This window comes from Bos mutus, chromosome 18 (assembly GCF_027580195.1).
Source record: "Bos mutus isolate GX-2022 chromosome 18, NWIPB_WYAK_1.1, whole genome shotgun sequence".
NCBI classification, from domain to species: Eukaryota; Metazoa; Chordata; class Mammalia; order Artiodactyla; family Bovidae; genus Bos; species Bos mutus.
Window position 1 is genome coordinate 36653415 of NC_091634.1, and position 58807 is coordinate 36712221.

At 53.1% G+C, this 58807-nt stretch overlaps 1 protein-coding gene and 1 long non-coding RNA gene across 2 annotated transcripts; one reads left to right on the forward strand and one right to left on the reverse strand.

The window, feature by feature from the left end:
• The first annotated feature begins 1449 nt into the window (after nucleotides 1-1449).
• LOC138991683 (uncharacterized) lies at nucleotides 1450-10566 on the forward strand. The gene is made up of 3 exons (XR_011467553.1): nucleotides 1450-1616; nucleotides 8731-8805; nucleotides 9505-10566. It is a non-coding gene; the product is annotated as an uncharacterized lncRNA (long non-coding RNA).
• Nucleotides 10567-16976: 6410 nt separating this feature from the next.
• Nucleotides 16977-43379, reverse strand: MMP15 (matrix metallopeptidase 15). Its single transcript, XM_070388346.1, is given in 11 exon segments — nucleotides 16977-24026; nucleotides 25011-25126; nucleotides 25239-25389; nucleotides 26339-26477; nucleotides 27079-27332; nucleotides 28182-28300; nucleotides 28302-28341; nucleotides 28679-28986; nucleotides 30282-30410; nucleotides 31074-31222; nucleotides 42533-43379. Coding segments are annotated over 11 exon segments (2025 nt in total). The 5' UTR covers nucleotides 42695-43379; the 3' UTR covers nucleotides 16977-23568.
• Between the last annotated feature and the right edge of the window lie 15428 nt (nucleotides 43380-58807).

The window sequence follows — 58807 nt, forward strand, 5'->3', positions numbered from 1 at the left end:
CTCCTGGCCTGAGTGGCTTTACTCTCCCGTGGGGAGACCGTCCCCACCCACGGAGTAGGCCCCCGGGGCCCCTGGTGCTCCATTCCCTGGCTGCCTGGCTCTTCAGGGCCAGCTGACTCAGGGCTTTGGCAGCCCCAAGTTGAACCCTCCCTCCAGCTGGGGGCCAAGGGGGACCAAGCCTTTCCCTGGAGCCCTTCCCACCCCAGGTTCTGGTCAGCTTCGGGCCTTTGCAGAGGGGTCTGCAGCTTTCTAGTCTGGTCCCGGGAACCGTTTCTGCACATTCTCACCTGTGGTGCTTACAGGTGGACCTGCTGAGCAGGTGTTGCTGCCCCACTTGATGAGGGGTGGGAAGAGGGGCGCTAAGTTTCCAGAAGGAGGAGGAACCCAGCCTAATGATGCACAGCTGGGCAGGGGCAGACTTGCAGAGGTGAGGTGTGGGGGGCGGGGGAGCTGCTCCCTGGTTCTCACAGGGACCGAGCTCTGCTGGAGGACCTGGCCTTGGGCCCCCCATCCAATCTGAAAGGGAGGCATGGGGCCATCCAAACGTTCCCTCGGGGCTAAGCCCTTCTCTCCTTGGGGTCCCATCTGGCCAAGTCCTGGTGTGTGTGGGTGGCTGTCACAGGGAGATAGTGAACACATGGATTAAAGGCATGGTTTTGTGGGGGTGAGATAGCCTTGAATCTGAATCCCAGTTCCACTTCTTTTTCGCTACATAACTTGAGAAGTATCCCTCAGTTTCTGGATGGAGAACCATTGTGCCTCCCCCTCAGGGTAGGAGAAAGGAGAAGTGAAATGAGCTATACATTCATTCAAAGATATAGTCATTGAGAACCTACTGTGTGTCAGGCATTGGGACAAGAGATAAATGAAAAATGAATGCAGGCTTCCTCATCGAACTCACGTTGCGACTGGGGAGACTGACCCCCAAAATGCAGACATAACAGGGACTTCCCTGATAGTCTAGTGGTTGAGGATCGGCCTGCCGATGCAGGTACAGAGGTTCGATCCCTGGTCCGGGAAGATCCCACATGCCATGGAACAACGAAGCCCGTGTGCCACAACTACTGAAGCCCATGGGCCAAGAGCTTGTGCTCTGCAACAAGAGAAGCCACTGCAATGAGAAGCCTGTGCACTGCCACTAGAGAGTAGCCCCTGCTTTCTGCAACTGGAGAAAGCCCACATGCAGCCAAGAAGACCCAGTGCAGCCAAATATAAATAAATAATTTTTAAAAGGCTTTGTATAAAAATACAGACATAACAAGTGATACAGTAGACTGGAAGGTGAGGAGGTGGGATAAGAGGAAATAGAGCCAGCCCTGAGGGGTGGGGGGTGCTGGGGAAGGGGACAGTGTAGACTCAGGGAACAGCATCCTAGGTGGGAGGGACAGCATTGCAAAGTACCTGCATGGGCTGTGCCAAGTGACTCAAGAAGCAGGGAAAGCAGAGTGGGTGAGGCTTGGAGGAGGTGAGAATGTGGTCAGCGAGACTGAGGGGGCGGGGGGTCTGCCCCTCCTCTGCGGCCAGTTCCACAGGAATTCGCTCCTCCGCAGCTGTGAAAGGCCAGGGCTGTGTGGACACAGGACGGAGCCCCTCTAACCCCGCTTCCGTGCTGCCGTGTGAGTGCCTTTTTTCTCCTTTTCTGCCCGCCCAGGGCTTCTTCCTCAGGTCCTTGGGCCCAGAGGCCTCCCCCAGTGTGGCCTGTGACCGTCTTCACTGCGGGGCAGAGACCCCCACACCCCCCCAGCCGCCTGTTCTGCCTCCTGTCTGGGGAGGATGCTGCGTCTGCTCTGGCCCGTTTCAGGGAGCATCACAGAGGCTCCTTTCACCAGAGGGCAATGTCAGGGGACTGGGAGGGGATGTAGTGCCCTTCTGCCTGTGGGCATAAAGACCCTTTTTCTCTTCTGCCGCGTCAGCCCTCTCTGGACTGGCGGGCAGAGGGGCCGCATTCTGGGAGATTCGTGTCCTTCCTTTTAATGTACAGGCGAGACTGGGGCCAGGCCAGACAATGGTGATGATTTACAGTCTGCTGGGCCACAGGGCTGCCTGCTGGGCTGGCATCAACCAGAGAGTTCTGCACCACTGGGTCAGGGGGCTGCCTGCCCAGGACCCCGCAGTGGGCGCCCCGACTTACCAGCTGCAAAAGGCAGGGGTTGTGCTGGTAATTTCAGAATCCCCCCACCCCAGCTCTGCTATTTTGGGGTGCCACCTCTGCTGGCCTCTTCTTGGGTCTGTTCATTCCAGGCTCATCTTTACCTGGATTTCTCAGCCCTAATCTGTGTCAGGTCCCTCGCACTGCAGCTCTGACATTCTCTCCTGGACAGAGACCTGCCTTTGGAGGGAGACAGGTGGAAGTGGGGAGCACACGGCGGCCCCGGGCGGGGGATGGTGAGACCCTGGGGGAGCACCGAGGGAGGAGGGGTAGGCTGAGGAGCTGGTGGAACAATTTGGGGAGATACCTGCAGGAAGCTGGCTCTCAGGCAGGAGAGTGCTGGAGAGTTAGGGGGAGAGACGGGGACACCGGGAGGGGTGAGCAAAGCAGAGAGAGAGAGGAAAAGAGAGACGGACCGAGGCAGTGAAGGAGAAAGCCAAGGAAAGTGAAAGTGAGAGAGCACCTAGGATAGAGAGGAGCACACCCGAAGGCGAGAACAAGAGAGATTCAGAGGAAGAGAGAGGGTGGTGGGGAGAAAGCAGGAAAGGGGCAGAGTGGGGGAAGAGAAGGATGAGGGCACCGAGGCCAGAGCCAGAGCCAGAGCAGAAAGCAGAGCAGGTGAAAAGCCAGAGGCCTTCTCCCCAGACCTCCCCAGCCTTGACCTCCCACTGCCCGCCCCACACCCCACAACCCCACCCCAATCCTCGCTGGCCCGGGAGGGAGGTGCGGGCATGGCGGGGGCTGGGCTATCCTCCACTGGGGACAATTGAGTTGCACAGAAGCAGGAACTTTTTGATAAAACAACAGAACAGGCCCTCAGAACGAAGTGCCCCCTCGTTGGAGCCCTGGTCTTCCCGAGGCAGGGGGCTGGCCACCAAGACCTCTCCAAGGGTGTGGGCTGCACCATCCTATTCTGGGATGACAGGATCCAATATTTTGGAGGAAGGTGGTTTTCTGACCATCTGCCTTGGTTTCCCCCTGTGAGGCAGGGTGGTGGTCAGGGGCCTGAGTTCCCCGATGGGGTTGGGGCCAGAACTCTGGGACCAAGGTGGGCTGGCAGGAGTCACAGCATCTGTCCAGGTGGGACCAGCTCCTGTTCACCCCCAGCCTTTGTTCCAGGAAAAGGCAGCTGGGGGAGGGGGTGGAGGGCAGGAGAGTTTCCAGGGAAAAACCCATCCTTCCATGGAACAGGCAGCCTCCCGCCACTTCACCCCTCCACCCCACCCTACCCCATCCTGGAACCAGCTCCATTCCTTCCCCCCTCCCCTTTTGGCAGGAGGAGCCCAGCAGCTGGAAAAATCGTGCTGTGCTCCCGACTCCCACCTCAGCAGAGCTGAACCCATGGTGGCCCTGCAGAGGGGGCAGGGTGTGTGCGTGTGAGTGTGTGTGTGAGTGTGTGTGTGCACACACATGCATACAGGTGCTGCCTGGCCATCATCGCCTGCAGCCATGGGTGTGGGAGAGGCAGGGTGCATCAGAGGGAAAGGAGCAGCCTGAGCCGAGCACCTGGAGCCTCAGTTTTGTCGTCTGAGATATGGGCGTGCCCTTGTCTCGCTTCCTTAATAGGGCTGATGTAAGGGTCACAGACGCCAAGATGAGCGGAGCAGGAACATGTCCCTGAGGCCCCTGGATACCCACTGCACTCATACCATTTCTGGTGACAGGTGCTGCTATTACTGTCCCCCTTTCCCAGCTCAGAGATGGGCCAGTGGCTGTCCTGAGACTGGAGCCCAGTCTGACTGATGCAGGTACTGCCCCTGGGCGCCTCCTCCTCCCTCCAGGGCTCTGAGGCTCCTTGTCCTGCCCCTGTGAAGAGCAGCCTCTCTCGAGGGACCAGGGCCCTTTCTTGCCTAGAGGATCCCCAGAGGCCATGGGCTCCAACTCCTTGTCACTCATCTGAGGAGCCTGAGGCCCAGGGGCCTGGAGCTTCAGGTTGCAAAGCACGTGAGGCAGGGCTGGGGTTCTGGCTTCCTGCCTGGTGGTCCCGGATGTGGGCTGTTTTTCTCTCTTCCTTCCTTTAAGCATAGACTGGTTCCTGGTAGGGTTATCAACACAGGCACACTCCCCTTCCTCCTGCTCTTCTGCCTGCCCCCAACCCTGCCACTTTTTCCACACCTCCCCGAACAGAGGGTGAGCAGGGTAAGGATGCTGAGTGAGGCTTCTCGACACCCCTTTGGCCCCACCCCTTTCCAGGACATGAATGCCTCCCCCCACAGGCTGCTTGGAGGGACCCAGCCCTTCTCCAGCAGCTTTGTACCCCAACCCCCCTCATCAGGGTCTAAACCCCATGGCCTTTGGCTGGATGGCCAAGGCCGCTGAGAACAGTTCCTTGGTTGGTCAGCCTGGAGACTACCTCCTACCCCCCATCCCCATCCCACCCCCGCCCCCTACCCACCAGCAGGGGACAGGAAGTAGCCCAAACCATGCCCCTTCCCCAGTATCACCTATTTCCTGAGTCTGGGTCTGGGGAGGCTTCCAGGAGGAGGAGGTTATTTAGGGAGTTGCTTGCCACTTCCCTAGTGGCTCAGAGTCCACTTGTAAAGCAGGAGACCTGGGTTCGGTCCCTGGGTCAGAAAGATTCTTTAGAGATGGGAATGGCAACCCACTCTAGTATTCTTGTCTGGAGAATCCCATGGACAGAGGAGCCTGGCAGGCTACAGTCCCTAATGTCATAAAGAGTCAGACACGACTGAGCAACTAACACTCCATTCCACTTGCCCGTCTAGGGGTGACTTGTGTGGGGATGATGCTCAAGGCAGAGAGAGGAGTGGGAGGTGGACAGGGCTGGGGAGAGGTCCTGAGCATCCTTGGCACAGAGGCTTGCAGCTCTCCTTGAGCCTGTTGGATGCACAGCGAGCCCAACCAAGGGGAGGGAAGTGGGACACAACCAGAGGAGATGAGGCCAGGTGGCATAGACCCCGGGCCTCCTGGGAAGGCACTGGGGCAAGGTGATCCCACACACCTGGGTTTGGGCCACTGAGTCAGCCAGCAGCAGCCCTGAAGCTGCTGCCCTCCTTGGGCTCAGCTGTCACGTGTCACGTCTGTCTGCTGGTGCACGGTTCTGAGCTCTGGGGTGCCTCAGATGCCACAGCAGCCCTGGGTAGCTCCCACTTGGTGGGAACGCTGGACTCTCCCTGAGGCAGGCACTGCTCACAGGCGCCCTGATCCCCGGTCTGGTGCACCTGGTGCTGTGCAGTGGGCTGCTCTCAGTTCACCCCCTCCCAAGGCTGCTCTTGGCTGATGGGAGCTGCATAACCCACAGATGCCCGGGAGTAATGAACTGAGGCTGACCGATGTGGGCAGATAGCAGTGCAGTCCCCCAGCCTCCAGAGTCCACGGTGTCTTCAGAACCATTCACCCTCCAGAGTCCCCGGGATCAGGCTTAGGCAAGAGCTCTCCTGAAGCCTCATCCGGGTGGGCTGCCTCCTTTGCCCTGTTCCCTGCTTCCCTCACTTTCACACGAACTGAGATTCTCAGTAAACCACTTGCATAAATATTGCATCTCGGGTTCTGCTTCGGGAGCTTGAGCTCAGAATTGACCTGGTAGCCTCACTTATAGAATGATATCAGGGCTGGGGAAGAGGAATGGGGAGGCAGTCTTAGGGGCACAGGAACACCTGCTGGATGAGGTGACGTTTGAATCGGGGCCTTGAAGGTTGAGTAAGAATTGTTGAGCTGAACAGTGCCTGTTTCATGTAATGTATCTTATTATTGTTCAGTCGCTAAGTCATGTGCAACTCTTTGCGACGTCATGGACTGCAGCACGCCAGGCTTCCCTGTTCTTCACAGTTTACACAAACTTGTGTCCATTGAGTCAATCTTGCCTGATTTAATTGCTGAGGACCTGAGACATCAGAGGTGCAACACAAGCAAGGGCCCTGGGGCAGGAAAAAGCACTCAGTCACTTATATCTGACTCTATGGACTGCAGCCTGCCAGGCTCCTCTGTCCATGGGATTCTCCAGGCAAGAATACTGGAGAGGGTTACCATTCCCTTCTATAGGAGATCTTCTCAACTCAGCTCAAACCCGGGTCTCCTGCCTTGCAGGTGAATATTTTACCTTCTGAGCTACCAGGGAAACCCAGGAAAAGGCAGGGCATGTTCAGAGCAGGGAGTGGACCTGTGGTGGAGGGAAGGGAAGTAGGAGATGAGAAGTTAGGACAGCCGTCACCCAGCCCCGCACAGAGTTCATGGCCGATGGAGCACCTGCTGAGCCCAGATGGAGCCTCAGAGTCCTCACGCTATGTCTGGCAGGCTCTGTCAACCTACTGGATTAGCACGTGAGGTGACCCGTTCAGTGTCCCTGCCCCAGAGAAAAGGCAGGCTGGGCCCACGATGGGATCTGTGGAGAAGGCCCAAGTACAGTAGGGGCCTCCCCTGGGAAGCGGCCATTGTGGCCCATAAATAGGTTAGGCGGTCAGGAAACAGGAAATCCTGACAATACAATGAGGCCTGGGGCGCAGGGGTTTCCTCCAGGCCGAGGGCTGGACCGAGGAGGCTTCTTAGGCCAAAGGCTCTGCTGAAGCAAAGTCTCCCTGGCCACTGGCCTCAGATGCCCGGCTCTTCCCACAGTCCTCGGAGGCCGCGGGGTCCACCCTCACCCCACCCGGCCCAGACAAGGGCAGCTCAGGACAGGCCAGCACACGCCAGGACAGGCAGCGGAACCCCCGAGGGAAGAGCCGTGATGGGCTCGGCTCCCAGCTGAGCTTGGACCCAGGCAGTGATGGGAGCAGCTGGGGCAGCCAGACCAGGGGCCAGCGGCCAGGCCAAGGAGGCTCCCCCCGGATCAGGGGGTGCTTCAGCTGGGCTCTCTGACCCAAGAGGTGCACACATCTCTAAATGGGTGTCACTGGGCCTGTCCCTGCTCTGGGCTCCCCAAGGGCGTGGTGAGCACCAGGCTGACCCTACCCAAACCCCAACAATGGAGAAACAACAAGATCTCTCATTAGAGAACCAGGCAGCCTGTAAAACCATTCCCCAGAAGAGTTTTATTAAGAAAAGCAAACAATAAAACACGATATCCTATAGGATCCCAATTTTGTTCAAATACACACAAACATAAAAATGTGTGTGTGTCTCCACACATGTGCACAGACGGGACAGAAAAGAGTACCAATAAAAGGTCAAAGCGGAGAGTATCGGGGGATTTTTATTTCTTCTTTGTTCTTTTCTGAAATTCTAATTTTTCCACAGTGAACTTTGTAACCATTAAACACATACACACAACCCCCGCCCCAAATCCTGCAATACCTGTTTTCTTTTAAGCACAGTGTTTACAAAGAGTTTTTAAAGAAGGGGGGAAATGTTGATGCCAAGCTGAGGGGAAAACAGGATACAACGTTGATATACATCGTATGTAAAGAACAAGAATATCAGGGCAGGAAGGGGATAGGAAGGAAACACCCAGGGTGTCAGGGCTGGCGGCTTTGCGGGGATACCACCACGGTTCCGTCCACCTAGTGTGAGAATCCCCACACTTTTGTGTGCCTATTGTACCCTCAGTCTTTAACATCTTTGTCAATCCAGAGAGTAGAAGATAGAGTCCTGCTCTAATTTGATCCAGGGGGTGGCAGATAGACTCTCATAATTTACACATCCTTGATTACTGAGCCTCTTTCCACCCAAAACATTTTATTATGAAAATTCTCAACATACAAAGAAGTAGAAAGAATTGTACAATGACCATCCATTGACCCACTATGTAGGCTTTGCAATTTACATTTTACTAGACTTGTTTTGGGCTTCCCTGGTGACTCAGATGGTAAAGAACCCACCTGCCAATGCAGGAGACCCAGGTTTGATCCCTGGGTCAGGAAGATTCCCTGGAGAAGGGAGTGGCAATCCATGTCAGTATTCTTGCCTGGAAAATCCCACGGACAAAGGAGCCTGGTGAGCTACAGTTCATGGAGTCGCAAAAGAGTCAGACATGACTGAGTGACTCAATAACAACTCAGGAATAGCTGGATGGACTTGATGCATAGGGCAGGTATATGGGAAGAGACTCAGAACGTCTGTGTCCTCTCTGAGCACCACTCTGCCCACATTTGTATGTGTTCACCAGCCTGGAAGCACTGCAAACCCCACCCTTTGGGGGTTTTATGGAGGCTTCATTACGTTGGCTTGATAGAGCAAATCATTGGCCATTGGTGACTGACCTTAATCACTGACTCCTCTTCCTTCACCAGAAACTGGGGTAGGACTGAAAGCTCCAATCCTCCAATCCTGTGGCTGGTTCCCTTGACAACCTGCCCCAATCTTAGCTTACCTGGGGGCTTTCCAAAAGTCACTTCAATAGCGTAACAAGATACCTTTATCACTCTCATCACTTAGGAAATTCCAAGAGATTTAGAAGCCTTGTGCCAGGAACCCAGAGGAAGACCAAACGTATACTTTTTATTATCAATCACAATATCATAGTACTGCTTTGAATTTTCTTAAACATGCCTTTTCATGAATATATGTGAGCATTTTTGCTGCATATGGAGCAAGGCTGCTGGCTCAGAGAGTGTACCTATGTCCAGCTTTCCCATATGATGCTAAACAGTTTTCCAAAGTTGTATAATTTGTATTCCTGTCAACAGGGAATGAGAGTTCTGGTTGCTCCGCATCCTTGTCAACACTTGGCATTATCTTCTGTTTTCCTTCTAGCCGTTCTGGTGAGTAGATGGCAGGATTGCATTGTTGATTTCATTTGCATTGCCCCGATGGCTAATGAAGTTACGCATGTGTTCGTATGTTTATTGGTTATCAGGATATCTTTTTTTAAATAAAGTGCTGACCTAGTCTTCTGCCCATTTTTCTTCTGGATCATCTTTTTCCCCTTCTTGCTTTACAGATGTTCTTTATACATTTTGGATACAGATCTTTTGTTAGATATACAGATTGCAGGTATCTTCTCCTGCTCTGCGACTTCCTCTTCATTTTCTTAATGGTGTCTGGTGAGGGACATTCTTAATTTTGAAGCATTGCTTTCTAAAGTAATCTTGAAGAAGATTTGTTTACAGTGTTATTTTAACACTTGCAACTGTGAAGTCATATCCCCAGGAAAAATTACAGCATGTGTGTTAAATGCCTCTGCCTCCTCTCTCCCCCACAGCCAATTCTGTTGAGTGTCCGCCATAAATATCTCAAATTAGAATTCACTGAGGTCATTTCAGGCTGTTGTGTCTTCCACAAGTAGTACTTCCTTGTTTGAAATAAAGGAATCAGAAATCCTCAGGTAATGGGAGCCTTTATCAGAACTTGTATATACAGTAAAGGGACTTCCTCTTTTCTGAGAGAGATTTTTTGGAGGGGAAAAAAGTTGCCTAATATTCAGGCATAGCCAGTCTGTACAGACATATTCTCTGTTCCAGGGCTGTAATAGACAAATATTGGAGGGGGCTTCCCTGGTGGCTCAGTGATAGAGAATCCACCTGCCAATTCAGGAGACACGGGTTTGATCTCTGCTCCGGGAAGATCCCACACGCTACAGAGCAACTAAGCCCGTGCACCACAGACATCGACTCTGCTCTAGAGCCCGTGCTCCGCAACGAGAGAAGCCACCCCAACGAGAAGCCTACGCACTGCAGCTAAAGAGAGAAGCCCCTGCTTGAGGCAACTAGAGAAAAGCCTGCGCAGGAACAAAGACCCAGGACAGCCAATACATAAATAAATAAAATTATGTTTTAAGAAAAAGAAAAATACTGGAGGGATTCCCTGGCAGTCCAGTGGTCAGGGCGCCTCGTTTCCACTGCTGGGGGCCCAGGTTCAATCCTTGGTCAGTGAACTAAGATCCTGCAAGCTACATGAAGAAATCAGAAAAAAAAAAAAAAAGAGAGAGAGAGAGAGAGAAATATTGGAAATACCCACACATCCTAACTATGGTATATTCATTCAGTGGCATACTAAAGAGCTATTCAATACAGACAAGATGAATGTATGCATAAGAATGTAGACTTAAGAGGGGAAAAAAGCCAAGAGTGGAACAGTCTGTGTGGTAAACTGTGCACTCATCTTGAAAATGCAGTCTGCTTGGAAGGACTCACACCAGCGATAGGAAGAGGGTGGTGGTGCAGGAGTAGAAGAGAGCCTTATATTCTTTTGCAAATCGCTGGGGGCATTCAACATACTCTTAACCTGTGTGCACCTATTATTTATCCCACCAAACTAATTGAAAATTTAAAAATACAAAATATAGGCATTTGAAAGGGAATGCAATTTTTCATCCTAAGAAATGTATGCAATCACTTTGAGTCCTGAACAGTTCCCTTCAGAGCTGTGAAAACTTCTCCATGCAACCCCTACTGCTGGGGTAAGGACCAAGGTGAGGGCTAAACACTGGGGTGTCTCCTTTTGGGGCTCTACTCACAGCAATATGGGGTCCACCTGTGGCCAACTCAGGGCTGACTTCCCATGAGGCAGAGCAGGTGAAGTGCCTGGGGTCCACAAGAGGTCCAGGGGCTCATGGAAATGTTGGAATTGGTTTAAAACAATAGAAAAAGAATACAATCATGCCTAGATTATATTTGTCTTTTTACTAACAGGGTCATAAAACATAATTAAGTATATCTATTTGATCCCCTGGAGTAGGAAATGGCAACCCGCTTCAGGATTCTTACTTGGAAAATTCCATGGACAGAGACTTGTGGGGTCTGCAGTCCATGGGGCTGCAAAGGCATGACTGAGTGACTAAGCACACACATTGCTATATCTATATCTAAATCCATAATTTTATGTGTAGGTAACCGAGCAAGAACTCCTGTGCCCACAGTGCAGTGCAGACAGCCCAACTCTGACAGCCGAGTGTATCGAGTGTGCTGCAAAATAAGGCTTTATTTGCAGGGCACCAAGCTAGGAAGTGGCAGCCAAGCCTCAGATCCACTCCATCTTGGTCTTTGAGTTAAGGGTGTTTTAAAGGTTAACAACAAAGGAACTGTGATTAATCCTTGTCTTGTGACATTCTGTGACATTTCTTAATCACACTTTTGGGAATCAGGATGTCTTGAGCTTATGATTCTCTGGCCAGGTGGTCCATGGCTCAGGTGGGGCTAGGGGGCTTGTCTGTGAGCTCATCTTGCCCTGCAGAAACAACCCAGATTTGTATACTAATGATGAATCTATAATAGCAATCTTAGAACATTAATGATGTTACAGACAACAGCAATCTGAGTCATCTGGCTCAGGTTGATTAGGGCTCAGTTAGCACAGGACGGAGATCAGAGGGTACAAGAAAGAGGTTGAAGTCAGAAGAGACAGGGCAGGTGGGTCAGGTTTTGGATAGAGATATTAATCATAAACTCAGTGAGGACATTTGGTTTTAGGGGGACTCAGATTCATGTGTACATAAATATATATAGTTTTTTACAAGGAAGGATTCACCGAGGTGCAAAAGTACCTAGAAAGTCATAATGTGACCCTGGGCACACTCTTTCTACAAAGGGCTCCGTAGTAAATATATTAAGCCTGGGGGCCAGGTGGTCTCTGTTTTGACTGAACTTTGCCAGCAGCAGAAAGCGATCATCACATAAACAGATGGAGGGGAGTGGCTGTGTTCCAACAAAGCTTTATTTACAAAAACAGGAGGTGGGTGGGCTTTGGCCAGGGCCAACCTAGTTGGTGCCTGGGAAGTTCCAGTATTTGTTGAATGAATGGATGAACTGGAGAGGGTGGGATTGCCATCAGGCCTGACCCTTGTTGGGCTTCCCTGGTGTTTCAGATGGTAAAGAATCTCCCCACAATGCTGGAAACCCGGGTTCAATCCCTGGATCACGAATATCCCCTGGAGAAAGGAAAGGTGCCCACCCCAGTATTCTTGCCTGGAGAATTCCGTGGACAGAGGAACGTGGTGGGCTGTAGTCCATGGAGTCTCACATGACTGAGGGACTGACACTTTTCTGATCCTTGTCCATGGTTGAGTTTGGGTTTGGTTGGGAAGTGGGGAGTGGATACTGGGCTGGGGATCAGTTTTCATGTTCTCAGCCCCACACTTGCTGTGTGACCTCAGGCAAGCTACCCTCCCTTGCTGGGCCTCAGCTCTCTGTCTGTAAGATAGAGGCTGTACTCACGATTTGCTGGACTGTGATGAGAGAATGAAATGTAACTGAGGATATGGAAGTGCCTGGAATAGGTAAAGGAGATTCCCATTGGGCAGCTCGAGGGCAGGGACTGCCAGCTTCCTGGAGCCCTTGCCGGCCCCGGGGAATGTCACTTTGGCAGAGGAAAGAAGGGGGCGGGGGCAGCCAACAGCGTGACCCGAAACACAAACAGTCCCCAAAGAGGGGCCGAAACTCTCACCCTGGTGAAAACATGCTTGTCAGGTTTCTGTCCTGCCCCTGAGCAGGACAGGGGAAGGCGCCCCAGGCTGGTCTCAGTTGGCAGTGGCCGCTAGTGGCTGGCGGCGCCTGGGCCCCTCACGTGCACCTGGGCATGCATCCAGCCAGAAGTGGCCCTGCGTGCCCCAGGGTGTGATTGTCCATCAGCCAGAACCTGAGGTTGCACCTCAGGGGCAGTGCAGGGACCCATGGAGGGAGCCCCACGCCCCCGACTTCCCACTGGGGTGCCCAGTGGCCCGGTCAGGCGAGCTGTCGTGTGACCTGGAAGGGCAACATGGAAGCAAGTATTCAAATAGACAACACACATGTCCAGGGACCTGGCAATTTTGCCTTCTCTCCAGCTGTATCAGTTCCAGCCCAGGCACGATACAGAATTCTCTTCACACAGACCCAGCAAAATGTTCTAGTGGCTTAACTGAGGTGTGATCAGGATCACTGGACACTAAAGGGCAAGTTGAGGCACAAGACCGGCCCCGTGGGCTGCCACGGCCACCCTAGACCCAGATCTACACTCTGCTTGATTTGTTTACGAAAAAACAAACAAACCAACCCAAGATCATGTGTTTACAAAGCCTTCTGTTAACTTGCAAATCCTCAAGGAAGTGAGGGAGGGTGACTGGGCTGCACATCCTGACCAGGCCAGCAGGGGAAGGAGCTGGAAGGCTGTGGAGGCGTGTGTCTGGGCTTCCAGAACTCTCACTTTGCAACTAAGTGGTATGTGACCTGGGACAAGTCTGTTGTCACTGAGCTCCAGACTTTGGCACTGAAGGACTGAATTAAATGACAGTTGTGTTTGGTTGTATTTTTCTTTTGAGTTACAAATCACGGGAATTCTGATTCAAACTGGAATGACCAAAGAGAGTACTTATTGTCTCTTATAAGAGTGAGGGGGATCAGTTCTGGCTGTATCCAGGGGCTCAAACAATGCCACCTTTCTGTCTTCTGTCTCTGTTCTCTTGCGTGCTACTCATTTTCATGCAGGCAGTTCCATGTGTGGACAAAGGCCAGAGATGACCTGGACATTGCTCATCCCTGGTAGAGATGGAGGTGGGGATAGGGGGCTGCCTCCACCTGGGTCTCACCTGCCCCTGGAACTGGGGAGAGGGGCAGCCTTTCTGCATTTCATGAACTCAGAGTAGGAAAGAGGTAGCTCCCTAGAGGAGCCAAGAGATGGGAAGATGGGTGCTGGGCAGGCAAAAGCACCGCTGCCACCAAAGTAAACACAGCTTCATATTTGCACATATTTAAGTCCATCATTCCACCGATTCTTAGCACCGGCTCTGGGAAAAAAAGCCCCATCTCATGGCAAAGGCTGAGAGCTCAAAGAGTTGTCCAGACAAATCTGGTCTCCAACCCAGGATTTCTGAGCCCTGATCTAGGACTTTTTCTGATTCACCCCACTGCCCCTTCTCTGATATCCCCTTCATGTTTCATGCTCCTGTGGTCCCCCACTAGCCAAGGAAGATTGCTGGTGCAGGGTGTGCACACAGCTAGTCTCCCAGCCAGACTCTGTGGCCCCTCCTGGCACCTGGAGACAAGGGAAGGACAGGGGTACTACCCCCCTACCCTCACCCTCACGCTCACCCCGCCCAGGAAACTGAGCTCTGTTCTCTGAGACCCATTCCTCCATCAGTGACTTCACTTGCACACACAGAGCCAGTGGCCTGCAGAATGTCTTCCTGTCTACCTGAAACCCCTAAGAGGATCTGGTGGGGAGTTGGGGGTAGGAACAGGCAAAGACACCAGGAGGGGCCAGCAGGAGCGGGGGGGATCTCTTTAGGCAATGAACCCAGTTGGAGAGGCATCTTTCTGGAACCAGAGAGACCCCGGAGAGCTCGGAGCACTGACTAGAACTAGAACCAGTACCCATTCTTGTCTGGGCCTCAGTTAACCCGTTGGTACACAAGGAGCTTGGGCTAAGAACTTTCTGGCTCTAAAACTCATTGATTGACAAAGGGTCAATTTCCTCATACTATAAAAAGTTCCCACAAATGAACAAGAAGAAATGCCCCCAAAGGAAACTGAGCAATGGGCATAAGCAGGCCAACCTCCCCTCCCCTAAAAAAAAAAAAAAACAAAAACAACTTCTAAATGGTTAACAACAAACGTGCAAAAAATGTTCAAACTCAGTGGCAAAGAACTACAAGTAAAACCAACCAAACAATACTGCTTCCGCCAGTCATGTTGATAAAGGTGATCTCATTCCAGGTATGTCAGGGGCTGGGGGATGGGCACTCAGCCACTGCCCGGGAGGAGTAGAAACAAGTGTGACCTTCTTTCTGGAGGGTACTTTCTCAGTATGTAATAAAAGCCTTAGAACATTGTGGGCTGCTGAGCCCATTTTGATTTCACAACGAGAAAATTCTCTAGAGGCAAGAATCATGGATGTTGCAAATGTAGTCTAGCAGAGCATACAGTAGGCAGAGAAATATTCTATTGCAATAAAATCAAAGCCTCCTCCCCCCCATACTCCAAAGATTTCTTGTCAAGCTTAGAATAAATGCAATTCTTGACCCTGTCACCTGGTCTTACTTTCTTTCTCTCTCTGTTTCACCTTCCTTCTCACCCTGCTGGTCTTCTTTCTCTTCCTCAATTTGCCAGGCTTGGTCCAACCTCAGGATTTTTGCACGGGCTATTACCTCTTCCTGGGATGCTTCTTTCCCTCGAATGTGAGCCCCATGAGGGCTCTGTGTTATCCCCTGCTGGATCCTTGGCCTGTCCCTTAACAGCAGTAGATGTTCATTGAATAAGTAAACAATTGAGAGTAGGTGCAGCAGGAGTTGCGGCTCTGCCATTGATTAGCTGTGTGACCTTGATCAAGTTCCATCACCTCCCGGAGCCTCGGGCTCCTCTGGTGTGAAATACAAATAGAAGAACTACCCCATGGGGTTCTTATCAGGATTAACTTCAGTAAAGTGGGTGAAGTCTGGGGCAGTCATTGCTATATTTAAAAAGGATAACCAACAAGGACCTGTCGTATAGCACATGGAACTCTACTCAATGTTAAGTGCCAGCCTGGATGGGATAGGGTTTTGGGGGAGAATGGATACATGTGTATATATGGCTGAGTCCCTTCGCTGTTCATCTGAAATGACCACAACATTGTTAATCAACTATACCCCTATACAAAATAAAAAGCTTAAAGTTTGGAGAAAAAAAAAAAAAAAGTCTGGTACAGTGTGAGCCCTCAAGAACTATTCTCTATAATTATGGATGTTTCCAAAACATTATCTGTAACTGTTATGGTTTCAGTTGAGGAAACTGCTCCAGGGAGTTCATAGAATGCACCTAACAAAAAGCATGTAGAAATCAACCTGTGGACATGAAAAGGGGCTGAAGATACACTGTTTACTCACTTATTTCATCATGATGGGCATATAGAGCATGCTCAGAAAAATTCAAGAAACAAAGTGACGGTCTTCTGTAGGTCAAGTTTCTTGTCCAAATTAGTAAATGAGAAAGGTATAAAAACACCTGTCTGGTATGAGCCTCACTTCAGTCACTCAGTCGTGTCTGACTCTTTGCGTCCCCATGGACTGCAGCACACCAGGATTCTCTGTCCTTCACCAACTCCCGGAGCTTGCTCAAACTTGTGTCCATCAAGTTGGTGATGCCACCCAACCATCTCATCCTCTCTCGTCCCCTTCTCCTCCTGCCTTCGATCTTTTCTAGTATCAGGGTCTTTTCTAATGAATCAGCTCTTCACATCAGGTGGCCAAAGTACTGTAGCTTCAGGTTCAGCATCAGTCCTTCCAATGAATATTCAGGACTGATTTCCTTTAGGATTGATTGGTTTGATCTCCTTGCAGTCCAAGGGACTCTCAAGAGTCTTCTCCAACACCACAGTTCAAAAGCATCAAAAGCACAGTTCAAAAGTATGAGCTTACTTTTAAAAAAATAAAATATATACTCCTAAAGGAAAGCCTGTAGGATTTACATTTAAATTGTCAAGGTTGGGGCTGTCCCTTGGTGGTCCAATGGTTAGCACTCTGTGCTTCCACTGCAGGGGGCATGGATTCAGTCCCTGGTTGGGGAACTAAGATCCAATCAGCTTTGTAGAGCAGAAAATAAATAAATAAATAAATGTTATGGTTGTTTGGCAGGAGACTAGAAATTGCTGGCATTTTTCGTAGACAGTTTTCGCTTTTCTGTGATTTCCTCATTGTCTATCTGTTACCTTATGAAATCTGAAAAAGTCCACGTCACAGTTAAGTGACCCTTCCTACTTCCTCACCTGCCACCATTTGGCTACGTGATTCCCAGGGCCTCTTGTGAATACTCAGGGGTCCTGTGTTGTCTTAGGCAGCATTACTGAGGCTGGGGGGTAGTGCCAGGGACCCAAGTAAATATTCAAGTGTTGAAGAGATGGTGCTATGTGGCCCTGGGGTTTGGTGCTTAAGAGTCTTAGATTGGCAGGAGGAATGTGTCAAGCTCAGCACAAGTTTGGAACTCAGGGCACCCTGGGCATCAGAGGACAAACAACAACAACGGCCCAATAATAATTCACATTGGCCTCAGAAATGAAAGGAGTTTATTGGTACATGTAACTGTAACAGCTTTAGGCACAGCTGGATCCAGGTGCCTTCTAGAGTCTTCAAGGCTCTATTTTTCTAAACTGTCTCTGCTCTGAGGAAAGCTGTCTATGTGTGGTGGTGAGATGACCCATTAGCAACTCCAGAGTCACACTCCAGTAGCTCAATAGCAGACACATGGCTTCTTTCTTCCTGGGGCTCCAGAAAAAGTCACAGGGAGTCCCCGATTGGCCAGATTTGGGTTTTCTGCCCACCCCTGGATCATGCACTGGGGTTCTGATTGGCTGGGCTCTAGGTCACGAGATCCTCTGGCCACCAAAGGAATGGGGCCAGCTCTACCAGAATCCATGGACTGGGAGGAAGGGGAGGGGGGTCTTATTCTCCTGGAACAAGGCGGTGGGGTGGGGGAGGCGTGGGGGAGGGTGGTGGAGGGGGATATTTGCAGAGAGCAAGACCCTTCTTCTTTAGCTGTGTCAAATGCCTTTTATCAGGAAAGCTGGAATAACCACAACACTCTGCCCTCAGTTCTTCCAAAGTGAAGAAGAGGGAGGTCCCCCGAGGGGTGGGGAGGTGGTGTGGGGTGTGTGGTGAGAGAGGGTGGGGCTTCAGGAGTCTCGCTGGGCATCAGTTTAAAGACTCCACGAGCAACTGTGGCCGAATCAGCCCACTGTCCAGGCCTCAGGGTCTTAGTCTGTAAAGGAAGCTTGATCTGGCTGAAGTCGACAGGTTTTAGGATGGTGCAGTGTAATTTTATGATGCAATTATTGGGGGCATAGCTTCCCCTCCCTTTCCACTGACTCGGAATAATTTCTTAATGGAATCCAGCTATTGCCATGATCCATGCTGGCAGGGGAATGATGTAGTTTTTCCAGGAGGGGCCTGCTAGATTGTCTGCAAGAGAAGGGGAGTTTGGAGGCTATTTCTGGCAAAGAGTGAGGTGGGTGAAAAATGTAGGGGTGGGAGATGACAGAGAGTTGGGGGAGAAAACCTGAGCTGGGGCCTCATGCTTAAGATCTGGAAAGAAGGGCTGGGCCCCTGGGGTCGGCAGGGTGAGGCCTTGGCAGCTGAGGAGAGGAGCTGGTAGGACAGGAATGTTCCTCTTCCTGGCACCTGTTCCAGGGCTTGTTGACCTTTGACCCCATCCCACAAACACTCCTGGGAAGGAAGTCAAGGAGGGACATCTCCTTGGTGCCCACCAGGTTGCTAAGTCGTGTCTGACTCTTTTGCGACCCCATGGATTGTAGCCCACCAGGCCCCTCTGTCCATGGGAATCCCCAGGCAAGAATATGGGAGGGGGTTTGTCATTTCCTTCTGCAGGGGATCTTCCTGACCTAGGGATCAAAGCCAAGTCTCCTGCACTGGCAGGAGGATTCTTTACCGCTGAGCCACCTGGGAAGTCCAGTGTCCGTCCACCAGGTACCTGTACCTAAAAGAGATATTAGTGACTAACTTTTGAGACCCTGCTGTGGGCTGTTCTAAGTGTTTACATGGATCAGCTGCATCAAGCCTCACAGCTGTATGAAATAGGCATGGCTATTAGCCGAGTTCTATAGATGGGAATCTGGGCTCAGAGAGGTGAGATGACTCGCCCAAGGACACACAGCCTGTGAGTGATGGAGCCACATGGAGCATCTAGGTGCCTGGTAGGATGGCCTGACTGGAGTCAAAGGCAAGGAACAGTCAGGACACAACTGCTGGCTGAGCTAGGGGTGGAAGGAAGCGCAATCATCTTCAGGAGGAAGGGTGGAAATCCGGAATAGGCAAGCCTTAATCTTAAAGGATTAAGGATGCCTTAAAGGATCTGGGCAATTTGAACAGGATAAAATGTGTAGGAGGACTTCCCTGGTGGTCCAGTGGCTAAGACTCTGTGCTCCAGAGGCAGGGTCCCAGGTTCTATCCCTGGTGGGGGAACTAGATCCTGCACACTGCAAGGAAGATTGAAAATCCTATGTGTTGCAACTAACACTGGGCACAACCAAATACATACATAAATAAACAAAAATTTTTTAAACGTGCAGGGAAGGGTTTTCCAGAGGTAGGGAACAGCACAAGCAAAGGCACAGAGGCAAGCAAATGCAGAGAACATTTGGGACAGAACAAACAGCCTGGCAGGGGGCTCTGCCAGCACTTTGTGGGTTATGAGGCTACTTGAGCAGGGGGCTAAGAGTGGTACTCCCATGCCCTAAGAGTGCCCTGAGGCCTGGAATCCCCAGCATGTGCCAGAATAGCTGAGCAGAGGCAGTGTCTAGCCCCCTGGTGTGGTTTCATGGATGAAGGGGCAAAGCCTGCAACCTCAGGCCCCCAAGGCAGAACTAGAGGTGGAGGGGCAGGGAGCCCTGCTCCTCTCGGACATGGAGCGGGGGCGCCACTGCAGCCTGGGCGGCTATGGATGGACAGGAAGCCGGCCATTCCTTCCCGTGAGCTGGAGGAGAATGGCCTCTATGTGAGCCACAACAAAAAGGCTTTTCTGCCAAGTCGGAGGGGGAGGAAGCAGCCAGCTCAGCCCTGCCCCAGCCTGAAAGGAGGCTCTGTTGGTGGCCCTGGGGTCTCTAATGTCTAGAACATGTGAGGAGGGAAGGCCAGGGTGGGCAGGGGCCCTCTCATCCCTGCTGGATTCTCCAGCAGCATGTGGGGGTGGGGTGGGGAGTGGGTTACTGTGCAAGTCGGTCTGTTTGGGTTCTAATTGGCCATTTCCTGGCTGTGTGACTTTGGCCAGGTCACTTCACCTCTCTGGGCCTTGCTCATCTCCGGAGTGAAATGTAAGCAGGGGAGGATGAGTGGAGTCGTCATGATCACACTACGAGCCTTCGCTAGCACTTGACAACCACCATCCTCCGATGGTCCTCCCAGCAGCCAGTGGCGTAGGGGCATGTGATCTCCTCCATGGAGGTTTAAGTACCAGGAACACCAGGGCTGAAGCCCAGGATGTTTTGGACTCTAAAACCCCAAGCTGTGCAAAAGCAGAGGAAAAGAGGCTGAAAGGAAATATGCCAAGCTGTCAACACTGGCTGGGGGAGTGACGGCAACTTATATTCTTCTTCTTTTTTTTTTTAATCTCTAACGTCTTAATTGTTTTACTTGGGAATCAGCAAAGTATAAAGAAACAAAAGATACTGAGAGAATAGGGGCTGGGAGGGGTCCAAGGTGATTTAGGTTACAGCTTGATTTTTACGTGGGCTTCTGTTTTATCCTGGGGAGGAGGGGCAAGTCACTGGGCTGTCTGGGGATGGGGAGGCAGGGCCCAGGTGCTTCACCCGCCTCTTGTCCCCTCAGAGACCTTCATCCATGTGGGACCCCCAGAGAGGATAAACTCTTGAGATAAGCCGTTCCTGCAGCCGCTGGGTTTCTTTGAGAGAATCCACCAGAGCTCAGGGGTGGAAGGTCCTCAGGCCGCTTCCTGAGGAGGTGAGGCCTCTGCCAAGTCTCCTCTGGCCGGCCTCTGAGGAAGAACTCAACCAGGAGGCCTTTCATCCTGTCCTTTCTCGTCCCTGTGCCTCCACACCGCCCTCCACCTGCCTGCTGACCTCTGGGCTTCTGGGTGACCCCTAAGGCTTCAGACAAGAGGTGGACCTGGTGGGACCTGCAGACCTGGCTGTCGCCACAGGAAGGCTGATGCGATGGTGTCCATCTGTGACCCTCCTTCCCATCCCGCACCGCCCCCAAGGCCCCTGTGGTGGGGGAAGCATATAGGCTGTTTCCTAGCCAAGCCTGAGAGGCCTTCGCGGCTTCTGAGGGCCAGCGTTTCCTACTCTCTTCAGCCAGTTTTCAACACAAAGAGAGGAAAGGGTGGGATGCAGGGGGCTGGGGAGGGGGCGTGCAGCTGCAGGGGAGGGTGGGGCCTGGAACAGGTTGGAGGACCCTGCCCGAGCTGTGCGGGCCTGGCCTGCTCCGTGGGTGAGCATCGCAGGCCTGGGTGCGCAGGTCAGCACCCGGCAGGCTGGGCCCGAGGCTGGACGTGGAGCAAAAGGCTCCTCAGTAATGGTCAGACCCGAGGGTGGCAATGCCTCTCTCCTGAGTATCATCTGCTCTCTTCCCAGCGTGAGATTCTCTGCTTCTTCAAAGAGGGAATGGGACTTCCCTGGTGGTCCACTGGTTAAGACTTCAAGCAGAGGGCACAGGTTCAATCCCTGGTCAGGGAACCAAGATCCAGCATGCCGAGCGGTGCAGCCAAAAGAAAAAAGAATGAAAGTAAACTCCAATACTTTGGCCACCTGATGCGAAGAGCTAACTCACTGGAAAAGACCCTGATGCTGGCAAAGACTGAAGGCGGGAGGAGAAGGGGAAGACAGAGGATGAGATGGTTGGATGGCATCACTGACTCAATGGACACGAGTTTGGGTAGGCTTCGGGAGTTGGTGATGGATGGGAAGGCCTGGCGTGCTGCAGTTCACAGGGTCGCAAAGAGTTGGACACGACTGAGCGACTGAACTGAACTGACATTGCAAGGAATTCCTTGACAGTCCAGTGGTTAGGACTCCATGCCCTCACTGTCGAGGGCCAGGGTTCAATTCCTGGCTGGGGAACTAACATGTCACAAGCTGTGTGGCACTGGGTGTCCCTCACCGGCCGAGCAGCATGTGTGGCGAGAGGAACTGTTAGACTCCACAGTGGCACTGTTTCCCATCTCCTGCCCAAGCTGGGTCTTCAGGCTTCCCAGAACCAATCTGGACGGGTGGGAAGGCTGGGTGGCCTGGACTGGTTCTCCCACCCTTCTGAGATGGCTGGAAGCTGGTTGCTCTTTCTCACCATGAACGAATAACCAGTCAATTCCCCATGCCTTCTCCGCTCGATGCCAGCATGGCCATCCCTGGTACCTTGCCTTATCCTGCTCTGGTCTATTGAGGGCAGCTACTTCCCAGCCTTGCCCAGAGGCCTGCCCTCCCAGGGCCAGTTGGGAAAGAACCCCCACAGATCTGGGAATCAGCTCTCTTTGGCGTGGGGGGAATAAGTCCCCAAATCCAAGCTGGGACCACGTTCCCCCCCCACTCCCCACCCCCTGCCCCCAAGTCACCTGCAGTCCCTCTAGCTGTAAGCTCCAGCTGTAAGGCCTCTAAGAGGCCTGAGGCCTCTTAGAAAGGAGGCGCAGTCGCCGGCAGAACGATTTAATCAGTGCAGATTATTTACAGACACTGATCCCCTCCCCACCCCCCTCGGCTGGCTCTCCAGTGGTTCTGAGGATGGAGTGGGGAGGACGCTGCTGGACCCACACTGGGGGCCAGTCCATGAGGGGCCCCTCTCCCCAGGGGCTTCAGGGATTCCGGGCGGCAGGCCGGCTTGCTCAGGGCTAGGGGAGCAGTGGGGACAGAGCCGGCTCTACAGTACCATTACCCACGGCAGCCTCGCCTCCTGCTTGCTTCAGGAAGGAAGAGGGCAGAATCACCTCCATCCACAGGGTTGAAACCAGGATCAGGGGAGGCCCCAGGCTACAGTGGGCTCCTCTGGGGGATCCACAGTCCCGTCCCATAGTCTGAGAAAGAGGATGAGCTGCTGGCCACCACGCCACCCCCACCAGTGTCCCTGGGGTCAGCGAGCTGGTGGGGAGGAACCCCTTAAGCCTGGTAGGCATGCGTCTCTGGACATTTACAACCCCGGCCTGGGCACCCATTACCCCCTCTCTCCCCGGGAGAACTAGGACACTGGCAGCTGAGCCTGAGGCTGGTGGACTTCTGAGACCCCTGCGGGTGGTGGTGGGGGGTGACAGGGGGAGGGAAGATGCTCGTGGAAAGAACCCAATTGAGTCGCAGCTCAGAGCGGAGAGAGTGGGCGGGAGGCTGGAAGCCCAGCCCCCGGGGGGCGTGGTTGGCGCTACCCTTGGGGGAGGGGCCTTGGCAGACCCCCTTTGGTCCTTGGTAAGGCAGGCCCAGGGCCCCTTCTCCCCAGAGGGGAGGAGATACAGGGGAGCTGGGGGCTGCTGGCCCCGGGCTGGCCAGGAGCAGGCAGGGTTCTTGGGCCTAAGGAATCCCGAATGCTGGGGTTGTTAGAAGTGGGCTGGGAAGCAACCAAACCTCAACAGGACTCTCGATCAGCCCCACCCCGCCCACTTTGGCCTGAGGCTGCCACAGGTGGAAGCTCTTTCTGAGACTCAGGGGGCTGGAGACCAGTCAGGCCCCACCAAGCTCTAAAACCAACAGAGCCCTCGGCTCTGACCCAGGTGCTCAGGGTGGAGACCAACCTAGCAGCCCTTCGATTACTCTTCCAACAGGGCCTTCTGACCCACTGCTCCTCTGGCCAAACCAGGGGTGGGTGTGAGCCTAACTCCCTGTCTGGTGCAGAAGTTTATTTAGAAACCTCTAAGCCCCTGCCTTTAGGGATCGCCCTGAGGGACCGCCCTGGTCAGGCAAGTAGGAAGAAATGCTTAATTAGTGTGCAAAAAAAAAAAAAAGATACCTGGGCATAAATAAACAAGGGGGCGGGGCTGGCAGGGATGTCAGCGGGCCTGGAGGGACCCCCACTGGGGGGCTGAGGAGCCACCGAAGGCTCCAGATGAAAGGCCCCAGGAGCCGTCTCAGAACCACAGGCGCGGCCAGCCTGGCCCCTTAGCACCGTGGGGAGTGGGAGGGTCTGGCGCCGAGGGTCAGACCCACTCCTGCAGGGAGCGCTTGCAGTAGAGGAGCATGCGGGGCGCGCCCTTGCGCTGCATCTGCACCAGGGCGTAGGTGAGGCCAAGGATGCAGAGCAGCAGCAGCACAGGGGGCACCAACACCATGACCATATTCACCGTCCGCGTGACCTCCTCCATCTGCACCACCACGCGGCTGCCCCCGTCCTCATCAGGCCCTGCCTCGCCGCCACCGCCAGGGCCCGCCTCACCACCCTCCTCGCCCTCCTCGCTGTCACCGCCCATCCCGGGCTCTGCACCCCCGTCGGGGTTGAAGGGTGGACGGGCCACGTCGGGCCATCGGGGCCCCGGCTCCACGTGCTCTTGGCAACCCATGAAGTCCCGCAGGATGGACTTGGGGTAGCCGGGCTCCATTCGCAGGCGCTCGTTGTCAAACTTCCAGTATTTGGTGCCCTTGTAGAAATAGGTGTAGGCTGCAGGGGGCAAAGCAGGCCAGAGGAGTGTTAGGTGGGGGCTCCCCGCCAGCCAGAGACCCGTGAGGAGAACCAGGGAGAGCTAAAGGGGCCCTGGCTTTAAAACACCCTCTTTCTCACTGGCTTCCCTGGGCATTTTGAAATCTGTCCATACTTTCTGGCTGGGCTGACACTGACCAGGGTAGTGCAGAGAGGGGTCCTAGAGCCTGCTGGGTCGGGGGCTAGAGTCAGGGGATCCAGTCTGGCTTCCTCCTACACTGGAGAGGACAGTGTCTTGCTCAAGGCCACACAGTCAGACCCTGAGTGGAGCCTGATGCCCCCTTAGACCAGATCTCTGGTCCAGGGCACTTTGTCCACATCCTTTAAACCCCAGGAAGGACCAGGTTTGAGCCACCAGATGCATCCCTGCTCCGCAGGGCACAATGAGGTCACAGCAGCCGCAGAGTGAAGCCACCGTGCACAGAAGCCATGTGACCCGCCTGGACATTAGCAAAGCCAGCTGGATCTCCCCTGAGCCCCTGAGAACCTGAAGGCTGATGGGCATTCTGAAACTCACCAGAGACCCCGCTGGAGAAATAAAAGCTGCAACTCCCCGTTGCTCAGTTATAACGACAGAGATCAGGCTTCCCTGCCAGGCAGGTAAGGGGGGTTCATCGGGAGGACTCTTGCTCCCGAGGCTCTGAGCCCAAGCTCACCCCACAACCCCGCCGGGCTCAAGGCTCTGCGGGGAGCAGGGCAGCTCTGAGTACCAGCTCTGGACACAGGCCGGCCTGGCTGGACTCCTGACTCCACCACTTCCTCACTGTGCGATTTGGGGACCTTTACTCAAGCTCTCTTTGGCCTCTGTAAATAGTGTCAATGGTCGCCTGGCCCAGCTGGGTCCCCCGTGCCTGCCATCTTGATGCTGGTGACCACAAGCAAGCCCTGTCCCATGTGTGTGGAGGCGGGGGATGGTGAATGCTGGGCAGGGGCTGGCCCTGGTACCTGCATCGTTGCTCAGGAAGGCCCCTTTAGGGGAGGCGGGGATGCCCTGCCACACGCTGATGGGCTTGGGGTAGCCGGGGTCTCCACGCTGTGTCTCCTCGTTGAAGCGCCAATACCTGTGGCCAAAAGTACCAGGCTGTGGGCTTTGCCCGGCCTGTCCAGGCCGTGGGTTTTTTCTTGGAGGGCCTGAGGATGGGAGCCTTTTCCCTTTAGCGGAGGGGTGCTCACCTGTCCTCTTGGAAGAAGAAGGTATGACCTGTGGGCTCCCACCAGATGGCTGTGTCGATACGGTCGTAGGGGATGCCCAAGCCATAGCTGGTCAGTGGCTGTGGATAACCCGGCTCCAGATTCGCTTCTCGGAAGAGCCAGTAGCGGTCACCTGCGGGAGACGTTGCAGGGGCAGGCACGGGGAGTGAGAATCTAGGTCCCCAAATTCACATTCACTGCTACACTCACCACGCACACACACTCTCATCCTTGTACACAGAACAAGCACTGACACTCCATACCCAAGACAACTCATGCTCACATCACACGCACGTGGCACTCAGGGACACACGTGGCACTCAGGGTGTATGTGTAATGCACCCATTTACATGTATACATTTACATTGCCAGCTCACAGTGACACACACACCACACACTCAATCGCAATACACACGAGCCTCTGATCCTGTTTGAACATCCACTCTCCTCACACACAGTTCTTGCACAGAGAGAGGGAAGAGGCCTGGCCTCTGGATCTGGGGACTGTGTCCGAGGGGCCCCCAGTGCATGGCCCAGGCTTCTCCCTTGTAGTGTGAGCCCAGCCCGGTCCTTGGGGACTTCCTGCCTAGTTGAGACTCAGGCCAGGGGGCCTGGGGACACAGCCAATCCTTCAGAGGTGCTGCCCTGGGGCCCTTCCTGGGGGGCAGGCCTCAGAGGAGGGGCTGGGGCGAGGGAGCTCCACTGTCTCTGTAGACAGACCCAGTGACACTCCCCAGAGTGGGCTCAGGGACCTGCTCTTAAGAGGAAGGGGCAAGGAAGAGGCCTAGGATGCAAGGAAGGAGGGCGATGGGGCGGAGCCCTGTGCTGTAGAAGGTGGACACTTGCCCTCAGTCAGTCCACCTCTGCCCGCCAGGCCTCTGGTCTCTGTCTACCCCACCCCCACCCCTGCCCTGCTGCCAGGGTCAGGTCCCCCTGAGTAAGCCCGCAGTGGGCGACAAGACGAAATGTGCACGTGGTCCTTCCTTTCCATCCTCCGTCAGGCCCAGCTGGGTCAGAGGTCAGGCCAGAGGTGAGGGCAGGAGGGCTGCCCAGCCCTCTCCCTCCCACCTGCCCCAACTCACCTTTGAAAAAGACAAAACGCCCATCCTGGCGCTCGTAGGCGGCACTGATGTCACTGGGCAGGCCCCGCCAGAAGTGCCCGATGGGCATGGGATAGTTGTCCAGGACGCGGTTGTGCCGCACCCGCCAGAACCAACGGCCCTGGGGAGGGCGTGGGGGTGAGTGGACGGCATGGGGGCCCCCTACCCACCCCTTCCAGTGGGACACACTTGGGCTGGGAGTGATAGTGAGAAGAATGGGTCCTGGGAGCCCAGGAACACCCTCAGTCTAATAACATATTCAGACTGGGCGAAGAGAGCGCAGCGAGGGTCCCTGGGGCCATCTGTGTCCCCTGGAGCCACCATGGAAGCTCTGGGTGAGGGCCGAGTGAGGGCCAGGCCCTGAAGTTGGACAGCTCTGGGTTTGGTTTCCAGCATCACCTTTACTCAGTGGATGATGCGGACGACTCCCCCTGCCTGGGAGAGTTTGGTGCAGGGGGTCTTAGGAAGAGGGCAGGGGTAGGGGGGCACAAGGAGAGAGAGCCCCAGATGGGTGTGGGCCTCTAGGCTTATTGTACGACCCCGGGCAAGTCCCTTGTCCCTCGGGCTGTTTTCCTCTTGGTCTAGGGTCTGATGGCTCCGCAGGGGCTGCTGAGTGAGGGGGGCGGAGGTGGGGCAAGAGTCTGGGGCAGAAGCGGGAGGGAGCTCTCTGCTCTGAGCCTGGGCCAAGGGGCTGGGGTCGGGGGCGCAGGCGGGGGCCAGACCTTGAACACGAACATCTCCCCCCGCAGCATGGCCACCGTGTCGAAGTCCCCATCGCAGATGTTGGGGCCATACTGGTCGGGCCGCTCTGTGGCGCGGGGTTGGGGTGGGGGGCCTGGCTTTGGAGGCCGCTCCGGCTTCCCACCCGGGGGAGGTGGCTGAGGGGGTCTGGGGGGCCGGTGGTCTGGCCGGCCAGGCCGCCGGGGGGTCACAGTGGGAAGAGGTTGGGTGGGCTGTGGCTGGCCATCCGGGGTGCCTGCAGAGGGGTGGGAGGGGGAAGTGAGGAGGGTAGCCCCAGAACTGGTGGCCTGAGGAGTCCTGTGCCCCACGGGCAGCCCACCCAGGTGAGAGGCCCTATCTGACCACAGCAGACCCCTCCCCACACCACCATCGCTAGGGGGGACCTCCAATCTCTTCCATTCCTCCAGTCCCTTCGTTGACCTCCCCACACTGCGCTAGGGTCACTGCACCCTAAAGCCACCCCTGGCTGCACTTCCCCTTGGGGATGCTCCTCTTAGGAGGCTGGCTGGTTCCAGTGGAGGCTCCAGAAGCAGTAGACACAAGCGGAGGGAAGAATGTGGTTCCTGCCACAGCGAGGGCTTGGGGTGGGCACTGACCCACTGAACTGGCCCCCAGAGACCTCCCCATTGGGGGCTTCCTTGGTGGGGGGTGGGGGGTGCTACCTGCCTCAAAGGAGCTGGGAAGTGATAAACCAGCAATGCTCAGAGGACAGCCTCAGTGGAACACGCTTGGGCTGGGTGTAATGGTGGGAGGAACAGGGACCCCAGGGACACCCTGGGTCTAATAAGAATATCCCTCAGGCTGAGGAGGAAAACGGGGGCAGTAAGGGGCCCTGGGGTCACCTGTGTCCCCTGGAGCCACCATGGAATCTCTGGGTGAGGGCCTGGGCCTGGAGTCAGCCAGCCCTGGACTGATTTCTAGCACCATCCTCTACTGACTGGATGACTTGAACCATCACTAATTCTCTTGGGGCCTCAGTTTCCTCATCTACAAAATGGGTGTGGCCACGGTCCCTATGCTTCATGGGGCTGGGAGCTGAGAGCAGGCGTGCAGAGCCCCCTGTCCTCCACTGCCGCTGGCTCACCGTAGAGCTGCTGAATGCCCCGAAGGTCGTCTTCGGGCAGCTGGAAGTTGTCGATGTCCATCCACTGGTAGAATGGTGCCATGATGGCGCTGGGGTTGCTCGAGTGCTCCAGCCCCAGCGTGGCCCAGCTCGTGAACTGCTACCAGGAAGAGGCTGTTTCCTGTCATGGCGGGCAGTGGGATCAGCTCTGGCCTGGCCCAGGACCTGGACACCCCACTCTATGGGTTGAGGGACCCAAAGAGCCTGCCCACGCTTTACTCTCAGAAGAAGCTGAGCCACTGTGACTTCTATCTTCCTCTATCTTCTCCATCTGGAAAATGGGTACACCAATCTCTCCCTTCCTTTCCCTATCACCCCCCTTGGAGATGATGGACAGCAGACTGAGACCAAGAGTCAATGCTCCCAAGAACTGCATGGGGGATGCTCTCCCCTCCCAACCCCCAGCTCTACCCTCCCCACCCCCCACCCCCGTCGTCACTGTGACCAGAGGTGCTCACCATGCAGGTCAGTGCTGGAGAAGGTCCAGGGCTCATCTGCATCGAAATGGGTGTCCCCGCCCAAACCAGGGCCAGGGAAATAGGCATGAGCTAGAAAGCCACCTGTGCCATCAAATGGCGAGCTGTCGCCATGGAAACCAGAGGCAAAGAGTACCATGATGTCCGCCTCCTTCTGCCGCCGCAGTCGGATGTCCTCATAAGGCACCTCCTGGAAGACCAGGGGCGTGGCCTGCTCCCACACACGGAAGGCCCGGCGCACTGCCTCCAGTGAGTGGTACCAGCCTAGCTTCTCTGTGTAGTTCTGGATGCTGCAGGCAGACGGGAAGACGTGAGTGAGCCCACGGCGGGGGCTGCTGTCCATTGCTAGCATCGACTGGGTTGGGGGCGGGGACACACGGTCCCAGGGAAAGGGCATAGGATCTGAGCCGGTTCATGGACGATGCTCATCAATACCGACTGTTAATTTACTCTGATGTGAATTTGAAAAAAAAAAGAACTAAGTTGTCAAGCCCAGGAATTCATTAGGATATCACTGAATAAGGTTGCATTTTGCCAAATACGCTTATTTTAAGAAAACATTAAGTAATTAAACGTATAGGTGATACAGAGCCAAGAGAAAGACCTAGAAAGTGGGATGCAAACGGCTGAGGTTTGGGAAACACAGGCCAAGTGGTTCTGAATGTTGGGCTCCAGAGTCAGGCTGAATCAGCTTCAAGGCTGGGCTCTAACATTTCCTGTGTGACCTTGGGCAAGCAACTTAAGGCTCTCTGAGTTTTAGCTTCCTCATCTGTGAAATGGGAAAGGAGGGCAGCACTTCTATTACGGAGTCCCTGGGAGGAGTCAGCGGCTTAACTCATGGAGAGCATGTGCCGGCACATGATAAAAGCATGGTGAGGCCTGTTAGATCCCATTTAAAGCAGATTAAGCATCTGTGTGCTAGACAGAGCTCCATCAGAGATCATGAATCAGCTCATGGATCGTGAGTTCACTCTGGTGGCCTGGGTTCCTCAGGACCTCGGGAGCTACTCTTCCTCGGGAGACAGAGCTGAGGGTGGGTCATGGCTGGATTGGAACGGGAAGGGGGACCCTTGAGGACTGCCATGCAGCTCAAGGCTCATGGGGGTTTCTTGCCAAAGAATTTGGCGGAAAGGAAGGAGGGGTATTTGAAGCAGGGTTTGTGCGGGTGACTCGGTGCACACATCCCCCCGGGCAGATGCTGGACTGCCCAGATGCTCCAGGGCCTCCCTTATCCTTCACACCCCCAAAGCCTCCAGTTCTCACTGGTGTAGAAGCCCACCTGGGTGGGTGAGGCCAGCCCTTGGCTGCTGGTGGGTGCAGGGAGGGAGGAAAGGAGGACAGAGCAGAGTTCAAAGGGCCCCACCATTCTCTAGAGGGAAACTGCAGTGGGGGAGGGGCCGATCTAATCAGCATGGGGGTGGGACTGGATGGGGAGGCCGGGCACCCTGCAGTGGGCTGCTGGGAAAGGAAGCCTTCCAGACAAGCCCACTGGGAAGCCTGAGGCCTCAGCCCAGGGAAGGAACAGTCCCAGCGCTTCAGAAACATGCCCTGAGGGGAGGCCACCCTGGGCAGCTGGGGTCTCTACCTGAAGGTCAGGTGGTGGTTGTTCCACTTCCTCCCCGTGAGGGCGTAGCGCTTCCTCCGCCGCCGCAGGTTGGCTTTCACACGTACCCCGAACTGGTCTGGCACCCCACAGCGGGGCCGCTTCATCCACCTGGGAGCACAAAGCCTCCTCTCAACACACCTGCCTGCTGGGCACCGCCTCTTCCAGGCAGTCCACCATCTCCCACCCTCCAGCCACCGGCCTCCAGCTGCACCTATTATGAGGGCAGCGGCAGTGAGAAGACTCTCCCTAAGCTCTGAGCTCCTTCTCAGGAAAATGGTATGATGGCCTGGTACTAGAAGACTGCGTGTCTAGGAGTGGCTCTGCAAAGGAGAGCCCCTGTTTACCAGTATCGCCCAGGAGCAGGAGCTGAGTTACCCTAAGGCCTTTTATCCCTGATACCTTCTGCTCTGAGTGCTCATCAAGAATGTGGCTCTGGGTCACAGCATCTCTGTCAGACTCAGAGCAAGGCCTAACTAGGCAATCACAGCACGTATACCACACGTCCCATTCCCAAGCCAATGGCAGACACCACTAATCAATCCTGTGCTCCTTGCTGCTGAGCTGGGTTTCAGCCTCAGGAGCCTTCTCAATACAAGACAGCAGCAGCCCCTCCCAACCGATGAGAGCTAGCATGGAGGATCAAACCCTTTGCCACCTTGTATCTAGGCCACCCTTTCCTGGAAAACTCCACAGGCCAAGCCTTTATCACAGCAGGCTGGAAGGAGGGCAGGTGCTAGTGGGGTCTGGGAATGACCTGACGGAAGGACTCACGCCTTGGTCTCTTCGTCCAGCACACCCGTGACGGGGATCCCGTAGAAGCGCTGCATCTCGGCAAGGGCCGAGGCCAGGATCTGGGCGGACCGCATGGTGGACATGTGACGGCTGGGCTGGGGCAGGTAGCCGTAGAGCCGCAGCCAGTTCTGCAAAGGAGAGGCCACGGCCTGGTCAGCAGGTCCTGGCCCCCTGACCTCCAAGCATGCGCAGTCTGCCTCCCACCCCCTCCCACCCCCATCACCTCCCACCAGTGTGGGCTTCTGGACCACTCTCTCTGCTTCCACTTCCTGTGGTCTGTTCTCACACAAAAGCTGGAACAAAAGGCCGGGTCTGATCAGTCCTCTGCCTAGAACCCTCCAAAGACTCCCCGCCTCAGAGGAAAAGCCAATTCTTACAGGAGCTACTGGGCCCCAGGTTGGCTCTCAGACCTCGCTCCTATCATTCATTCAGCCCAGCCGGGCTCACTCTTGCCTTGGGCCTTCGCATTGCTGTTCCTACTGCCTGGAGTGCTCTTCCCAGACATCTGCATGGCTCATGCCCTCTCTGTCTTCAGGTCTCTGCTTCCTCACCTTATTGGAGGGGTATTCTCTGACAAATATAGAAAACACACCCACCTGCTGTACCCTGCATGCCCTCCCTCTCCTGCTTGCCTGCCCTCGTCACCATCTGACACACTATATTTCACTTGGCTGTTTATCGTTTGTCTTCCCCCATGAGGATGGTAGCTGTGTCCATGAGGATAGCCCACAGTTGCCATCTTTATTATTGCACTGGCCCCTGCAAGGGTGGGTCCCCTACCATCCAGGCAGACCCCTAGGACCTCTATGGGGTTTAGAACCTCTTGAGTTCTCACCTAGTAGGAAAACCATGGGGCTTCCCTAGTGGCTCAGGTGGTAAAGAATCAGCCTGCAATGTGGGAGATCTGGATTTGATCCCTGGGTCAGGAAGATCCCCTGGAGAAGGGAACGGCTACCCACTCCAGTTTTCTTACCTGGGAAATCCATGAACAGAGAAGCCTGGCAGGCTACAGTCCATGGGATGGCAAAGAGTCGGACACAACCGAGCGACTAACACTTTCACCAGACCCTAAGCCTTCTGGAAGGAGAGCATGTGGGTTCAAGGAGTCCACCCAGGCCCAGCAGGGTGGGACCGGAGGCCTGAAGTTCAGTCTCTGCTCTGCCACTAACTCTGTTCTCTCTGGGCCTGACTTTTCTCATGTGAAAGATGGGGAGCCATAGGGTTACTGGTGGGTGCAATGTGAAAGAGATGACCCTGTGAAGAGCGGCTGGGACACAGTGGGGGCGCCTATCCCCTTCAGGATTTGCTTGGCTAGTCTTTTTTTTTATATATAAAAAAAGATATTAAAAATTGTATCTTTATTTGGCTGCGCTGAGTCTTAACTGCCGCATGTGGGATCCTCGATCTTCCTTGTGACATGTGAGATCTTTAGCTGTGGCGTGCAAACTCTTGGTTGCAGCATGTGGGACCTAGATCCCTGATCAGGGATCGAACCCAGGCCCCCTGCATTGGGAGTTCAGAGTCTTAGCCCCTGGACCACCAGGGAAGTCCTTGAGCAAGTCTTCTCATCCACCTACCCATCTGTCTGTCTGTCCACCCACCCAGCCAGCCACCCTGCCAAATGTTTCTGAGCACCCTCTCTGTGCCAGGCACCATGCCAGCTGGAGGCCATGGAGGAGGCGGCTGACCTCCAGGGGCTTACGATTTCCCCGGGGAGACCCACTGCAGAGAAGTTCACACCTGTGAGTTTGTGAGCAGACAGGACCACTGCAGTTGAAACCCGACGGTGGGATCCCCAGTGAGCCAAGCTGAGTGGTACTGAGAAAGGGGACTCTGCCCTGCCCACCTCGTGCCCACAAGGCGATGAGATCATGGTGACCACTGTGGGAGGTTGGTCAGCACAGAGGCCAGGGACTGCTGTGTGGGCCTTGGACATGGAAGCGTGTCCTTTGAAGCTTTCCTTGTTATCCTCAGTCTCTGAAAACCCAAGTGAGGGGACCTGCTCTGAGAGGCTCTGGAAGGCAGAGGCTGCAGAGCAAGGGCCCGCGGGGCAGATGGCGGCTGGACACAGACGCTGCTCTGGGCCGACAGCCATGTGTCAGCCTGGGCCATGCCCACATCAGTCTGCCACCAGGGCCACGTCCAGTTCCTCAGGTACTGGCTCCCCTCGGTGCCACCCTGGCACCTGGCCAGGACCCCGGAGTGGACGGGCTGCCCACATAGCCTGGCTCAGCCATGCCAGGCTGCCACTGGAGGGAGCAGAGGCTGAGCCAACAAGGGCGGAGTCGGGAGACGGCCAGAGGCTGGGGATGCCGAGCCTCAGCTTGGAGGGCTCACAGGGCCCTGGGTGACAGTCACAGGACAACGAAAGAGGCAGAGACACCGAGCTGGGAAACCACCACAGCTCTGGAGACAGAGCTTCGTCAGCCCCCTTTATATTCCCGTGCCTCTGTAAAAGGGGTGGTATCAGGACCTGCTTCATCTCAGGGGTTTCCATGAGGATGAAATGGGGATGTCCACAGGAGCCCTGGGCACTGTGCTGGGCGGGAAAAGTGCTCAATAAGCGCATTACTAATGACAGGGCTGGGGTAGGGGTGGAGGGCTGCCCCACTGTTCCTAGAACGGTTGGGACAAGGCAGCCTCAGGGCTGGGGGAGGTCGGAGTGCCCTGAGGCACCCCCTACAGGCCTCCTTCACCTCTCCAGCTCCTTCCTCCAGCTTCCAGACCCTGGCAATGTTCTGGGCACCCTCCACAGCCTTCTTCCCAAGCACAGAAACCTTTCCTGAGGCGCCTGTTATGTCTGGAGAGGGGGACGTCCACCACCCTTGATGGACACGGTTTGCCTGAAGAAGCCTGGAGAGATCTAGAAGGCGAGGCTGTGAGGTTGGCTAGCTCTCACAGTGACAGGAATCCGGCTGGAGGTGGGGGGAGGGCCTGGGGCTGCAGCTGACAGACTAGGGCACCTCTACATCACCTATTTGCATAAGGTAAAAATATCCGGGGAGCGCAATCACAGGCCACCAAGGGGCTGATTAGTGGTGTCTGGCGAGTGACAGGAGGAGGGCAGGGCAGGCGGGGGAGGCTGGCTGGGGCCCTGGGGAGGGGAGAGGAGGGCAAGGGAGGGAGCCGGGCCTGTCTGCAGTGAAGAGGTCCAGAGCCCGGCGGGGCGGAAGGGGCAGAGGGGCCCCTTCAGTACTGAGGCAGCTCGGGGGCTGACACCAAAGGCCAAAGGGTGCCTGTGGACCCTCCGTCACACTACCAGGCACCCTTTGAGTCCCAGGGAAGCCAAGAGCTTCCACCTCGGTATCAGCCAAGCCTCCTCGGTAACAAATGTCTCTCGGCCAGTGTCTGGGTAGAAAGCTGAGGCCGAGGACTGGTGGCGTGAGTGGACTAGGCTGAAACGGCCTTGGCAGAGCAGCTGAGTCCCTGGATGATAAGGCGAAGGAGCTGATGGGGACGCCTGACTGGCAAGCGATGGGCTCAGAGCTGACTAAGCACCAACCAGTCTACACCACCCGCGGGGCTGGGGCTGCCCCCAACCCTGCCTCCGCCAGTATCCAGGAGGAAGTTTCTCATCACCTGACTGTTCTAAGTGCGACAGGCCCTGGGGGTGGAAGGAAAAGAGCATGGGGCGGGGGCAGGCACCAGGCGTAGGGCAGGTGCTGCCCTGACTCCAGTCTCCTGAGGGCTCTGCAGCCACGGGACAAAAATGGGGAGCAATTCCCAAAGTCACGACAGAACCCTGGTCTCAAAGTGGGGGAGAGGCTTGCTCAAGGCTCCACTGCTCCTACCGGTATAAACACTGCCTCCCTCCCCCTTCCATCAGGACTCCTTTTCCTGTCACCCGAGTCTCACAGGTGGGATGAACCAAGCAGTGAAGTTCTGTTTTTCACAAGGGGAAACTGAGGCTCAGGCAGGCCCATAAGCAGCAGAGTAGGGAGACCCCCTCCGTGAGGATCACTGCCCAGTGGGCGGCAGGGAAGGGTTCTACAGGGAGAGCGCGAGGCCCCCTCCTGCCTCCTGCAGCCCAGAGAGGGAGGCTGTTTGGGAGAACGGGCCCCACCAACCTGTTCTTTCAGCTACTTCTTTCTCCAGCTCCAGACCCCACCCCATAAGTATGGACAGAAGCTTCAGGTGAGTGGCTGGCCCCAGGCAGGGAGATGTAGAGCCATCAAGAGTCTGGGGGTGGGGGCATTCCTGGCCCCCTGGCCCTATAGGAGAGGTCATAAATATAGCAGCCTGGGGCTGAGAATCTGCTGGAGCCAGGCTGTCGATTCTCATCACCCCATTCAATGCTCACAAGTAGCCTATCCCCATTACAGACTGGAAGGTTCAGAGAGGGTGCACGGCTCACCCAGCAGGTCTGTGGGTAGAACTGGAGCCCAGAGGCAGCACTGTCTGCTTCTCTTGGCCTGAGGTTGGGGATGTTGGGCTCTGGCCCATCTGGGGAACCGTGCCCAGCACAGTGCTGGGGGAGGGCACTGGGGGAGGGAGTCTAATCCTCCCCACCATGGGTGTCTGGGTCTGGGCACTGGGCCACATCAGCAGGGCTGCTCCCCAGGACTGCTGAGACCTTGCCAAGGCAGGCCCTCCCCCATCCTGAGGGCGTGTCTAGGAAGGAGCCACCAGATCAATAATGTGCATTAAGCAGTCTCAGGGTAGGGGCAAGCCTCAGCTACCCCACAGCCAGCTCCTCCAGGCTCAGATCAGTGGAGCCCCCTCCCACCCGGCCTTATCAGACCCCACACGATAAGAGCAATCGCTCCTGGCTCAGCTCTGCTTCTGTCATCCCACTTTCTCTGCAGGCCAGGCAGACCCTGGCAGGATTGCCCAGACAGGCACAAAAGGCGTCTTGTCAGGCCTGTCAGCAGTGGACACAGACCTTTCACGGTGTCCTGGGACCAGTTACGGGGGCCCCAAGCCAGGCCGCCCTGTCCTTGGTGGACCATTTACTTCCTTTAGAGGCAGCATGGTTCATATTTAAATGGTTTGAGAACACACTTGCTCTCCTGGGGCTCAAATCTAAGCCCTCAAGATGGGACAGCTATAGGTGGGGAAGGGGCTCCGGGTGGTAGGGAGAGCCGGCGGGGTGGGGATGTCAGGCCAGGGAAACAGGAAGGAAGGGGACACCACTTCTTTACCCAGGGGCCTCCCCCTACACTCCTTAACCTGGAGAAAACAACAGCCGGGTCCTTTGGCCAGTGGGTGGGCAGGGGTGGGGTGAAAGGGCCCTGTTGGCTGGTGGTTTCCGGTTGGCTGAGGGCCAGGCCTGGGCGGTCCACCTGGAAAACCCCCGGTAGGTGTGGTCTTTTCAGTGGGCCTGGCCCGAGTGGCTGGACAGGTGGGGGTAGGGCTCCCGGCTCCCGTGGTTGAGGGAGGCCCTGGCCCCACCCCCATCCCCTCCTTCCCACCTGGCTCTGGCCCAGCAGGCTCCAGTCTGGCCATGGAGCTTCCAAAAAATGACACCCTGGGCTTTGACCTGCAGCCTTTCACCCAGCCGGGAGCTGGGAGCTCAGGCTCCAAGCCACACTGACCGGCTCTGCTACCATCCAGGCTGCGGGATCAAGGGTAAGTTCTCTCACCTCACAGTCTCCACTTCCTCTTCTGTACAGTGGAGTCATGACTGCACCTAAACTTACAGAGCTAATTCAGGATTAAACGTGAAAATCTTACAAAACACCTGTAGGCCCTGCCCAGGATGGAATCAAGTATGTTGAAGGTGCTCACAAGTAACGCCTGGTTCTCCCCTGGGCACTGCGTGAGGGATATCGTGTGAAGCACTGGGTATTTTATATACAACCACACTGAATTTCCCCAATAACACCATCCCGTAGACACTACCACTAGTCTCATTTTGTAGACAAGGAAACCGAGGCTCTATCTTAGTCGCTAAGTCCAACTCTGCGACCCCATGGACTGCAGTACATCAGGCTTCCCTGTCCTTCATTATCTCCCAGAGTTCACTCAGATTCATGTCCACTGAGTCAGTGATGCTGTGGAACCGTCTCTAACCGTATTACCTAGCTGAGGCTCCGATGGGGTCAATGATTTGCCCAACAGCAAATGCCATCTGTGTCTCACTATATTTTGCCACCATTTTGTAAGCACTTCCTATGTACCAGGCGCCGTGCTCAAATACAGTGGACTCAAAGTTGGGCTCTCACCCCTGGGGGGTGGGGGCAGCGGTGATCAGTACCCTCTGGGAGGAGGACAAGGTGGTGCCCAAGGTTCAAGGGTTAGTCCTGGAGAGCAGCTCCAAACCTTGGCCTCCAGCCTCCATGGCCATAGGGGCATGTCTGAGGGCTGGCTAATGGCTGGGACCCAGGGTCTGTCTGTCTAGATCCTAGAGGTTGAGTTGGGTCTATTTGTTCATTGTCTGCTGATCCCACGAGGGAAACGGGAGCTGGTGAGGGGCTTTCCTTTTTGTCTCTCTGATCCAGGCCCACCTTGAACATCTCTGCTGTTTTTGCTCCAAAACACAGCTGCAAAAATTTGTGCTACTCCCCTAAAGCGCTCAGGCATGCCTAAAACCAGGGTCCTGCTGGGGAACGGCTTCATATGAGCCTAACTCAGTCAAGGCTTGTCCAGTCAGAAAGCGCCTACTGTGTGCCTCAGGCCTGGAGTGCTCAGCAGCTGACAGGGTGCCAGGTCCTCACCATCATCTGTGGACTCCTCCTGGAGCCCTCTCTGAGATGGAGGAAGCTCTAAGCAGAGAGCCCCAAGCCCTCTTTGCTTCTGCTGACCCAGAGAACACTTCTCCACGCCCAAGGCAGAGCTGGCCACGGGGTTTGGCCCCTGCCTAAGGAGCCAGCTGTGTGAACTACATAAATCTTGGGATGACACTGAAGGTGCCAACTGCCTTAGTCCATCCTGGCTGCTATAATAAAAATACCATAAGCTGGGTGGCTCATAACAACATTTATTTCTCCCAGTTCTGGAAGTAAGAAATTCAAGTTCAGAGTGACAGCATGCTCAGGTCTGGCTGCTAACTTTTTGCTGTGTCCTCACACGATGGAAGGGGCAAGGGAGATTTCTCCAACAGTTTTTGTGTTTTATCTTTTTACACCTCAGTCGCACCGTGAGGGATGTGGAATCTTAGTTAACTGTTGTTGTTCAGTCACTAAGTCATGTCCGATTCTTTTGCAATCCCATGGGTTGTAGCCCACCACGTTCTTCCGCCCATGAAATTCTCCAGGCAAGAATATTGGAATGGGTTTGGGTTGCCATTTCCTTCTCCAGGGGATCTTCTCAACCCAGGGATTGAACCCGTGTCTCTTGCATTGGCAGGTGGATTCTTTATCACTGAGAGAAGCTTAGTTCCCTGACCAGGGACCAAACCTACACCGTCTGCATTGGAAGCCTGGAGTCTTAACCAGTGCAGCACCAGTTAAGTCCCTCAGACAGTTTTTAGAATAACACTAATCCCACCCACGAGGGCTCTGCCCTCATGACCTAATCACTTTGCAAAGGCCCCCACCTCCAAATATTGTCACCTTGGGGAAGTTAGGTTTCAACATATTATTTGAGAAAGCTGGGGGGTAGGTAGAGGGAGGGGAGGGGCTTCACTCAGTCTATAGCAACAACTTTAATTGGAGGTGGGAAGCTGCAGCCACCACGAAGACCACCACAGCTGAGGTGGCCTCAGGCAGAAGTCAAACTGTCGGCTGGGCAGAGGGGTCCATGGCAGGGAACACCTGGAGGGCACGGAGGGGTGGCCAGAACCCAGTGCTTGGCAGGGAGAGGTTTATCCCTGCCGGGCAGTCTTGTTATTCTGAGTTGGTATCAGAGAATGCGGGCAGTATTTGGAGGGATTTTGGGGGAAGTCTTCTTTGGGAGGGGGGGGCGTCTGGGTGTGTTTCTAGGTTATTTCCTCCCCACTCTCCTTGGACACAAATGAAGCAGTTTGCGTCTAGGGGTCAGAACAGGCAGGTCTGTGACGCACAGACACGGAGCGCATGCAGAGCTGTTCTCTGCAAGGAGGCAGCCGACTGACCGGACCCCAGGGCAGCCCAAACATAGGGCCCTGGAGAAGGACTTGGCATAAAGGGCGTGGCCCAACAGATCCCGAGTCCCCGGCAGCACTCATCAGCCCCTTTCTCCCTGGGTTTTGAAACAAAGTATGGAGAACAGTGGCTTGCTACTGATAAGAGAATAGAAAGAAAAGAAGATTCAGCTTCTATAGGTTCTCAAAGACAAGGCCCTCACACGATCACACCTCTTCCCCTTGAGGGTGGGCATGGGGGCCCCTGCAGCTTCTGCTCCACCGTTAGGACAGGGCACTAATATGAGCACACCCTCGGAGCCCCAGGGGCCAACACAGAAGTGTGGACAGAGACTGGAACACCGGAAGCCTGGGGCTGTGGCTCACCAGTTAGACCTGAAGGTCAAAGGCAGAATTCGAGCTGACCCCTACCCTCCTTTGTCTGCTCTCCTCCTCAGCTGCTGGGGAAGGGCAAGGAAGATACCCAGGAGTCTGCTCCGGGAAAGTGGGTGTGCCCATGATTGAGTGGCAGGGGCACCACACCTGTGAACTCTGGCAGCCTGAGTCACCTCCCTGGGGCAGGGCAGGAGGGCTGAGGGCCTAGAGGTGTGTCTGGGGAGGAGTAGGGGGTGGGGAAAGACCAAAGCTTCTCTGATGAAAACCAAAGGCACTTAAGTGGACTAGGTGCTGGAGCCAGAGATAGGAGGACAGAAAGGGGAGCCTGGATTCTCAGGCCAGGAGGCCAGGAGCTGCAGCTCACACCTCAGTCAGGCAGGGAGGGCCTGGTTTATGCAGAACGGCTGCAGACTGGGAGGGAGGGAGTGGGACAGCCAGGGAGGGAGTGGGACAGGGCAGAATGGCTCAGTGGTGGCTTCCCCAAGACAGACAGCCTTCTCCAGGCTGGGGACTGGCAGGTTGCAGGTGTGTGCTGGCTCTGGGCACCTGCCTGCTTCCTTAGCCTGATGAAACTCTGCCCTGGGAGGGAGGGAGAGAGCAGCTGGCCTTGACTCAGCTGCTCAGAGACTGTCCTAGCTGTGACCTGACCCAAGGTCTGGAGCTGTGGTCAAGGACCAAAGCCCTTCTTCAAGGTATGGAGACTCTGGACACGGGGTGTAGCCAGGCCCATGAATCTCTGAGGCTGGTCATTGAAGCGCCTGGACTCGGCACAGTTTTCCTATAGCCTCGGGGCAAATGAGCTGGCTGTGGGCCCAGATCTGGCCAGACTTGATGGGACCCTAAGAAGCAACAGCCTGTACCCGAAAGCCAATTGTAGAATCTGGGCTAGCCCACCAGTCTTGAGCCCCCCATCTACCTTGGCTTCCAGCATTCAAGGGTCCCCTGTACTTTCCAGAGTTTCTTCCTGCAATAGCCCAACCCAAGTTTCCCCTGAGGAGAGGGGCTGCAGGTCAATCAATCCCTAGTCGGTGCCACACCGGCGTAGGGGCATGGTCTGTGCCCTCAGTGCAGACCCTGAAAGGTGAAAGGTGTTAGTCACTCAGTTGTGTCCCACTCTTTGCAACCCCACAGACTGTAGCCTGCCAGGCTCCTCCATGGAAATCTCCAGGCAAGAACACTGGAGTGGGTTGCCATTCTCTTCTCCTGGGGATCTTCCCAACCCAGGGATTGAACCAGGGTCTCTGGCATTGCAGGTGGATTCCTTACCATCAGAGCCCACAGGGAAGCCCCCAGTGCAGACCCTGGGCAGCAGGTACTCACTCAGCTGGGAGAGGAGAGGGTGATGGAGAAGCAGAAGCAAAGGAGAGAACAAAGACCCTCACACCACAGGTCCCAGTGCCCAAGCTCCTATCCATCTAAGATGCCAAATCACAATACCTAGCTACCAAATCCCAGTTTGGTCCAAAGTGACTGCTTCTGTTCAGAGATGCCATTTCTAAGTAGATTATAAACTCCTGGGGGGTGGGTCTGTGACTTGCAATTCTTTGGTATTCCACTCCAGAGAGTGGCAGGTGGGCGCAAACAGCACTCTGGCCAGTACCTGGAGGCAGGCTGAAGGCCATTTCCCACCAGCAGGAGTTTTCAAATAAGCCCCTGCTTGTCTGAATGTGTGAATCAGGGGCGGGGTGATGGAGCTGGACTGGGCATGGCCTGGGCTCCCGGCTCTGCCTCCTGCCAGGGCCTGGCTCCTTGCTGCTTTCCCTGGCCAAGCCATAGAGGGAGGGCAGAGCAGGTGGGGAACTGGCTGGGAGGTGTAACTTGAGCTGGGAGGAATTCCCTGCCCTTCCTCCGAGCTTTTATTAAAGTAGGGCGGGGAAGGGCAGGCTTCTATCGGAAAAAACTCCCAGGCAGCCGGGGAGGTGGGGAAGCCGCAGGGAGGGTTGGGGGGGAGGGTGCTGGGAGGGAGCACCGGCCTGGCTGCAAATAGAAACGGCACTCAGGCCCGTAACCCGGGCGGCGAGAGGCTCCAGGCCAGCCCAAGGGCACCGAGGCCCAAGCCTACCGGGGACGTGCAGAGAAGGGTGTCTCCTCCACCATGCACCCAAACCTCACCTCTTCTCTGGGCCAGGAAGCAGTGTTTTGGGTGTCGGAGAAAGAACATGTTCGCTTTTGCTCTGACTCAGTGGAGCTAGTGCCCTCACTGTCCCTTGTCCGGAGGACAGCCCTCGGCGACCCCGTGGAGCCGGGGGCGCTGGCTAGACTCAGCTCTACGCCAGGAGGCCCCGCCTAATCATACATTATACATTGGACCGATCCAGAGATGAGTCCCCGTAGGGACGTCAGGCGGGTTCCTGGTGAAAAGATGTTCAGAGTCCACCCTCTTAGACCCGGGCCTTGGCCGTAGGGGCGCCGGTGAAGGGAGCGCCGGGTGAGATCCGGTCTCCCTCTTGATCCCATCTGGCGGTGGCACGACTTGCGCGCAAGAGTCCGAGAAAGTCGCCAAAGCGCCCCCTCAACCCTGATCGGCTGCCTCGGAGGTTCGCACCCCTTCCCCCTACCCCAGCGCGCCGCACGCGGCTCAGTGTCACCCAAACTCTTAGGCGGGAGCGCTGCCGCTGTGCTCAAGGTCCCCACCCCCACCCCCGGTCCCCAGAGCAGCCCCCTCTCGGTTAGCAAAGAACGTCACCGCGCGTCTGCAGGGCTCTCGAGGAATCGGGCATCCGGAAGAGAGGGGAGAGGAACAGGGGCTGGGGGCCGCAGAAGCAGCTCCCGGGAGGCGGGTTGTGAAGATCAGTGCCCTGGACATGGCTGGAGGAGTAGAGAGTGGGCTCAAGCCCTACATCCTCCAGGGTTTGTGAAGAGGTGCACCGCCAAGGGCCAGCTGGAGAGGGTCAGCTGGCCCGGTCCCCTTTCTTCCCCGCCCCCAACTCCGGGACAGGGGCTCATCTCTGCGCGCTTCCCCTCCACGCTTCAAGCTGCGGGCGTGGCTTCCTTCCCACCCTCAAGTCCCCCAGCCTCAAGTTCTCCAACCCCCGGCAAAGCGGCTGGCGAGGGTCCTTACCTCCGCATTGACTTCGGCGTCCTCCGCCGCTGCGCCGCGGCCCAGGCAGCTCAGAAGCACCAGCAGCAGAGGCAACAGTTGCGGCCGCGTAGCCGCCTCCCGGCCGCCAAGGAGACTGCCCGCCCAGCCCGGCCGTCCGGGCGCGCTCCGGTCGCTGCCCATGCCCGCGGGGCTCGCCCGCTTGCGGGCGCCGGGTCCCCGCACGCGGCTCGGAACTTGCGACGCTCCCTGGCTCACCGCCCGAGCCTCGGCAAATTCCCACGGCCGAGGAGAAGCGGGCCGGGCAGGTCCGGGCGCGCGGAGCCGGCCCACTAGGGAGAGGGCGGGCCGGAGCCGCCCGCCGCGGAGTCCTGCAGCCTCGGCGCCCGGGGCCCGGCGGAGAGCAAGCGCAACTCCGGAGCCTTTGTCTGCCTCAGCGCTCCGGCCGCCCGATCCCGCGGCGTGCCCTGCGCGCCCAGCTCCTTCTGTCCATGTTGGGGGGCAGGCGCTGCCGGGAGCGCGCGCCTCCCGCCCGTGAATCCTGCTCGCCCCGCGTCCGACCCGGCCCGGCTCCCCGGGCAGCCTAAAAACGAGGCGCAGGGCACGAGCCGGAGCGAGTGAGCTAGCCAGGGAGCCGGTGCCCGAGGTTCCCGGCGAATTCCGCGCAGCTCCCGGCGCTCTCGGCCCTCCTCCCCGCGATCCCCTACCGCGGCTCTTAAAGGGCCAGCGCTCTTGTGGCGGACGGGCCCGGGCGGGGGCCGGGGGCGGTACCTCGGCCTGAGGTTTCTAGGTAGCAGGTGCCGGCGGTGGAGCCGGACCCGCGGCCCCTTTTACTCTTCCGGGACGGCGGGAATCTTCTCCAGCCCGCCCCCGCCACTCCCATCCTTGCTTTGGGGGAGCCGGATTGACCCCCCCCACAAAGCGGCCCGCCCCACAGAGGGAGGGGCAAGGAGGAATGAAGACGCCTCTTTCTCCCACCTACTGGGTGGATGGGGATAAGGGTCAGGAAGGTGGGCCTTGCAAGGGGATCCAAGTGTCTGGTCTTAGGCTGAAAAAAAAAAAAAAAAGATAAAAACCCAGAGATTGGTTGACCTAAGGCCTCTTTTCAAAAGCCTCGGGCTATCTTTGGCCCTTTCAGGACTTTTCTCAGTTGCCCAGTGAGGCGTTGGGTACCTTGGATGCCATGCCACAGAGATGAGGTTGCCATCCTGGGTGGCTACAGACGTGCAGCATGGAGATGCGCAGGTTAATTAACTTTTCTGAGCCACCAAGTCCTTATCTGGAATGCAGGGCAAAGGGCTGGGGTGGGCAGTTAAGATACGCTTCCGGCTCCTGGCCTAGCACACGCTGGGTGTCCAAGCAAAGAACATTATTTTGTACAAACGAAATGTGACAGTGCAGCCCCACAGGGTGCTGGGCGGGTGGGCAAAACTGCCCGCAGAGCGGACTTTCAGGTGCGAGTCCCCAGTGGCTCAGATGGTAACGAATCTGCCTGCAGTGTGGGAGACCCGGACTCGATGCCTGGGTCGGGAAGATCCCCTGGAGAAGGGCATGGCAACCCACTCCAGTACTCCTGCCTGCAGAATTCCATGGACACAGAAGCCTGGCGGGCCATACAGTCCGTGGGGTTACAAAGAGTCGGACACGACTGAGTAACTTTCACTTAATTCTATTCCAAGATCGATTTGAGGATCTGGTTGGTTTGGATGCTGAAGGCTAGAGGTGGGAGGCCTGGTGTCTAAGGTTCACAAAGGTAACCTTCCAGACCAAGGGAAGTCCTGACCCGACGGACTGGCGTCAGGTCAGGAGGTGATGGCGCCCGCGGGAGGACAGGAGGGCGGAGACCTCGCCGGAGCCGCCTCCCAGCCCCGGAAATGGGAGCTTTCTTTACCTGAGGGCAGGTTTCGGTAGAGTAAGCCCTCGGGGTCGCCGGCAGGCCTCCCAACCTGGAAATCCGCAGAGATCTGGCAGGGCTTCAGAAAAAGCCTGTTCACCGACCTGCCAGGTGAAGACAAAGAGCACTGTTTGTTTTTTTCTTTTCTTTTTTAAATGGCCTTGTTTTCACTTCGGATTGGATTGGGAGGGGTTAATCTTTTTTTTTTAATTTATTTTTTTGGTTGCACTGGGGCATCCTTGTTGCTTGCGGCTTTCTCTAGTGTGTTTTTGGGGAGGTGGGGGCTACTCTCCAGTTTTGGTGCACAGGCTTCTCACTGCAGTGGCTTCTGTTATTGCAGAGCACAGGCTCTAGGTGCACGGGCTTCAGTAGGTGCAGCACATGGGCTCAGCAGTTGTGACTCCTGGGCCTTGAAGCTGCAGGCTTCAGCTGTTGCAGCACTCAGGGTCAGTAGTTGTGGCACACTGGCTTAGCTGCTCTGCAGTGTCGACTTAAAAAATAGTCACAGCCTGAAAATTGAGAGTTATGTTTTATTTGGTGGGAATTTTTAGGACTTAAAGCATGGGAGACAGCATCTCAAGTGACCCTGAGAGAACAGGTCTGAGGAGGGGGGGTGGTGTGAGGGTGTGTGTGTGGGGGGTGGGGGATCAGGTTATATAGAAGTTTGCAACAGGGCAGGTAGTCTGACCATCTAAAGATTATTATTAATTAAGTAAAACCAGATATTTCAAGTTGAGGAATTTAGCACTTTTCTATGTAGGGGAAGATGTAAGAGTCTAGGGTCACTGAAATCTTTCCTTTCAGATGCATCTCAGCTGCTAAGTCGCTTCAGTCGTGTCTGACTCTGTGCGACCCCATAGACGGCAGCCCACCAGGCTCCCCCGTCCCTGGGATTCTCCAGGCAAGAACACTGGAGTGGGTTGCCATTTCCTTCTCCAATGCATGAAAGTGAAAAGTGAAAGTGAAGTCACTCAGTCATGTCCGACTCTTAGCGACCCCATGGACTGCGGCCCACCAGGCTCCTCCGTCTATGGGATTTTCCGGGCAAGAGTGCTGGTGTGGGGTGCCATTGCCTTCTCCATTGCATCTCAGCTATCTGGGGTCAATATCCTTAGTTCCTCAAGGCTCACCACTGGGAGTGACTGCAGCCTAAGGGCTGCCAGATTATAGGTACTGTTCTTCCTGGGTGCCCTTGTAGCTCAGAAATTAACATTTGGAGGGACAGAGTCGCTGATGGCTGGGACATCCTTATTTACTGATAATGGCAGGAAATACTCCATTTCTCAGCAGCATGTGGAATCCTTCTGGACCAGGTATTGAACCCATGTCCCCTGCATTTGCAGGCGGATTCTTATCCATCGCATTACCAGGGAAGTCCAGAAAAGAGCACTGTTAAAGAGAACAGGCAGAAGTTAAAATGGCCAAGACAGATTTTATTAAAAAAAAGATTGCAGTGGAGACTTGGATATAGAACTGGGACTGATTCAAAATACAACTAGAACAAGTGGGGATTTACTGCCAAGGAGCAACTTGGGGGGAGGGGCAGCTTTGGTGGATGGAAAATTACTAAGAAGAGTTATCAAGTCTTTGGGGGCAATTCTGGCTGAAGGTAGGTAAGGGTGATCACATATTCCCAGGGTATAGTGGGGATGCTGAGTTTGATCAGGTGTCAAGGGTAGGGTATTCAGCTAAATTGACTTAGCAAGATTCTTGCTAAAACTGGATTCTATAAGGAAGTACAGGGATGGGCCTTGCTGGGGAGAAGATTCAAGGGAGCCTGACTAACGTTGGGTTAAGCAGAGAGTCTTTGTCAGTTCCCTCTGACAAAGGGAAGAACGCAGAGGCATTCTTCTTTCCTCTGATCAATATATTAATACATTCATTTTTCATTTGGTTGCTTTTTATTCATTTAGAACCAGCTGAATCATCTGTTGAGACTTGATGAGGGTTGATAATTGCTATGCTGTGGGATCCACAGACATTTGATGAGAGGAATACCTTGAAGATAAATAGAAAGATGAAGACTAGAGGCCGAATTGGTCCTGTGCCCAACTTCGTAGACTTTCAGGGAGCCTCCAGAAGAAGTCCCCAGACCTGTTGTCCCTCCTCAGTGGGTGGTGATGGAAGTACTGCACACACCTCTTCATTCATGTCTCGAACCTTCCTGGTTAAGGCAGAGATTTCATGTAGATTGCCAAGGACAAAGATGCAGCAGTTGCTTCTGACCACTGCGCACGTGCCCCCTTTTTGGGTCATATCGAGACTGATGCAGTTATGGAGAACAGCGAGCTGGGTTTCTCATCCTTGGTGAGTCACTGATTTGAGGCCAATGGCGATGTTATCTGAGGACAAGGTGAATTGCTTCAGCAATGAGCAGGTGATTCTGTTGTTGAGTCTAACCTCTTGAGCCAGATGATAGATTCCTGGGAATGGTACCCAAAAGGTGACAAACCTTTGCTCCCAAATAGCAGTGAGGTCGTGGATGGAATGTAGGCCCAATTCTATAACTGTTTTTTTTTTTTTTCTAAATTGCTCCCCAGGAACCAAGATCATCTACAAGGGTATTTGTAGATGGTGATGTAGATGATGTCCTGAATACCTTTTGTTCTTATAGTGGGAGGAAATTAAACTGAAGGAGTGATGACTGTTTAGAGATAGTTTGAGAGAGGAAGGAGATCATGGGAAATTGAGTAAAATGAGGGGATGGGTGAGATTGTCAAGGTAACCAGTATCTGGCCCAGATGGAATGTAACAGCCAATAAAGCATGGGTTCCATGGACAAAATAAGAATCATCTGGAGTTAGGCAGTGGCTATAGAGATAGTTATCTGATGGCTGAAGGTAACCAAAGGATGCTTAATTTGGGTGGAGAAAGGATTTGTTTGAAGGTGGTCCTCCTGTGGTTGATCTGGGTCTGTTTCCACTTGTATGAGGGATGTGCAGATTTCCTGGAGTGGCTTGGGGGTTTATGCTGTACAGCATATCCTTGCAGCTTATTTGATACCTAATAGTGTGTACCCCTACCTGTATATTGCCCTTCCCCCTTTCCTCTCCCCCTGCCCCATAACCACTAATTTGTTCTCTTTATCTGTGAATTTGCATCCTTTTTGTTATATCACTAGTTTGTTGTATTTTTTTAGATTTCACATGTGAGTGATATACAGTGTTTGTCTTAGTCTGTCTGATTTATTTCACTTAGCATAATACCCTCCAAATCCATCCATGTTGCTGAAATAGCAAAATTTCATTCTTTCTTATGGCTTAGTGGCATTCCATTAAATATATATATCACATTTTCTTTATCCTTTCGTCTGTTGGTAGATATCTAGGTTGCTTCCCTGTCTTTGGCTATTGTAAAAAATGCTGCTATGAACATTGGGGTGCACATATCTTTTCAGATAAGTGTTGTTTTTTTTTTTTTTCAGGTATATACCCAGGAGTGGAATTGCTGGGTCATATGGCAGTTCTATTTTTAGACTTTTGAGAAACTTCCATGCCATTTTTCCTAATGGCTGTACCAATTTACATTTCCCCCAACAGTGTGCAAGTGTTCCCTTTTCTCTGCATCCTTGCCAACATTTGTTCTCAGTGTTCTTTTTGATGATAGTCGTTCTGACCAGTGTGAGGTGATACCTCATTGTGGTTTTCTCACCTTTTTTTTTTCTTTTTGGCTGTGTCACATGGCTTGTGGGATCATAGCTCCCTGATCAGTAGTTGTACCAGGCCCTGGCAGTGAAAGTGCTGAATCCTAACCACTGAAGCACCAGGGAACTCTTCCCTTGTTTTTTGCATTGTCTTTTAAAAATCATTTATTTTTGGCTGTGCTGGGTCTTCATTGCTGCTCAGACTTTTCTCTAGTTGCAGTGCGTGGCTTCTCACTGTAGTGGCTTCTCTTGTTGCAGAGCATGGGCTCTAGGCACGTGGACTTCAGTACTTGCAACACAGCAGCTCGTTAGCTGTGGCTTGCGGGCTCTAGAGTGCGGGCTCAGTAGTTGTGTTATGTGGGCTTAATTGCCCTTGGCCTGTGGAATCTTCCCAGACCAGGGATCAAACTTGTGTCCCCTGCGTTGGCAGGTGGGTTCTGGTCCACTGGACCACGAGGGAAGTCCTTTTCATTGTGAGTTTGGTTTACATTTCCCTGATGATTAGAGATATTGAGCATCTTTTCATGTGCCTATTGGCCATCTGCATTTCCTCTTTGGAAAAAATGTCTATTCAGTTCTTCTGTCCATTAAAAAAAATCAGGTTGGTTGTGTTTTTGATGTTGTTATATGAGCTGCTTATATTGACTCTTATTTCTTTAGTTATAAAACACAACTCCAGTGTTGAACACCCAGTGATTTGACAGCAGTGTTAGCGATGAGTAAAGTGGTATAATAATCTTGAGCCTTCTAGGCTCAAGATTGGTTTTTTGACAGTGGCATTTCTAGAACACTAGATTGCTTATTGTAGGAGAAGGCAATGGCACCCCACTCCAGAACTCTTGCCTGGAAAATCCCATGGACAGAGAAGCCTGGTAGGCTGCAGTCCATGGGGTCGCTAAGAGTCGGACACAACTGAGCGACTTTTTTCACTTTTCACTTTCATGCATTGGAGAAGGAAATGGCAACCCACTCCAGTGTTCTTGCCTGGAGAATCCCAGGGACGGGGGAGCCTGGTGGGCTGCCATCTATGGGGTCGCACAGAGTCAGACACGACTGAAGTGACTTAGCAGCAGCAGCAGCAACAGCAGATTGCTTATTGTAGTCACATGAAGGATAATCAGGAAGTTCTAAAGGGAAGGCAGTCAACGGAACCTTGACTTGTTGATTTAGGATCAAGTGTGTTTTGTTGATTCTTGACAGTATCTAAGGATGTCACATTGAATAAAGTTGGAATCTTCCACCAGTCAAGATGAATAAGGCGTCCCCATGAGCCTTCCTGTGATTGTTTCATAAGGGGATAGCTTGGGACTTCCCTGGTGGTCCAGTGGCTAGGACTCTGTCCTCCCAGTGCAGGGGGCCTGGGTTCAATCTCTGGTCAGGAAACTAGATCCCATATGCCTCACAACTAAGGATCCCACATGCCACCACTGAAAGATATTGCCACAGCTAAAGAAACCACGTGACTGAATCCCGGCACCGTTGAATAAATAAATAATTAAAAATAATAAATATTTTTTTTAAAAGGGAGATAGCTTGCCTGAAGATAGGGGTGACAATGTGAGAGTCCTGAGAGCAAGAGGCAGGGCTTGTGGGCGTGTAAGCCAGTCCTGGACAGTGGAGCCAGTCTAGCCTTGATGATGGTGTTTCTATGTTTTTTCTATGGCACTCTATGGCTGAGGATGCTAAGGACAGTGAAGTCTTTGACAACTGTGCTGCCTTTTCCATTCCCTGTATAATTTTACCAATGAAATGTGATCCCCTGTTGCTAGAGATGGTAGAGGGGATGCCACAGGTGGGGAAGATTTGTTGCAGCAACCCTTTGGCAACTGATATTGCTGAGGCATTTGGGCAGGGGAAAGCCTCTTCCCATTTAGAAAACAGGCAGACAGCGGTGAGAACATATTGGTAGCCTCGTGCTTTTGGTGCCTGGATAAAATCTACTTGCCAGTGAAGAAAGTTCTGAGGGGGAGCTGCCTCCCTTCCTGCCCCACTTTTACTTATATTTCTGGCAATTGAGGCAAGTGAACTGCTTGAACCAAATAAAAGCCAAATGGTCCAAACTACCTTTTGCCTAATATATCCTGCATCCTGTCCTTTCTGTATGAGTCATGTTGTGTGAACCACACCAAACGACTCGAGAGAGATATTAAGGGCTACCAAATAGACATCTTGGTGATGCCAAAGTCCATCTGAATGGCTTGAACAGACAGCTTTTTCCCATCCAATTCTTTCTGAGTCTGAAGCTGTTATCTGGGCCATGTGGACCTCTTTTATGATTTTCTTAGGACTCATTCTTTTTTAAAGACTAATTAATTTGGCTGCACTGGGTCTGACTTGCAGCAGGAGGGATCTTCAATTTTTGTTGTGGCATGCAGGATCACTTGTGGCATGTGGAACCTAGTTCCCCAACCAGGGATCGAACCCGGACCCCCTGCTTTGGGAGCACGGAGTCTTAGCTGCAGGACCACCAGGGAAGTCCCAGGAGTCCTTCTAAATTAGTGCTTTCCCTCGAAGTTAGGTGAGTAATCCCACTGGAGTCTAGGGCCTCAAAGAGGGATGCAGGGGGCTCCATCCCAAAGCATGGAAACTGCTTAGATTTTTTGAGTGGTTGGGGAAGATGCTACTAATTTATTGTATTTATTGGACTTTATCTGGATTTTTTTGTGCTATGTCTTTCAGTTTTAACTGTCATGATCTGCTGGGGTAATAACAATACCTTTAGAAGTTCTGCTATTTGGGGCCCACTTTTGACCAGGGTACCAGCTACTGTCATGAATCTTCTGTTTCTAGCATATACCAAAAGCATCCATTAACCCAAGGTGTAGTGGCTATCAGCATAGATGTTAACCTTCATTCCTTCTGCTCTTAGGCAAGCCCAGGTAAGAGCAATTAACTCAGCTACGTGGGCTGAACTGATGTTTGGCAAGCCTCGATATTCTAGAGGTTTATGTTGATCAGTGATGGCCTGTGCAGCCTGGAAGAGGTAGGAGCCATTAACCTCTGAAGAGTGAGGTCAACTAGGGGGAGGGGCTTTTCTGATAAATCTAGTTTAGGATAGAACAATGATCTAGCGTTACTGACGCAATCAAGGGATGTCCCATCAGTGGGTAAAGGAAGCAAGGGAGCAGGGTTAAGGTTTTGACTTTGATGTATACTAACATGAGGAGAGAGAGTAGTAGAAAGACAGTACCTTTCATGAGAGGTAAGTCAAGATGAAGAAAAGTACTGTATATTTTCATTAGGTGACAGGGTCTGTGGAGCACAAGGGACATATATATCAAGCGGATGACCTAATACTAAATTGGGGGTAGCTCAGACAAGCGTGGTGGTTGTAGCCATGGCTCACAGGCATGGGGGATATGCCATAGCTGCTGGGTCAAAGGTCAAACTATACTATCCCAGAGGTCTTGGGTGTCCATTACACTTCTAGGATAACACTCTGAGGGCATGACCCTCTTATTTATGCACAGACAAGAAAAAGGCAGGGAGTCCTTGGAAAGTTCAAGGGTGGGAAGTGAAAGCAGAGAGCCCTTGAGGTTCTTGGAAAGCATCTTTGGAAAGGGGGTTCTGAACTACTGGGACTAGGGGTGCCTCCCCAGTCATGGCATAGAGGGGTGAGGCAATCATAGAGAAATTATGGGATTCCCCTGGTGGTCCAGTGGTTAAGAATCCGCCTGCCAGTGCAGGGGACAGAGGGGAGATCCCTGGTCCACATGCCTTGGAACAACTAAGTGTGCCGCAACTCTTGAAGCCTGCTTGCCCTGCAGCCTGTGCTCTGCCGCAAGAGAAGCCCCCTCCACGAGAAGCCTGCGCACCACAGTCAGAGAGGAGCCCCTGCCCTGCTCGCTGCAACTAGAGAAAGCCCACGCAGCAACAAAGACCCAGCATGGCCAAAAATAATTTTAAAAAGATAAAAATACTTAAAAAAATGAGGTTTCCATGGCCTATAATATCCCGCAGGACCCCCAAACCTTGTCAGTTGTCCTTTTCTTTCAGGGAGAGGAAAAATGTTGAATAGCAGAGTCTGGGGAGATGGTTTTCCCTGCAGCTGAAATATCATGACCCAGATAGCAGACACACAGAGAGCATAGCTGAAATTCGTCTCTAGCCTCCTCGCGGCCCTTTCTTGCGAATGCCTTCGAAAGGTCTTCAGCATCCAAAAGGGGCTGTCACGACTGCCAGAACATAGACGGAGGTCATCTGCCTTGTTGGATTGTGGTGGGGTCTCCCGGGAATTTTAAGTCCCTGGAAATGACATTCAGGATGTGTGAGAAGAAAGTGGGAGCCTCAGTAATCCCTGGGGCATAACAGTCCAAGTGTGTTATTGGTTATCCCAGGTGAAAGTAAAGTAAAGTGAATATATATTTATAATTGTTATATCTTCTTCTTGGATTGATCCTTTGATCATTATGTAGTGACCTTCTTTGTCTCTTTTCACAGCCTTTGTTTTAAAGTCTAATTTATCTGATACGAGTATTGTGACTCCTGCTTTCTTTTGGTCCCAATTTGCATGGAAAATCTTTTTCCAGCCCTTCACTTTCAGTCTGTATGTGTCCCCTGTTTTGAGGTGGGTCTCTTGTAGACAACATATGTAGGGGTCTTGTTTTTGTATCCATTCAGCCAGTCTTTGTCTTTTGGTTGGGGCATTCAACCCATTTACGTTTAAGGTAATTACTGATAAGTATGATCCCGTTGCCATTTACTTTATTGTTTTGGGTTCGAGTTTATACACCATTTTTGTGTTTCCTGTCTAGAGAATATCCTTTAGTATTTGTTGGAGAGCTGGTTTGGTGGTGCAGAATTCTCTCAGCTTTTGCTTATCTGAAAAGCTTTTGATTTCTCCTTCATACTTGAATGAGATCCTTGCTGGGTACAATAATCTGGGCTGTAGGTTATTTTCTTTCATCATTTTAAGTAAGTCTTGCCATTCCCTCCTAGCTTGAAGAGTTTCTATTGAAAGATCAGCTGTTATCCTTATGGGAATTCCCTTGTGTGTTATTTGTTGTTTTTCCCTTGCTGCTTTTAATATTTGTTCTTTGTGTTTGATCTTTGTTAATTTGATTAATATGTGTCTTGGGGTGTTTCTCCTTGGGTTTATCCTGTTTGGGACTCTCTGGGTTTCTTGGACTTGGGTGATTATTTCCTTCCCCATTTTAGGAAGTTTTCAACTATTATCTCCTCAAGTATTTTCTCATGGTCTTTCTTTTGTCTTCTTCTTCTGGAACCCCAATATATATATATATATATATATATATATATATATATATATATATATATATATAATATAAAAATATATATCCACCCAACATGGAGCACCACCACAGTATGTAAGACAAATCCTAACAAGTATGAAAGGAGAAATTAACAATAACACAATAATAGTGGGAGACTTTAATACCCCACTCACACTTATGGATAGATCAACTAAACAGAAAATTATTAAAAAAAAAAAAAAAACATGTATCTATAAAGTTCACTAAAGCAAAGCACAGTAAAATGAGGTATGGCAATAAAAGGCGTTAAATTTATCAAATTAAAAAAAAAAAAAAAATAAAGTGCTGAAAAATTAAAAAAAAAAAAAAAAAAAAGTATCTCCTGACAGATTGCTTCTTAGCTGCAAGAGAAAAAAATAGTGACCACGTGACCATGTAACTGGACCATAACTTGGCCAGGAGATCAGAGTTGACATCAACAATGAAGGGCAGATGGACATCATGTGCCACTGTATATGATACCCTGGAAAGGACATAAAATTACTTGAATAATATTTATATTAAGAATTTTAATCCAATCATGAGGAAACAGTAGAGAAGCTCCAAATGATGATCTTTCTACTGAGAAGGAAAGGGAGGAAGGATGTATGTACTGTTTAAAAAATGTCAATGTCATAAAAGATAAAGAAAAGCCGAGAAATTATTTCAGATTAAAGGAAATTCAAGAAGTCTGAATATTAAGTGTATTGTGTGTGACCCTAGACTGGATCCTGTACTTAATGAAAAAATGCTACATAGGCCTTTGTTCCATCCGTTGATAAAACTGCAATATGGTTAATAGATATCTAAGAGTTAAACATTTCATATTGATTATGTAAGAGAGTATCCTAATTCTTAGGATATACACATTGAAACATTAATGGGTAAAGGGTGATATTATACATAACTTATAAAAAAAAATAAAAAAAAAAAAATGCTGGTGACTCATTGAAACTTTAAAAAAAAAAAAAATATGAACAACCTATAACCTTCCTTACAAGGTGGTTCTGAGGTGGTTTATAAAACACCCTTTTCTGTCTGGCATCTAGTAATAATCAAATGTTCATTTTCTTCCCTAATATCTTCAAATTTTCCTAGAGTGATAAGCTTATATAATTTAAATCAAAACACTACTTTGGTAGTATTTTGGTCTTTTAAAAATTATAATGTGTGATCCTGTGATATAATAAGAAATACATGAGACTTCCCTGGCAGTCATATTTGAATCTTGCACTAACTACAATAGACAGGCAAAAAAAATAAAAAATAAAAAAATAAAGTAAAGTGAAGTCTCTCAGTCGTGTCCGACTCTTTGTGACCCCACGGACTATAGCCTACCAGGCTCTGAGGAGCCTCTCAGTCCATGGAATTTTCCAGGCAAAAGTACTGGAGAGGGTTGCCATTTCCTTCTCCAGGGGATCTTCCCAACCCAGGGATCGAACCCAGGTCTCCTGCACCGTGGGCAGATGCTTTACCGTTTGAGCCACCTGGGAAGCCTTCAACAAGGCAGAACACAAGTTGAGGGCTGAAAGTATTGGGTGTTGGGAGGAACAGCAGATGGGATAGTGCTAGGATTGGGCAGCAGGGCAAATCTGAGTTTGATGATTTTAATAAATCTCAGATCTGGACTAACTAACCTCTTTGCCCATTGTGGGTTTTGATGGCCCAAATGGGAGTCATGCATGGATTAGAAGTAGGGGCTGAGCATTTCCTTTCTAATATACCTTGGATTATCAGTCAGGGCCCCTCAAGACCTTCTGGCTTTCAGTGCTATTCGGGAATCCTAGGCAGGGGCATGGAAAGATCCATTTCTATCTTAAGGGGTAGCTTTCCCCTTTTCTCGAGGTCTGGCCACTCCTAGACTCAAGTCCTTCTTTCTTACAATTTCAGAAGGAGGGGACCATGATTTTGGAGCTTGCCATAGATTAAAATTTTCAGGTCCTTCTAGCTGTTTTAACTGCAGTGCCTTAAGCTTGCAATTTTCTGGAAATACCATCTTCATAATGCTGGGCTAATGCCTAGAGTTAGACAAGTTTGCATTTTGCCCATTAATACTATTTCTCTGTAATGTGTCATGGAGCTCTGGCCTGAGGCCATTTACAAAGCTTGTGGTCAGAGCAGAGGCTGTTTGGGAGGTCAGGTCCAGCCCTGACTGCGTTGTTTCTAATTGATGGAGATGGCCATCAATTAGATGGGCAGCCACAGCTCATCTCTTTGCTGTTTACAATTTTGAATACAGGACCCCTCCGTTTTGGTGGAATGGCTCCTGGTGACTTTTCTCTTACTTCCCTCATTCTCCTGTGGGAATCAGGGTCATCTGAGACTCTTGAGGGTCTTCAGAAATGGGGTTCCCTTTGGCCTTCCAAACCAAAGGGCAGCATCCCTAGGGTCAACTGGTAGGGGGATAAGTTGACATCAGTTGGGGAATCCGAAGAGTATGCTCCCAGGACAGTCTTCAGTTCTTCAATAAATTTTTCCCTTTTCATTCGGCAGATCAGGAAAGTTAAAAAACAAAAAACAACACTATTTATTTTTGGCTGCACTGGGTATTCCTTGCTATGCATAGACTTTGTCTAGTTGTGGCAAGCGGTGGCTACTCTCTACTCCTGGTGCACAGGCTTCTCACTGCCGTGGCTTCTCTTATTGTGGGGTGTGGGCTCTTGGCACACAGGCTTTGGTAGTTGTGGCGCATGGGCTTATTTGCCCCATGGCATGTGGAATCTTCCCGGACCAGGGATCAAACCCATGTCTGCTGCTGGTGAAGGACATTTTGGGGAGGACAGATGTCATAGCTGGAAGGGAGGACTCGGGCACTGTAAAGGGGTCTATGGGGTTTACTGGATCAGAAAATATTTTCCGAAGACATTGTTGAAGAACTTCAATAGTTTGAATCAGTTAGCTGCTTTTTGGCTTCTTCATAGCAAGTGAAAAAAGTGGACCATTGTGCATCAGAAATTTGAGTTCTGTTTTGCTCTAGGGCTTCCCCTTAGGTAGACTAATTTGAACAGATTCCAGGAACCCCAAGAGGGGCTGTGTTAGCTCTAGAGTTTCGGGTAAAGTATTATCAGTGAAAACAGACAGTACTAGGGCCATAGAAGTGTGTGGTCCACAGAAATATGAAGACAGTTTCAGTCAATCAACAAGCCCCCATGTTTATTTTTTTTTAACTAATGCTTTTTTTTAAAAAAAATTAATTAATTTGGCTGCACCGGGTCTTAGTTGTGGCGGTTGAGATCGTCCATCTTCATTCTTAGATGTGGCATGTGGGATCTAGTTCCCTGATCAGGGATGGAACCCAGGACCCCAGCGTTGGGAACTCGGAGTCTCAGCCACCGGATCCCCAGGGAAGTCCCAAGAAGCCCCTGTGTTCTCGAACATGGTGCCTTTCCATTTACAAACAGAGAAACCTGGGGTTCTAACTCAGTCTCTGTTCCTTGTTAGGGAGAGGGTTCAGGAGAACGTGACTGAAGTTTGGTCAAGCACCGAATCTTGGTCAGCACCGAATCTTGGTCAGCACCGACGGTGGACATTACCTGGTGTTGAACAGAGCATCCTGAGGGAAAAGAAGTCGAGGTTTGGACAAAGGGGACAATTTCATCCATTTCCACGACCTTTTGTGTGGGGCCCCTCATTTGGGAAATGGATTTCTAAAGTTTTCACTTTGAAATTTCCTTCTGGGAAATGTAGTGCAGTCATCAGAAATGGACAACAGGGTTGTCTCCATTTAACTGATTGCACTGCAATCTTTCATAATATTTATTCACAATTGGCAAAATAAAAAAAAAAAAGGCTTGCTTTTAGGGGTACCTAGTAAGGATGGGAGCCCAGGAACCGTAAGCAGTGCTGTCTGCTTACCCACAGTCAGACAGGGCTGGTTGCTGTTTTCTCTCTAGTGACTGGTTTTGGCCCCTACAGGTACCTCAGGGCTTCAAGGTGGGTTTGTACCTGCACCCATCACAGGGGTCTGCAGTTCTGTGGCTCTGGCCAGACCCCGAGGCCTGAGGGGACCAGTGGGACTGAGCCCTGTGAACTCCAACCTTTCAGTCACCCAGTTGTTGTTTTTTTTTAAATTGGAGTATAGTTGATTAACAGTGTCATGTTAATTTCAGGTGCACAGCAAAGTGACTCAGTTATATATATACATCTATCTATTCTCAGTCACCCAGCTTTGAAACACCACCCATATCTTGCCTCAATCTTTTCATCTAGCCCCTAACCCTCCCCTCATTTTTGTCCCAGAGTCTTTTTTAATTAAATCCCAGACACCTCATTTCACAGCACAGTTTCATTCTGAGACCCTGCTGGAGTGTGAGAGGTTATACAAATAGCTCTGGATCCAAAGCCAGGCCAGGGGTTCCGGCCCAGCACAAATTTACTTACTGGGCAACCTTCTTAAAACTTTTTATTTATTTACTGGGCCATCTTGAGCAGGTGATCTCCCCTTTTGGGGTCAACCTCCTTATTTGTAAAAGGCAGGTTCTGGCTCAGGTAGAGGCCAAGACCCCTCCTTCAGTAAAGGAAAGGCAGGGTGGGTTGGAGGCAGGCCCGGAGCCCCCCACCCCCAACCCAAGGCCGCCCTGCTGCAGGCCCCTCGGGGCTCCTGGTACCGAGACCGGGAATAAACAAACAAGCTGGGGTAATTTCCCTCTTCCTTGGAAACAAAGCTGGGGTGGTCTGGAGAGGCGTGTGGAGAGACCGGAGAGTGCCAGGTGGAAGGGGGCCAAACAGGCCGGGAGATGATGATTTCCCTGCCCTGTGGGGAACATCTAAGGACAGATGTGTTGATTTTGCACCCTCCCTGGTGTGATAAACCCCCCCTCGAGAGCGTGTCTTTATTCCGAGCCGGCCTGCTGAGGGGTGGACCCCAGCTGGCTCTGGTCTCGCCTCCTGTCTCCTGAACACATCTCCTCTTATGGAAGAGCCCCAGCTGCTTCTGCACTGTCAGCGCGGCGCCCGATCGCAGCCTCTCCAGCGGCGCGCTCAGCGTCTGGGAGCCCGCCAAGCCCTGCTGCCCGCCGCCCCTCCCCCTCGGTGAATCTCCTGCTTCCTCCATCACCACCTCCATTCTCCCTGGAAGAGCCGGTTATTGATCTTGGCCCATCTCTCAAAGATGCCGCACTCTAATTCCATCCTTGCACCACATCCTCCCCCAGGGGGCCGGTCGGTCAATCAGTCCCCCTGGGTTTGTTAATGGTGATGCTACATGACATGGGGGGTGGGGGTAGGGGCTGAGGGGGGCCCTCCCAGGAAGAAGGAGTGCCTGAGATGGAGGCTCCAGGGCCCTGATGAGGAGGATCAGGTGGTCCACGCCCTCAATACCTGCCTTGTGAGATGCTGGTCACTATCCTGAAATTGGAACCTGCAGGAAATTGGGTGGTTTTGCTTGCATCTCCCAGATGGGAATGGGTATTCTCTGCACCGTGTCAGCCCCACCCCCTCATTAGCATCCAGTGGGTTGCAGGAGGCTGATTCATTTAGCTGCCCAGGTCAGGGGCTGGCACAGAGCA